The 72,089-nt window shown below is 46.1% G+C and overlaps 1 protein-coding gene and 1 long non-coding RNA gene across 2 annotated transcripts; both read left to right on the top strand.

Annotated features, from left to right (window-relative positions):
• The first annotated feature begins 37,373 nt into the window (after window positions 1–37,373).
• Window positions 37,374–40,225, top strand: LOC125552797. The gene is made up of 3 exons (XM_048716480.1): window positions 37,374–37,971; window positions 38,082–38,934; window positions 39,039–40,225. The coding sequence occupies exons 1-3, from the start codon at window positions 37,442–37,444 to the stop codon at window positions 39,381–39,383; spliced, it is 1,728 nt and encodes a 575-aa protein (XP_048572437.1). The 5' UTR covers window positions 37,374–37,441; the 3' UTR covers window positions 39,384–40,225.
• A 131-nt stretch (window positions 40,226–40,356) lies between these two features.
• LOC125554198 lies at window positions 40,357–41,318 on the top strand. Its single transcript, XR_007304345.1, has 3 exons — window positions 40,357–40,595; window positions 40,663–40,815; window positions 40,901–41,318. It is a non-coding gene; the product is annotated as an uncharacterized LOC125554198 (long non-coding RNA).
• Window positions 41,319–72,089: the final 30,771 nt, after the last annotated feature.

Here is a 72,089-nt window from a genome sequence, read left to right as displayed (position 1 = left end):
TTGCCCAAAAGCTCGCCGGCGCACCGTTGCCACTCATTAAGTGCGACCACTGCCCAAGGATGGTCGTGCGCCGCGTGTCTACAACGCCGGAACATCCCGGATGGGTGTTCGTCAAGTGCTTAAACGATGGGGTATGCGCTTTTTTTAGCTTCGGTTTGTGCTCTAGATTTGACTAGTTGTGCTAACTTCAAATTTTGTTGTGTAGAATGGACGCAAGTTTGGGTATTGGGAAGAAGAGTACATCGATATATTGATAGAGCGAAATTTAGTACATGTCCGTGCACTTTTAGCTAGCATAGAGGCTTAAAATGAGACAAGTGCACTTGTTGCTAGATTAGAGGCTAAACACGAGACTAGGTCTGAGGAAGCAACATCTACTTCTGGCTTGAAGAAGAAAGGAGGATGCCAGATCGAGCCTCATTCACAGATCAACAATGAGTGCATCGAGAAGGCCCTAACCCAACTCAAGGGGGCAGTTATGGAAGTTGGCTATCTTCTAAAATATATTCTTGTTATTCTTATTTTCTTTGGTCTTACTTTACTAGTCAAAATGTGATGATGTATTTTTTATGTACCGAAAATGAATGATGAAAATGAGTTAATGACTTGTAAAGAAAAATGTACGTGAACAGGATGCGGTTGAGATGCGTCCGCGCGCTAGACGCACGGCCACCGCATTTCAGGACAGGCCCGGACACGACCCCATCGCCCTACCCAAACGGACAAAATCCGGACAAAACGGACGTCCGTTTAGGGTGCGCGGTGGAGTTGGCCTAACGAAGTCCCCGAAAACTCGAGCTGTTCCACTCCATCGTGTCCACAATCCATGAACGCATCATGTGTTCATGTCACACTCTTAAATGCCATGGTGCGCCTTTTCCTCTACACACTGGTCTTGATGCTTGGACGATGCCTGTCACACACTAATTGCATGGCTTAGTAAAGTGCGGATGTGGTGCCATTTTTTCTTCGGGTCCATTGCCATGCCCACAAGGAAATTGACTTAGGGGGTAATGCTCATTACCTTTATACACTCCACTCCGTGGTAAAGCTAGAATGTGACTGGTGATTACCATTGGCGAACCTGCCATTTGCTGTGACCAAGTAAGCCGATAATTTCAAAGTGATAGCTGTTTGATTGTGATTTTCTTGAGAGAGTGATAAAATTACTATTTTTAGATGAGAGTGAAAAAAAATTACTTGTGGGTTATGAATACTGGAGGTACTTTTTTAGAACAATGGAATAGTACTAATTAAGGGTATTTCCAACGCGCCCCCTTAAACGGTCCGCAACCGTCCGAATCTCACGGATTGGACATGTTTCGACATCCAACACGGTTCTGTATCGATCCGTTGGGTAGTCCAGATGTAATTTTTTTGGTAAATTAGAAGCAAACCAGAGAGAGGGGAGGGGGGATGGGGAGGAGGAGGGGGGGGGGGGGCTTTGCGGGCATCTGGACCGCTGTCACGCCCACTTCCGACAAACCTGGCCCAACTCTCTCCCTCGTCGCGCCCTTTCTTTCCCAAAGTGGCCAGCACCGCTCTAGTGCCGCATACATGTCGGCACAGAGTGGACGCGACTCTCACATCGCTTCGACATTGAAGCGGCGCGACGGCCAAGAACACCGCCCGCATCGCTTCCTGGTGCATGCGACTGCTCCGTGTTCGAACGACGGTCCGTCCGTCCGCCTACCTATACAAAACATGTGCGGATGCCAAGGAACCTGCTCCAGCGCCACCCGCCTGTCCGTCTTCTACACACCATTAACTAACTCGCGGCTGCCTGTCATCCGCCCGCTATTTAAACCCCATGTGCAGGCATAGTCGCATCCAATCTCCTCCGCTCTCTTTCTTCTTTCTACACCATGCCTGTCATAGCCACATCAAGCTCCAAAGCCATTTGGGAAAACCTCTCGTCCAAGTAGAAGAAGGAGACCGCCGTCATTGCAGCCGACTGGCAGGCCGACAAGCAGACACAGACCAATGTTGCGGACGCCCCAATGGAAGAGGCGGCCGATGAAGAGCCAGTGCCATCGTCCTCTCCGGCCAATGCCAGCATCACCATGGGCGAGACCCGTGCCAGCTCACTACACCGAGATGGTGTGGGAAGAGTGATGGGCTGTGTTCTAGGAGGCACAGGCCGCCCAGGAGTACAACCTCTGCCTCACCATGGGCGAGACCCGTGCTCACTACAGTAAGATGGTGTGGGAAGAGCGGTGGGCCACGTTCCGGGAGGCATAGGCCGACCGGGACTACAACCTCTGCCTCCTCGATGAGCACCAGTGAGCGAAGGAGCTACTTGCCGCTGGCACGACCATCACACCGGACATGGACATGGTCGAGCGGGAGGCGATGCGCGACTCCTATCGCTCCACCCATGATATCCACCATGACCGCTGGCGGTACCGCCTCCATCACGCGGAGTGAGAAGCCGCCTTCAAGGAGATCGATGAGGTGGCAGATGAAGTGTACGACAAGAGTGAGGAGGAGGAGGATGTCGCCAGCTTCGCCACGGCCACGACCCATCGCCATGACCATGAAGACGGTCCACGGGCGCTGCCGACAGCAAGGAAGAGTAGAGCATGGGAGGTCGCCGGCGCTTGGGTCATCGAAAGGCCACCACTCCTCCCCTCCCGTTGATCCAAGCTTGGCGGGCTCATCATCGTTGGGCGTTTAGCCGCCTGTAGGCCGCTGAGGCGTAGCTTCAATTCACGGGGATCATGGCCTGCCAAACATGGGAAACATGTGTGTCATTTAGACTAGGTTTAGAGTACGGTTTAGTTGAAATATGTCAAAATGTAATGAATTTGCTTCGGTTTAGATGAAAAGCAACCAATATTTTATAAAAAATATCAAAGTATGAATGAATACCATCCAGTTTGTTTAAATATACATCCAATTTGGTCACTTTTGTTAAATTTCTTCCGAAATGTAACCGGACATATGTGGAAGTTTTGGATGGCCGGCTCCGGCATCAGTCTCCGTGCACTGGTCCCTGGTCCACGGACGGGTGCGGTGTCCGGTTTGGGGGTCGGCGTTGAAGATGCCCAAACACGGCAAGTAGTCAGAAGAATACATATATGGACTGGTTTTCACAACCCATATTGATCATTTACATTCCTACTTCCACCATCCCTTTTGTTGAAGAAATATTCAGCCAAACTACTGGCATTTCCAGGAAAATAAAATATACATGATCCCCTCACACCGGTCATACATTTGTGTGTCCTTCATGCTAATGCAGCTTTGCAATTACAAAAGCCCACCTACTTTGGACTATATATATGTGCGTAGATTTTGTGTTAGATTTAAGTTGCAGTTCATGTCGTATATAGATTGACTGTATACCCTAGTTAGGTGTTCAAACTCCAAACTTGAGGGCGAGAGATATGAAAATTACAAGTTCAAACTTATGGCGAGAGATTGGAGCAAAGCAAAACCCCAAGACCAACGGAGGGCAATTGGCAAGCATTTTACACTAGCCGATCATTTTAGTTGATGGTGGGTAGCAGTGGAAGTGGTCAAAAGAAAGCACTCTCCCCATGCTTAATTAACTAACTAGTGGCTGGGATGCGCCCCGGGCGCACCTCTTAAGGCATTATTATACACACTAATCAAGTTGTCGTAACTGTTAACGTGTTGACAGCGCAGACAAGTCACATTTTTCATGTTTTGCTCAAATTTTCTCTTCAAATCATCTCTCTTCCAGATTTCTTTTGAGTTTTATCGACTTAAGAATTTCACAAACAATAGCAGCTCCTAGAAAACCTTTGTCATGACTCTTCTAAGTCACATTCATACACCTCTTATGAAGACTAGTTGAATGCATGTGCGTTGCCACGGAGCAACAAAATGCATAGTTATTAAATAATTGTTTTAATTAAAAATTGTGCGTTGAACATGACAATATGTGATTTGGATTTCTACGATTCTTCCCTCCTGCTTCTTCCTTCATAGGCAATTGTCGTGTCTCTTTAACCACTCTCTCCTAGCAAGAAGATAAAGCGATATTTTTCTCATTGCCATTTCTTTCCCTTGACCTTTTTGCCACATTGTGAGCCCTCTTTTCAAAATCTTGTATTATATATTATATATTTTTAACGAATCAAAAAATTCTTCTCATCGCTTTTTTGGCAATTAGTTTGTTGAAAGGGGACTTAAGCAATATTGGTCACAACTAACTAAAAGGAAACATGAACGACATGAAGTGGCAAAATTTTGGGTATAGAAACAAGAGAATAACATATATATTTTTTTCTAGAAAATAGACCCTCTTAAACAACATATACTACTTCCAAACCAAAATACTTTTGACTTGCAAAAGAGGAATGTTTACTAATTTAAGCTCTTACAGCCCCAAAAGCATATGATTTGATAACCTCCAAGTTTCAACATTACATTGAGCCTCAGACATATGTTTTGATTTCACACAGTTGTAGAACAAAGGTGAAAGCATGACTGAAAGTCGAGAACATGTGATGAGTTCAGACTGACAGGAACATTAAGGTGGACAACCGACACGCCTGGTTAACAGAAAATTACAAGAACGGACTCCAATAATAGGAAATACATAAATGTGCGTTATTCTTCAGGTTCTCAACATATAATAGCGAAAATGTACATAATGACATTTGCATGGAAGGTTCTTCTGCTATGCCCGTTCGATGTCTTTCTCTGTCATGCTCTTCTGATTCCTTTATTCTTATCAAAGCATCTTCTTTTTCAATCTATCAAAAAAAGCAGATCACATGCAGATGGGGCCTATATCAGCGACACGGCGAGAGAGGAAGTACTCATCATGCTCAATATCGATCGAGAACCACCTTGGTACTTGACTGGTGGCGGTAGGCTATGAGAATACGTCATGCGCTCTGGTTCACTCACCGTGGGAAGTAGTTCTACACACATCAATATTTTGTACACATTATTCAGAAAAAAATTATAAGCCTGATGTAGGCAACATGATACTAATTTATTCACGCACTTGTCATGCGGACAATAGGTGCATTTGAATTTGAAAATAAAGTTATCATTATTGGTATACGCATATACAGACTTTTCATGCAAAAACTGAATCTGACATGCACTGCAATCATGAACCAAACCTGCAAGTGTGAAATACCTCTATACTGGTGAAGGTTGAAATTTTTCCAATTTGGTAGCCAACTGAAATCATGCATCAACTCTCCAAATCATATCACGATCGAAAATTTCCCAATTTGGAAGTCTGCACATCAATATAAAAAATATCAATTTGAGGGTTGGGACATCGCTAATATGATTTACTTTTTACAATGCAGTTTCACCCATAAGATGTCGAAGGGCATCTGGATTTGACGCTGTAGTGATCATCTGCAGATTTTGAATTATTTCTTTGAAAACTTGTGAAAGAAGATGCTGAACTGTTGGCCTAGATTCAAAATTAGTCAAAAGATGATGAACTATTCTTATATTTTTCAATTTTTTGTCCTTTTTATTGAAGTCTGACTACCATTGTGCAGCACCGCATGAACTATCAATCACAGATATATCAACATCATGGTTTTCACTTTCAGAGATTCTCAAGAGCCAATTCCAACTGTTTAGTACAGGTGCAAGTCTTTCCTCTTTTAATATTCTTTCAACATGTTTTATGTTTGTCTCCGCTTTCAATCACAGATATATTCGGAACAAAGTACCTTACTGTTTTATGTTTGTCTCAGCTTACTTAAGTTAACTGCATGTTGTCTTTACTTTTTAGTCTGACTCATGGTTAACTGCATGTTGTCTTTAGTCCGGCTCATGTCTCTGGCAAACACCTATAGTTCCAAACAAACCAAGCAAAACTAAATGCCAAGACCTAAAATTAGGGATCACCAAGCACATGTGAGACTCCAGTTGTATTCGAAGTAGCAGAGTGAGGACCCTGCTTGCTTCTCCACCTTGAAATGGTAGTCCATGGACATCTCTTGCCTCCTCATCAGCAGGCACTCGTCTGCATTCACTACATACAGTGTTATAGCAGCAGCTTCTACAATTAGCAACCACCCTTCCGAGGGATGCATATGCAATTGGACAGAGCTGAACATACTGAACTCCAAGTACGCCTGCATGAGCGTGAGGCCTGGGTTGCAGAGGAGGAGCGGCGCGGTGTTGGCGAGGAACTCCGGCTAGGATACGTCGAACATGGCAACGAACTTGCAGCGGCGGGTGTAGGCATACCACACCTTGTCCTGGCGGGCCTCGTACCACTCGATGCCACTCCTGGCCCATCGTTCACACTCCTCCCTCACCAGCTCCTGCATGCATGCAGATGCATCGTTTATAAACTTGAAGACTTGAAATGGCACCTACCTTGGCGACGGGTCGGCGGAGTCGTCAAAGGACCTGCACAATTAATCGGTGGGCCGACGACGTGAGCCTGTAAGCTGCCCCCAATAGATAGCTGATACACCTATTATCTCCGTGGACGCCATGACATGAGATTAATCCATCCTAAATTCTTAACTACTACTTCCTCTTCAAAGTTTAGCTAGCTCGATCTATGTGACTCTCTCAACACTTGAGGTCGTTCGATCAATCATCTTTATGCTAAACAACCTATGTTAACTAAGCAAGCTATGCGTGTGTACATATATACCTCTCATTGTCCATCAGGATCTGGACGAGCACCATGGGGAAGCAGGTCGCGGAGCCGCTAGCCTCTTTGTCTCAAGGCAGAATGGCCGGCCTCTTTGTCTCACATCTTCGCTGCGGCGCTAACTGTCCCGAGGAAGGCCATCTAGACGAGCACCATAATCAACATGGCCATGCATAGCATCACCGGTCCTCTAAGCAGCGACACGAAGAGGGAGCTCCATGCCCGGGACAGCAGCTGCAGGGCGGCGGCCACCGATCGCCGTTCATGTCGCAAAGGAGGAGAAGTCAACGCAGGCGGAGACACGGGGGATGGAGCTGAAGATTTGTAGGGGAGATGGTGGCGGGGGTGAGAGGCGGAGGCCATGAGGAGATACGCAAGAAGATGGGACGGGGTAAGTGGATCGGCGGTGGCTGATGGGATGGAACCGTGGAAGACGAAACTGCTTGTTAGACTCCCTGCGATCGGGTGGGTTGGGAGCGGAGAGGGGAGATCGTGGGTGGGCATCATGAGGGGGAGGCCGTGAGGGGATCGGGAGCGAGGGGTTGGGAGAAGAAAGGGGCGGCGGTCGTGGCTAATATTTTTTTTACGGAGAAATCGTGCGAGGGAGGTTGTACGAGGGGAGGACCGAACGAGACGGGGGAGCGAAGGAGGTCGAACCATCACGACGGTCGATTCTCCTTTAATAGTAGAGATAACAACAAATTAATATCCAACCACATGTATAAAACTTATTATCTTTTAAAGTAATAACCAACCACAATACCTCTAAATTAATAGGAAATAAAAATCCATGTAGAATCACATAAAGCATCAAGAGAAAAGTATTGGAGAGGAACACACACCTTATGAACCCAAGCAGAGTCAGTCATGCGTGCTCATCATACTCCATTGAAACAAATTAGAAAATGAGGGAGCACAATTCCTATATGTTTATCCTAAGGCTGGATCTATTAGATGTCACAATATGAAACAAATAAAGACTTGTGTATCTGGGATGGAGTGGTTCAAGGCCGGGGTGGTGCAGAGTCAACACGAACATGATTAGAAGCACGAGCCCGTAGGGCGTCCCGGGCAAGGAATCCACGGTGTCCCCTTTCACTCGTCGTTGTTGTCGTCCCAAGCACCCATGCTCCTCTTGTCGACCACCAAAGCGGAAGAGTTTTCATCAGTGACGGCTAGTCTAGATTCTTTGAATCTTTAGCAAAATGCCAAATCGAAACAAACTGTTTTTTCAAATATGCAATTCAATACTTCTCTGGTATACAACTAGTATCATCGATCTGACAATGATTCATGTGGCTCTACAAAAAACAAAGCTATAATATTATATAACAATTCACTAAAAGGTCCAATATTTCTTATTATTCCGTGAAATTCTCTTACTGATTATGGTTTCAACTTCTGTCACAACTGCAATATTCTTCCTTATCTGTTGAAATTAAAATGTATTGCATGTGCTCCTTCAGGCTGCTATTTCTAGTCCTTTGTATTAGCTAAATTTAGACATGCGAGATTGCTTTATAGGCACTCCATGATTTATCAATTTTCTTGTAACAAGAATTGCCACAAGAACATGTCTGAATCATGAACAAGTCTCTTTGTGAGTGTGTTGATGAATTCAAAACCATCCTTCGTTAGTAAAATTCGCTTTTTGTGAAGATCAATAGATCATAACTACCCACTGAAACAATGATCCAAATTGTTTATAGAAGAGATTACCAAAATTGCATGTACAGATTTGGCTGTCATTCTGTTGCTATTTATAAGGGGTTTAGGTTTTTCTTTTCTTTTATGGCTTTCTGAAAAGTATTTTTGTCTGTTTTGTTTCTAAGAACTTAAGCGTTACTTGTATGGCAAATAAAGATAATCTAGAGTCATGTACTGTTCATAATCTAGACCCAACTGGAGGGAGGGGGCTGGAGGAAGAGAAATGAGAGAAATATGACCCGTGTGGGAGGCTGTTGTAGCCTGGAGGGAGGGGGCTGGAGGAAGAGAAATGAGAGAAATATGACCCGCGTGGGAGGCTGTTGTAGCCTGTAGTGCAAGCAGTCGCGCTATAAGGCCAACTCCACCACGCGACCCTATCCTGTCCATCCCCGTCCGTTTGGGGTAAAACGGACAAACGAGACGGCCCAGTGCGCGGGCGCAAACGGACTTTTGTCCGCTTTATGTCCGCTTTCGACCCATCTCCGGCCCAAGTTTGCGCCGGTTTTAGGGTGAAACGGACAGCGCGCGGACGGGCGGGACGCGCACGCTTGTCCTCCCCTGGCCCGCCTGTCGGTGGGAGAAACCAACCCCCCCCCACGCCCATTTGCCGCCATTTCCTCCAAACCCTTCCACGTCCCTCCCGCCGCCCCTCTCTCCCCCGGCCATGGCCGACGCCGCGCCGAGTTCCAGCGGCTTGGCCGTCAACCCGCCCGCAAAGGTGAAGAAGAAGGCGCCAAGGAAGCCGCGGTCGGAATGCATGCCGGAGGAGATCGCCAAGTTGGATGCGGAATCGGCGAAGATGAGGGAACGGAGAGCGGCCGTCAAGGTCAATGCCGCCGCGGCCAAGTTCACCGCCCAGCGCGAGGAGCTGGAGGCCGCGTGACGCAAGGCCGCTGCCGACGAGAAGGAGGACCTCGTCAACAAAGCGCACGTCATCCTCATGCTTGGCATGGGCCGTCCGGCCGGGTTCCCTGAAGCGGCCGTCGGCCCGGCGAGCACAGGCTCGTCAGTCGCCCGGCCTACGCACTGCCAGTCGCCGACGTCGCGCGCCGCGCCCATGTCGCCCGGCTTTCCTCCGCCAAGGCACGACGGCCAGAACCGTTTTTCGGCGTCGCCGGACGTGGGCTTGTTCACGCCGTCCACACCGCGCCCCGCGACCGTCATCGACCTCAACGTCACGTCTAGGTCCAGCAGCGGCGGGCGGCCGTCCATCGAGATGCAAAGAAAGTAGGCACGTGCACCGTTCATGGGCACCATGCCCCCCCCCCCCCGCATCTTGTTTGACGGAATGCCAACCCCAACGCCAACGGTCGACGACCCCTTCTACAACCAGTACATGGAGGACGTGATCTTCGAGGGTGGGCATGGCCGTGCCTACGACCTCGAGGAGACCTAAAGTCAGGATGGCCGCGCCGAGTACGTGCCCGATGAAGAGGCCGACGACCGTGCTGACTACGACCATGCTGACTCGAGGCATGAAGACGATGACATCTATGTCGAAGGTGATGAAGAAGAAGGCAATGACGTTGATATTAGTGGCGAGCCATTGTTCATCGACGAGCTCACCCAAAGAGCGGAAGCACAAAAGAAAAGGAAGAGCATTCGCACGGGTTCATACACACAAGATGAGGACAAGTTGATTTGCCAAGCTTGGATGGAGATTAGCCAAGATCCGAGGACCGACGCGCAACAAAAGGGCATTGTTTTTTGGACGAGAGTACACAAAACATTCCATGAAAGGAAGATGTTTGAGCCCTACCAATTAACAAGAAACCGTGGCATCGGCTCGATTCAAAAGAGATGGTTGTTCATCCAACAAGAGTGCAACAAGTATTGTGCCGCATTTGAGAGCGTTGAAGCACGACCCGTGGGTGGTCTCGGCGTTGGGGACATGGTATGCTCTCCTCTTCCTAGCCCTTTTCTTGCTACGGCCATGACACTTCGGCCGTGTATATGTTTGCATGTTCACTTGTTGTTGATCATGTGATTTAGGCATTTCAATCTTTGGAGGCATTCAAGGCCCGACACAATGACAAGCCATTCACTCTTACGCATTGTTGGACGATTATCAACAATTGCCCTAAGTTCAAGGACCAATACCGTGAACTACAAAGGAAGAGAGGACTAAAGACGGCCAAGTACGCCGGAGGTGGAGATGGCGAGGCCTTGAAGAGGCCGAGGGGCAAGACCAACTGCAAGGTTGATGACATACATGATGCCTCATCCATGGCATTGCATGACACTTTGCATGACATGATGTCCCAAAAGGATGTGAGGGACGAGAAGAAGCGACAAAGCAAGGAGGAGCAAATGAAGCAATACGTAGACCTTCAAACAAAGAAGCTTGAGATGGAGGAGGCGGCCAAGAGGAGGAAGATCGACATGAAGGAGGCGGCCCGGCAAAGGCAGCTCGACATCGAGGCCGACAACGTCAAGGCCAGGTAGAGGCAACTCGACATCGAGGCCACGAACGCTGCCACCAAAGCGAAGGAGGTGGCCCTTGCGATCATGAGCGTGGACTTGTCGAAGATGAGTGACAAGACGAGGGCATGGTTCGAGGCCAAGCAGAAGGAGATGCTCGAAGCCGAAGGCCTGAACTAGGTCGTCCGATCGGCCGTGGCCGTTCTTTTTGGAGGCTGGCATGGGTGCCGCCCGCCCGTTGGGCCGCTGACGGTGTGCCGGCGAGAAAACATTCATTTTGGTGGCCGGCTGTGTTGCCGGCCGCTGGCTGTGTTGCCGGCGAGGACAACTATTCATTTTTAGAGACTGGCTGTGTTGCCGGCCGCTGGCTGATGCCGGCGATGGACGTGTAGGCCGCTGGTTCTGTTGCCGGCGTGATGAATCGGAGCTGCTGGCCTGAACTAGGGCTTGACATTTGAAACGTTGCTTCTGCTTTTTTAAATAGACGTGGACAGAATGGGGCAAATGGATCCGGTTGCGCGATGGGCGCATGGCCACCGCATCTCAGAACACGCCTGAATATGACCCCAAATCGCTATCCAAACGGATAAAATCCAAATAAAACGGATGTCTGTTTAAGATCGCGCGGTGGAGTTGGACTAATAAATGGCCATGCCGATGCTCATGGCTACTGCCGGCTCGGTCGGGTCCAAGCGTCCACATCCAACCAGCCAGCATCCTTCCCGGATCGGGTTTGGTGGGGGTATGGCCCGCCGGGCAGTGGCAGTGCCTGCAAACAAACGAAGAAACGCTTGTCGACTCTGGCCAGATTCTGTTCACCGAGACGAATGAATGGGATGATTTACGATGCGATGCCTTCCGTGGTCCTCTGTTGCTCCGCGTGCTCGCAGTCTGGACACTGCACGTACGTACGAACGTCCTCCGTAGGTTTTGCGTTTTGTTCCGTTGCCATTGGACGTGCGATTGTGTGAAGAAAGCTAATCGTTTCCACAACATTTCTTGCAAGTTTGCCCGTCACGTTGTTCAAGAACAGCAACGTAACGTCGTCGTCGTGGGATGCAAGACCAGGAAACAACTCAAGCCTGTCAACGTGTCGACAATCCTTAAGGCCAACTCCACCACGCGACCCAAAACGAACGTCTGCTTTAACCGGAATCGGTCCGTTTGGATAGAGCAATGTGATCATGTCCGGGCCTGTCTTGGGATGCAGTGGTCGTGCGACCAGCGCGCGGCCGCATCCGTTTGCCCTATCCTGTCCGCCAGAGCCAAAAATGTTCATATTTTCATATCAAAACAAGTTTGCTCGTCCAAATATTAATTGTCTGAAAATAAAAATAGTTTTACAACCAAATTGAAATTGTCTCTAATAAAATAGTTTTACAACCAAATTAAAATTGTCTTGAATGAACATAAAATAAACCAATACATCTATTGGTTGCCAATGTGATCCCTCACGTGCTTAACAAGTCATTTTGAAGATCCAAATGAGTGTGCCAATCACGCAGCTCACGATGGAATTGGACAAACTCTTCAAACATAGCATCTCTCCCTGTTGCGGTTCAGGTTGGGAGCACGGTCAGGGAGTGACCCCCTGCACCGAGGAAGCAGCCGTTGAATGTGGTCGTGAACGACCAGTGCAGCCATCACAAGATCTTCATCATCCGACGATGAATCGTCCGATGAACAAATGAAGTGATGGAAGAAAAACTCATCTCCACTGTCCATACCTTTGTGGGCAAAGTGTCGAACACCTTGCGGCCGTGGTGGCAAAGAGGGCACGATGATCACCTCGATGCAGCAGCGGTGGTTGGCGGCCGGCTATTGGCCGCTCTGGAGAACCCGTCGGAAGCTGCCATGACCGCCGTGGTACGTCGCGACAGTCGTATCCCCTCTGCCGCCGGCTACGACCACGACGGCCAAACCTCCTCCGATCGACGGCCAAAACTACAGCGAAAGCGCGGGCGTGATGGCGGCCATGTCGAGACGTGGTTTGGTATGGACGACTGAGGGCTGCGTGGTGAGGAGGCGGCGGCGGGGCGGGGCGGGGAAAGGGGGTGGAGGCGTTGAAAGCGAAGAGACTGTTAGTGTCCCCGTCCGCGCGATGTCCGTTTCACCCCAAACTCGGCACAAGTTTAGACCGGGGATGGGTCGAAAACGGACGAAATCCGGACATTTATCCGTTTGGGACCGCGTGTTGGGCCGCGCTATTCGTTCGTTCTATCTCAAACAAACGCACTCGAACAAGATAGGGTCGTACGGTAAAATTGGCCTAAACACATCACGTATTCATGTCATACCCTTAAATACGGGGTACCATGCTGCGCTTTTCCTGTTCCACCGGTGTCGATCCTTGGCCAGTGCCTATCACACACTAATTACACGGCTTAATAAAGGGCGGATGTGGTGCAATTTTTTTCTTCCATCCATTACCATGTGCGGAAGCAAGTTTGACCTGAGGCGGTAATGCTCCTCACCCTCACCTTTTGCTCCTCGGTGTAAAGTAAGAAAGTGACTGAAGTAAGCCGAGAGATTTTGCACCGTGACAGCTGCCTGCGTGATTGTGATTTGAAATTAGAGTATTTGTGGGTGATTGTATTGTGCAGCAACACTTCAATGACACCATGGGGAGGGCGGGTCAAAGGCAAATTGACTTCAATTGCCAGGTCTTAAACCTCCCGGAGGCCAATGTCCATGGCATTGACGCCCCCTTTTCACAGGAGGAGGTCAAGTGCGCCATCGATAGCTTGCCATCCCATAAAGCTCCGGGCCTGATGGATTCACTGCTGGGTTCTTCAAAAGTTGTTGGGAAGTTATCAAGTGTGATGTCACGAAGGTCATGAACAACTTCTTAGATCTGCAGACGGCCAACCTTCAGTGGCTCAACTCAGCTAACATTGTGCTGCTACGGAAGAAGGAGGGAGCGGAGAGTATTCTGGACTACCGTCCCATCAGCTTGATTCACGCCATTGCAAAATTGTCGCAAAAACCTTGGCCACTAGACTTGCACCTCACATGGATGGCTTGGTTTGAAATGCCAGAGTGCCTTCATCAGAAACAGGAGCATCCAAGACAACTTAATGTTACTACGCGCGATGGCTCCATCAGCGAAAGAAGCTGTCTCTCCTCCTCAAGCTCGATATCAAGAAGGCCTTCGACTCCGTGCGTTGGGACTACATCTTCGACCTGCTTTAGACGCGTGGTTTCCCCCTTGCGATTTCGTGATTGGATTGCCGCACTCCTCTCCATGTCCACTTCCAGGGTCCTCTTGAATAGGGTGTTGGGGAACCCGATCAGGCATGTCAAAGGTCTTCGTCAGGGTGACCCGCTCTCCCTGTTGCTCTTCGTCATTGTCATCGACCCCCTTCAGCGGGTGCTTCGGCTGGCAACCGAGCGGGGCCTCCTCCATGGCCTTGGAGGGCGGGGCAGACTTTTTCGGACATCCCTCTATGTGGACGATGTCGCGATCTTTGTTGCACCCATTAAGGATGATATTATGGCGGTGTTCAACATCTTATAGAGCTTTGGATAGCTAACCGCCCTAGTCACTAACTTTCAGAAAACTACCGTCACACCCACCCGTTGCGGTGGCTTGGACCTTGATGATATCATGTAGAGCCATCTGGCGATGTGCTCCTCTTTCCCTATGCGCTTGATGGGGAACGTTGCATGGAAAACATTTTTTTCCTACGAAACACTTAAAGATCTATCTATGGAGACGCTAGCAACGAGAGAGAGAAGTGTGTCTATGTACCCTTGTAGACCGAAAGTGTTAACGATCTAAAGATCGTGGTTGACGTAGTTTTACTCGCGTCGCGATCCAATCTGATCCAAGCACCGCACGTGCGACACCTCCGAGTTTAGCACATGTTCGGCTCGGTGGCATCCTCTCCTTCTTAATCCAGCAAGCAGGGAATAGGAGGTAGATGAGATTGTGACCAGCACGACGGCTTGGTGGTGGTGATTGCAGCGGAACTCTAAGCACTACGCAGAGTAGATGGAGGAGTAACGGGAGGGAGACGAGGCAAGCGTGCAAGGGTGTCCTGCCCCCCTGCGCCCCTCCCTTCTTTATATAGGGGTGAGGGAGGGCCGGCCAGCCCTTAGCGCCTCCTCCAAGGAGAGGGGCGTTGATAACCCACAAGTATAGGGGATCGTTTATACCCTTCTTTGATAAATAAGAGTGTCGAACCCAACGAGGAGCTAAAGGTAGAACAAATATTCCCTCAAGTTCTATCGACCACCGATACAACTCTACGCACACTTGACGTTTGCTTTACCTAAAACAAGTATGAAACTATTTTGCAAGAATAAAACTACGAGTACTTTTCGAGAATAAAACCACGAATAAAATGTAAGACAATAAAAGTAGATAGCTTTTGTCAACAAGAAAGTCATTTGCCCCTAGGTGATCGATAACTAAACCGGTGATCATTGTTGCAATTTTATATGAGGGAGAGGCATGAGCTAACATATTTTCTCTACTTGGATCATATGCACTTATGATTTGAACTCTAGCAAGCATCCGCAAATACTAAAGATCATTAAGGTCGTGAAACCCCAACCATAGCATAGTATCAAGATCTCTTTATCCCATACGCAATGACCCCCAAACTCGGGTATGTGCTTCTGTCACTCACGCCACCCACAATAAGCGAACCATAAACGTATTGCAACACCCTACAACGGGGATCCCTCCATTTGCGCGACACGGAGGGCACCGTAGGACAGAACCAAAATAGAATATACAACTCAAACCAATCATGATCATCTATCAACCCATAGGACAAAACGGATCTACTCAAACATCATAAGATAGCCATAGATCATTGGAAAATAATACTCCCTCCGGTCCTTTTTAGTTCGCATATAAGATTTGTCTGAAGTCAAGCCTCGTAAAGTTTGACCAACTTTATAGAAAAAAATACCAATATTCACAATGTGAAATCAATACCAGTAGTTGTGTCATGACTGAAAGTTTCGTATTGTATAAGTTTAGCATGGTAGATGTAGATATTATTTCATATAAATATGGTCAAACTTTGTGAAGTTTGACTTCAAACAATTCTTATATGCAGAGTAAAAAGGATCGGAGGGAGTATATAGCATTGAGCACCATGTTTAAGTAGAGATCACCCATCAGGGAGAAGAGGTGTTACACCGCATAGAGGGGGGAAAGTTGGTGTCGATGGTAGCAAGATTGTTGATGTAGATCGCCGTCACAATCCTTGCCCCGGTGGCGCTCCGGCGCCACTGGGAGAGAGGGGGAGAGAGCCCCATCCCTCTTCTTTTTTCCTTGGCCTCCCCCTAGATGGGAGGAGATTTCCCCTCTGGTCCATGGCCTCTATGGCGGCGGAGGGGCGGGAGCCCCTCCGAGATTGGATCTCCCTCTCTGTTCTCTCCTGTTTCACGTTCCTGTTTTCTGGGCGCAAAACCGTTTATTATATCCCGAGAGATCCGTAACTTCGATTGCGCTGAGATTTTAAAACGATTTTTTCCCGGATATAAGCTTCCTTGTGCCCTAAGTAGAGCTCCAACCGATGTATGAGGTGAGCACAACCCACCACCGCGCGCATGGCCCCTTGGGCATGGCCTGGTGTATCTTGGTCGGTGTGGGCATCCATTTGCGTTGATTCCACCTCCCAAAATTCACAAACATTCCCAAATAATTCTCTGTAAAATTTTATTGCATTTGGACTTCGTTTGATATGGATATTCTGCGAAACAAAATGCAAAAAATAGGAACTGACACTGGGCACTGGATCAATAGGTTAGTCCAATAAATCATATAAAATGTTGCCAAAAGTATGTGAAAGTTGTATAATATTGGCATGAAACAATCAAAATTTATAGATAAGATAGAGACATATCGTCATCCCCAAGCTTAATTCCTACTCGTCCTTGAGTAGGTAAATGATAAAAAAGATATTTTTTAATGTGAAATGCTACCTAGCACAATCTTGATCATATATCTAATCATGGCATGAATATTAAGACACGAGTGGTTCAAAGCAATAGTCTATAATTTGACATAAAGACATCAATACTCAGGCATCCCAATAAACAATCGTGTCTTTCAAAATATCAATGCTAAAGAAAGCTATCCCTACAAAATCATATAGTGTTGTCATGCTCTGTCTTCCTAACACAAAGTATTTATCATGCACAACCCCAGTGTCAGCCAAGAAATTGGTTCATACTTTTTAACGAGCTTCAGCTTTTTCAACCCTCATGCAATACATGAGCGCGAGCCATGGATATAGCACTACGGGTAGAATAGAGTATGATGATAGGGGTAAATATAGAGAAGACAAAAAGGTAAGAAAGTCTCACATCAACGCGGCTAACAAACGGGATATGGAGATGCCCATCAATTGATATCAATGCGAGGAGTAGGGATTGCCATGCAACGGATGCACTAAGAGCTATAAGTGTATGCGAGCTCAACATGAAAACTAAGTGGGTGTACAACCTAACTCTATAATGAAAAATTCCCACTAGTATATGGAAGTGACAACATAGGAGACTCTCTATATGAAAAACATGGTGCTACTTTGAAGCACAAGTGTCGAACTAGCATGCCCCTTCTCTCTTTGTTTCTTTCTTTTCTTTCCTTTTTTTCTTTTTCTTCTTTTTTTATTTTCCTTTTCTATATTTTTCTCTCTTTGTCCGGAGTCTCATCCTGACTTGTGGGGGAATCATAGTCTCCACCATCCTTTCCTCACTGGGACATGCTCTAATAATGAATAATGATGATCATCATACTTCTATTTACTTATAACTCAAAAGAAATAAAAACTACAACTCGATACCTAGAACAAAATATGACTCTATATGAATGCCTCTGGCAGTGTACCGGGATGTGCAATGATCTAGCAGAACAACTATATCAAAAAAAACGGACAAGCCATGGAAATATCATGCTAGGTATCTTACAATTATGCAAAGCAATATGACAATGAATACTCAAGTCATCAAAATGGAAGTGGTGGAAGTTGCATGGCGATATATCTCAGAATAGCTATGGAAGGGCCATAATAGGTAGGTATGGTGGCTGTTTTGAGGAAGATATAATAAGGCTTATGTGTGATTGAGTGTATCATATCACGGGGTTTGGATGCACCGGCGAAGTTTGCACCACGTCTCGAGGTGAGAAAGGGCAATGCACGGTACCATAGAGGTTAGCAAATTGCGGAAAGGTAAGAGTGCGTATAATCCATGCAGTCACATTAGTGATAAAGAACTCATATACTTATTGCAAAAGTTTATTAGCCCTCGAAGAAAAGTATTACTACGCATGCCCCTAGGGGGGAGGTTGGTCGGGGTTAACCATCGCGTGCCCACGACCTCTACGCAAAGGAAGACAATCAATAATAAATCATGCTCCAACTTCATAGCATAACGGGAGACTACACATGCATGCTTCAGGAATCACAAGACTTAACACCAATATTCCTACTAAACACAACCATTTACTAGTACCTCCCACATATTTCATCTCTATATCGCAAAACTATTGTAAGGAATCAAGCATATCATATTCAGTGATCCATAAGTTTTATGTAGGATTTCATGACTAACCATGCAAATGACCAATTCATGTTGACTCTCTAAATAGTGAAGCATGAGAGTTTAATTCTTTCTACAAAATACCATGCTCTAATAAATATAAGTGAAGCAATAGAGCATTCCACAAATAACGGTTTTCTATGTGAAGAGAAACATGCAATCCAAACTTTAAATGATATAAGTGAAGCACATGAAACATTCTATAAAGCCTGTCGGTGTACTAGGGTAGGGGTACCCTAGTATCCCGAACTTGTGCACGGGCAGTCGCAGCACCCCGCGGCAAGGCTTGCCGGGTGACCGCCAAGATCCTCCGTGGTTCCTTTGGAGCCATTCAAGAACAAAGTACTCAAACCAAGGCCCCGGCAAGAGGAGCTGGCCGGGAAGGAAACAAAACCCCGGCAAGAGGAGCTTGCCGGGAAGGCCAACCAAGGCATACCAAGAAAACTTGCCGCGACGGCGCCGCGCGTCCCGGCAAGGCCCGGTGAGCGACAAGCTCCCGAACACGACAAGACGACGACCGCGGCAAGGAGCTTGCCGCGGGAAACCCCCACTTCGTGCCCGCGCTCCAGCACACCGCCAACGTGTCGCTCTAGGACCCTCCCAAGCACACGTGGCAGGAGGCCGTGCCGCTAGGGGTGCATGGGGGCAAGCAGGCGCTGACAAGATAACCATCGTGGCAAACAGTGGCGTCCCTAGCGGTCCCTTTCGGTATGTTTAGGTGACACAGACGGGCAATTAATGCCCTTGTCCCCTGCCGCCAGGGTTAGGTATGATACACTATAACAGGTAGCTGTACCTACCACAGCACCTTTCCATTTTTGCCCTTTACCTCCGTCGCCACCTGTCGGTAACCCCTTGAGCATATAAAAGGAGGCCCGTGTGCAACGGGGGAAGGGGGGGGGGGAGCTAGTCCGAACAGGAGGAGAGCCAGTTCGAACACTCACGCTCGGTCTTGCTAGCTGCTGGTGTGTACTGTAGCACTCCGCGCTCCCGAGCAAGAAATCAATACAAACCACAAAGCAGGAGTAGGGTTTTACGCATCCGTGCGGCCCGAACCTGGGTAAATCGCTCGCGTGCATCGCCTCGATTTGCTCTTTGCGCAATCTCCGCCCCCGCCGAACCGAAAGGGACCCGGTCCGCCGGTCCCATAGGTGTTCGTGGATCAGTACCCCGGCATCTCTGGCGCGCCAGGTAGGGGGCGTCGAAGTTGTGTGAACCAGATTCGGCGTTCTGGCGAGCTAGATCTTCATCAACATGCCACCGAAGAAGAAAGTTTTGGAGGCAGCCGCTCCGTCCGCGCCGAGCCAGCCACCGCCGGAGCAAACGGTTGGTGGGGCAGGCACCGGCGGAAGGACACGCGTCGACGAGGGAGCTCACGGTGCTGCCAGGTCCCAGGACAAGGCTGCGCTGCCCATCGGCGGCGTAGCCGGCTCCCACAATGACCGGGCACACTCCAAGACCCTGGCATCTTTACGAGCCGCACCTTCACGCAATACGTCCAAGATCTTGGCGCCAAGGTCTGCTTCGCTTCTGTTGCTCACCCGAGAAGCAACGGTCAAGCGGAGAGGGCAAATGCTGAAGTTATCTCCCTTGAACGACCACCCTTTGTATGGGAGACCTGTGCGCGGAGGAACCAACTCGTAGCTAGTTGCGCCCCTACTTTGTTTCGAGTCCGCTCAACAATTTAAGTGAGCTGCTAGCGCCCTTACTTTGCTTCGAGTCCGCTCAGCAACTTAAGTGAGCCGCTAGCGCCCTTACTTTGTTTCGAGTTCGCTCAGCGACTTAGGTGAGCTGCAACTAGTTGCGACAAGGTTTCTTGCCGGTAGCGGCACCGCCAGCAGGCTGCTGACGTTCCGCACTCAGCGCTCGCGGCCCAGGTGCCTGCACCGGCAAGTTCCCTAAAAGTGTAGGGCAAAAACATACAAAGGAAGGAATCAAGTAAAGGGAGTAACATTGAAGTGGGAAGGCCCTTACCGGGTGAAACGAGTCACTAGGCCTGGCGCCGTCCGCCTTGAGACCGAAGATGGCGTACCAGGAGCAACTCCTGGAACATCGAGCATCTTCGTAAGTTTTACCCGTAAGGCGCGGTTGTCGGGCCCTGCCCGGCAACCACCCTTTTGTACAAGTCTTGCCGCTGTTGCATGTAATCCTTTGTATAGAGCCGGGCACAGATCCCGTGCATAACACCTACTCCACGTTTGCCGGGGGGGAAAGGAGAAGACGATGGATGGTATGGGCCAGGCGTCGTTCAAGAAAGTTTCGCCTTGCCAGGAAGCAAACAACAGGAAAGCTAAGTTGCCAAAGTTTGAGCAATCAATTTTTTTTAATTTTAAGTTATCTCCCTTGAACGACCACCCTTTGTATGAGAAGCCTGTACGCGGAGGAACCAACTCATAGCTAGTTGCGCCCCTACTTTGTTTTGAGTCCGCTCAACAACTTAAGTGAGCTGCTAGCGCCCTTACTTTGCTTCGAGTCCGCTCAGCAACTTAAGTGAGCCGCTAGCGCCCTTACTTTGTTTTGAGTTCGCTCAGCAACTTAGGTGAGCTGCAACTAGTTGCGACAAGGTTTCTTGCCGATAGAGGCACCGCCAGCAGGCTGCTGACGTTCCGCACTCAGCGCTCGCAGCTCAGGTGCCTGCACCGGCAAGGTCCCTAAAAGCGTAGGGCAAAAACATACAAAGGAAGGAATCAAGTAAAGGGAGTAACGTTGCAATCATTTCCCACAATCAAGTTACATTACAAAGATAGCTTGTCGCAGCTCTAACAGATTGTTTTCATGGCATGATGGGCGGCAACAAGAAAATAAAAAATGAGCGGCCTAATCTACGCGATCGCCTTCAACCCTCTTGATCCCGCTCACCTTGTCCACAATGGGTGCGACAAGGGCCTTGAGCTCCTCCAGATCAGCTTCTGGCGGCAAGGACCTGAGGATGTTGGTGAGGCGGAGGCCAGGATTGCGGAAGGCCACCTTCATCAACACCTTCTCGAGGGCCCCTGCGCAGACCCTGCGCGACTCGTCAGCCAGTTGCTTGGGGATCCTCTCTCGGAGTCGTTGAAGGGACGTCGCCACGCCCTTGAAGAACAGGACGAGCTTGGCGCTGGGTTGGAGGTTCTCGTCGGCGGAATACCCGAGATCCTCCATCCCCAGTTGCGCCAGCTCCTTGTCGATGTCCATGGCGGCGTTCACAAGGCTCTCCGTCCAGTGCGTCACGGTCTCCCTGAAGGCGTTCTGGGCGGTGGCAGCGCTCTCCAGCAGCGCCTTGTCGGCCTTGATTTCCTCCTTCAAGGCCGCCTCCCGCTTCTTGGCGCTGTCCAGAGTCTTGGTCAAAGTGGTTAGCTTCAACTCAAGATCCACGTTGGAGACCTTGGCGGCGCTGAGCTTCTTGCCCTTCTCGGAGAGATCGGCCTCCAGCCACGCCACCTTCGTCTTCAACTCCTCCTTGGCGGTCTCGGCGGCGGCGGCAGCGTCCTCCGCTTGCTTGAGGGCTCCGCCAAGCTTCTCCACGCGCGAAGCAAGCTCCTCCTCGTGGGCGTCGAGATTGACCTTCCGCTGCGCCAGCTCGCCCTCCTCTGCGGCTAGCTTCGCAGCGGCGAGTCGCTGGCGCTCTTCGGTTCGGCCTTCTCGAGGAGAAAGGCCTTCTGCGCTTCAACGAGCCGCTCACGCTCCTCCGCCAGGGATCGGAGGGCTTCCCGGTGGAAACCCCCGAGCTCTTCCGCACGCTTTTCAATGTCTGCCCCCGCCTTCGCGACAAGTGCCTCGCGGGACTCCAGCTTGGCCTGTCGCGCATGGTAGAGCGACATCAACCTCCGCAGCAGCCGCTCTTCTTCGGGCTCGTTGCTGCTGCTGCTTGGCGCGTCGACCAGCGTCGACCCCGCGGAGGCAAGCACTTCTCCGTCAAAGATCTCCCCCTCGACCGGCGCTCTGGAGCTTGATGCCCAGGGAAGATTGATGAAGACGTCGTCGCGGGCCTTCAGGTAGACGCCTGGCTGGGGCTCTCCGGAGCCTGGCGCTGCGGCAGCGGCGGACGGATCGGCGATCGGTGTAGCGCCTGGCGCTCCTGCGGCCTCAGGGCCGTCAGTGCGATCGCCGGACCCCTCGCCAGTTGCCGCGGCGTCTGCCTTGGCGGCCTCTGCGCCGGCGGCGTCGCCACCACCGGTTGCCCCGTCAGCGGCGACCTCGGTTTCCACCTGCTCCGCAGCGGGTGGATCTGACGACCGGAAAAGGGGGGAAGAGTCAAGCAAAATCCAGCAAAGACTCGGGAAGATCAAGAAAAGAAGGATCCAAGAGAAGTTTTGAAGCAAGGGGAGTACCTGCACCAGGCTCTGCGGTCGCGGTCTCCGTTGTCGGGGGGCCGCCGGCGCTGTCCCTCGCCGGAGAACCCTCCCTTGCCGGAGACTTCTCCATTACCGGGAAGCCCTCCCTTGCCGGAGAGTTCTCCCTTGTCGGGGAATTCTCCCTTGGCTCCTGGTGGGGCCGCTCGGCTCCTACACAAGTCAACAAGCAGATATTAGCAAAGACAAGTACCCAAACGCGCCTCGCAGCAGAAAGTAAATCAGACACTTACGCTGGGGGCTGCCCTGGAGAAAAGTCGCCGGGTCCGGCAAGCTTGTCTCGGGCGTGCCACCTGCTGTCGCAGTAGGCTCGTCCTCGACGACGATCACCGGGGCTTTGGCTCTCTTTGCTGCTCTCTGAGCCAGAGTCCTGGGAAGAAACAAATTCAAAGCGAAGCAAATGAGATACAAGACAAACAGCAAGATTTGAAGAACCATAAGTACTACAAGAGAAGCTTACTCTTCTTCTTCGTCGTCGTCGGAGCTGAACGCGGAAAAGTCGAAGTCCGGCGCGCGCCCGGCGTGAGGAGGTGGAGGGGTAGCTTCCCTTGGCCGCTTGGCGGGAGCGGTGGTGGTAGGCTGAGACGACCCCGCTCCGGCTGTCGGCGTGGCATGAGTAGCGGCAGGGACTGAAGCGGTGGTCCGGCTAGACTCCGCTCCAGTTGCCGTCGCAGCATGAGGCGCTCCCGCAGCAACGGTGTTTGCCGCGGTAGAGCGTGTCACGCGGCGCGGCGACTGTTGACCCGCTTGCCGCTCCGCCACGTCACAGGCCTTGCGGAGACGCCTTCTTGGCGGGGATGGCGGCCCTGCTTGCGGCGAGCTGCCTGAAGACGAGGAGGAAGAAGAGTTGATTTCTAACGGGCCGCTCGTGTCCTTGGCGGGCTCGCTCAGCTCGGCGTCACGCCCGGCAAGCTCCTTCTTGCCCGCGGCCTCCCCTCGCTCGGCACGGCTTGCCGCTTCCGCTGCATCAGCCTCCTCCACAGTAAAACCGAACTCGCCCGCGGCTGCGGCTGCCGCTGCCTCCTCCATCCTGGTGGCGATGAGCACCAACTCCGCATCCGTGGTATCGCGGGTGAGGCCGTCCTTCTCGTCGGAACGGACTGGCACTTCCACCAAGTCGTCGAAGAACTGCTGCACGACCTCGTCGGCAGATTCCTGCCAAGTTGGCACAATTCCATGCGAGTCGCACTCCGGCATCATTGCACGGATGCGATCGAGCGAGGAATTGTTGCACAACGGCACGACGTCCCCCGGCAACCTGAACACCTCGGGATGTTGGGGGTCATATTTGAACAACTCCTGCAGCATTGCGTTGAGCTCCAGGACTGTGAAGTTATAGTTGAGGCCCGGCCGCAGCCTCATAATGTCTGCCGCGTTCTTGAACTCCCATGTGGGCCTCCCCCGTTCCTGCAGGGGGGCGATGCGGCGGAGAAGGAAGTCTGCGCCAACAGCGCCAACAGTAAGCCCGGCAAGCCTGAGGCGCAGGATCCTGGTGACGGCAATTCTCAGCCTGTCGTCTTCCGGGGCCAGGTCGCTCCAATCGCTGTCGCGTGCTACTGGGGTTTTGCGCCGGGTGGTGAATGGCTGCTGATCCTCTTCGTCAATCCAGCACCAATCCGCTCTCCACTCCTCCCACTTGCCGCGGAACTCTCCCTCCAGATAGGTCTCCTTCTTGCCGGCCCTTGAGATCCAGGCGATCCCACCGGATAGAGGCTCTCCTCTCTCTACTCGGGGTATGAAGAAGTGGCGGAAGAGGGCTACGTTGGGGAGGACTCCGACAAAGTTTTCGCAGAAGTGTGCGAAAACTGCCATTGTCAGGACGGCGTTGGGAGTGAAGTCAAGGAGATGGAATCCGTACGTATTCATGATGTCGCAGAAGAAATCAGAGAAAGGCGGGCAGAGCCCGCAATAGAAGAACAGAGCGAAGAAGGGGTATCCGTTCGGAGCCTTCTTCCAAGCAATGGCGGGGAGTACCTTTGTGCGCGGATGCACGCGCGTCTCCGCCGACCAGAAGAGGTAGTACCTCTCCCTCAGCTCCTTCGCGGCAAGCTTGGGGGGGGGGAAACTGCCCGCTCCTTCCGCAGCGCCGCGAGCCGCTGCGCCTCGGTCGACTTCACGGCCTTCCCCTTGTCGGCTTTCGGAGCCATGGCGGAAGCAGTGGAGGAGCCCGACGGCGTTGGTGATGCTGGCGGCAATGGGGGGCGGGGCGCTGCTCTCTCTCTCTGCTCTGGGAAGGCAAGGGGGCGGCGGAGGTTTCTGAGATTGGGAACGGCAACGGGCGAGTGGGCCAACTGCCCCTGTTCCCCCTACTTATAAAGGGGGAGGGGGCGGACGTTCCGCATTTCCAAATAAAATAACCACCCATGATCTCGCCCACGACGCCGCGTTCAACGCGTGCCGTTCGGGGAGGGCGCGGTGGGTACGGAGTAAGATACGGCGTGACCTAGGCCGCGCGTGCCCGTGCACTGTTTTGGGCCTGGCCCAACAGCGCTCGGCACCGTGTATGGCCCAGGCCCGGGGGCTCCTGTCGGTGTACTAGGGTAGGGGTACCCTAGTATCCCGAACTTGTGCACGGGCAGTCGCAGCACCCCGCGGCAAGGCTTGCCGGGTGACCGCCAAGATCCTCCGTGGTTCCTTTGGAGCCATTCAAGAACAAAGTACTCAAACCAAGGCCCCGGCAAGAGGAGCTGGCCGGGAAGGAAACAAAACCCCGGCAAGAGGAGCTTGCTGGGAAGGCCAACCAAGGCATACCAAGAAAACTTGCTGCGACGCGCCGCGCGTCCCGGCAAGGCCCGATGAGCGACAAGCTCCCGAACACGACAAGACGACGACCGCAGCAAGGAGCTTGCCGCGGGAAACCCCCACTTTGTGCTCGCGCTCCAGCACACCCGCCAACGTGTCGCTCTAGGACCCTCCCAAGCACACGTGGCAGGAGGCCGTGCAGCTAGGGGTGCGCGGTGGCAAGCAGGCGCTGACAAGATAACCATCGTGGCAAACAGTGGCGTCCCTAGCGGTCCCTTTCGGTACTGTTTAGGCGACACAGACGGGCAATTAATGCCCTTGTCCCCTGCCGCCTGGGTTAGGTATGATACACTGTAACGGTAGCTGTACCTACCACAGCACCTTTCCATTTTTGCCCTTTACCTCCGTCGCCACCTGTCGGTAACCCCTTGAGCATATAAAAGGAGGCCCGTGTGCAATGGGGGAAGGGGGGGGAGCTAGTCCGAACAGGAGGAGAGCCAGTTCGAACACTCACGCTCGGTCTTGCTAGCTGCTGGTGTGTACTGTAGCACTCCGCGCTCCCGAGCAAGAAATCAATACAAACCACAAAGCAGGAGTAGGGTTTTACGCATCCGTGCGGCCCGAACCTGGGTAAATCGCTCGCGTGCATCGCCTCGATTTGCTCTTTGCGCAATCTCCGCCCCCGCCGAACCGAAAGGGACCCGGTCTGCCGGTCCCATAGGTGTTCGTGGATCAGTACCCCGGCATCTCTGGAGAGCAAATCGAGGCGATGCACGCGAGCGATTTACCCAGGTTCGGGCCGCACGGATGCGTAAAACCCTACTCCTGCTTTGTGGTTTGTATTGATTTCTTGCTCGGGAGCGCGGAGTGCTACAGTACACGCCAGCAGCTAGCAAGACCGAGCGTGAGTGTTCGAACTAAGCCATACTCAAAAGATATAAATGGAGTGCAATGAGCATTTTATAAATCAACCATGGACTATCTCATACCATCATGGTGCATAAAAGAAAAATGAAAACTAAACACAAAAGACGCTCCAAGATTTACACATATCACGTGAAAGAAACGAAGACGAGAACATACCGATACTTGTTGAAGAAAGATGGGATGCCTTCCGGGGCATCCCCAAGCTTAGAAGCTAGAGTCTCCTTGGATATTTACTTGGGGTGCCTTGGGAATCCCCAAGCTTGAACTCTTACCTCTGCTCCTTCTCCTCATATCGAGACCTCCTCGATCTTTGATAACTTCATCCACACAAAACTCAACAGAGAGCTCGGTAAGATCTATTAGTATAATAATGCAAATCACTACTTTAAGTACTGTTGCAAACCCATTCATATTTTGTTTTTGCATTTTAGCTACTGTATTATAACTTTTCCATGGCTTATACCACTGATAGAATTGATAGTTTCATCAAAAAAAGAAAAACAATGCATGAAAAACATAATCTGTCTTAAACAGGATAGCCTGTAGCAATATGAACATCTACCATACTTCTATAACTCCAAAAATTCTGAAAAATAAGAAAAAATAAACAATTTGTATAGGTGCACTAGTTCGGCGAAGAGATGATGATACAAGTGTAATATGGATAGCAGATATTGATTTTTGTAATAGTAACAATAAAAAACAGCAAAGTAGTAATTGATAAAACGGAGCATAAACGGTATTGCAATGCTTGAAAATGAGGCCTAGGGTCCGTACTTTCACTAGTGCAATCTCTCAACAATTCTAATATAATTGGATCATATAACCATCCCTCAACGTGCAACGAAGAATCACTCCAAAGTTCCTATCTAGCGGAGTACATAAGAAGAAATCTTTTGTAGGGTATGAAACCACCTTGAAGCTATTCTTTCCGATCAGCCTATCCAGAGAGTTCATAATAACATAACACCAAATAATTTCAGATTCATAATACTCAATCCAACACAAAGAACTTCAAAGAGTGCCCCAAGATTTCTACCAGAGAAACAAAAGACGAGAACGTGCATCAACCCCTATGCATAGATTACCCCAATGTCACCGCGGGAATCCGCAAGTTGAGTGCCAAAATACATATCAAGGGAATCAATACGATACCCCATTGTCACCACGAGTATTCATATGCAAGACATATATCAAGTGCTCTCAAATCCATAAAAGTATTCAATCCGATAACAACGAAATCTCAAAGGAAAAAACTCAATTCATCACAACAAGATAGAGAGGGGGAACACCATATGATCCGACTATATTAACAAAGCCCGCGATACATCAAGATCGTGACATCTCAAGAACACGAGAGAGAGAGAGATTAAACACATAGCTACTGGTACAAACCCTCAGCCCTGAGGGTGGACTACTCCCTCCTCATCATGGTGGCCACCGGGACTTTGAAGATGGCCACCGGTGATGATTTCCCCCTCCGGCGAAGTGCCGGAACGGGGTCTAGATTGTTTTAAGTGGCTACAGAGCCCTGCGGCGGCGGAACTTCTGATCTAGGGTTACCTCTAGGGTTTTTGGAACATATGAGAATTTATAGGGTAAAGAGGGGGTGCGGGACGCCACCGAGGTGGGCACAACCCACCTGGGGCGCCTGGGCCCCTAGGCGCGCCCTGGTGGGTTGTGCCCCCCTCGGGGCACCCCCGAGATGCTGCTCTGGCCCATTGGAAGTGTTCTGGTCCATAAAAAATCCTCAAAAAGTTTCGCGGTGTTTGGACTCCGTTTGATATTGATTTCCTGCGATGTAAAAAACAAGCAAAAAATAGCAACTGGCACTAGGCACTGGGTCAATAGGTTATTCCCACAAAATGATATAAAGTTGCTATAAAATGATTGTAAAACATCCAAGAATGATAATATAACAGCATGAATTCTTCATAAATTATAGATACATTAGAGACGTATCAGGAGGTGACTGGCACCGGCCAGGGAGGGGCGCCAGGCGTGGTAGCCATTGGGGAGGTGGTGGCGGTCTGCAGCAGGAGGGTTTAGGTGGGCGGCGGCGAGGACATGATCGAACCTAAGCTACCTGATACCAAATTGGTAGGAGCTAGGGCCCTACCGGGGTCTCTGCCGGAGATTGTACGGGAAGGAGGGAGGCTGGTGAGGGCGTGGGCGCGGTGGCCGACGTGAGGGCGCCGTCTCGCACGGGAGAGGAGGCGGCGGCGACGAGGGAGGCGGTGGCTAGGTTAGGGTTCTGTCTCCTCGGGGAGCCGGGCAATACAATATGTCTTATTGCTTAATTCTAAAAGGGTGTCTTACAACTGTTTATATAATCCCGATGCTAAATAAAAATAAGATAACTTGGGCTAAGCCCCTAACTAGACGCGCCCATTGGGCCTCCTCCGGCTATAAGTGACGCCAGTCATAACAAACACCATGGTAATTCTGTTGAAAATAGCGTCACTCCGGGTTAGTTCCATTTAAATCATGTAAAAGTGCACCAAAACCATATAAAATTGTTGTAAACATGGCATGAATACTTCATAAATTATAGATACATTGGAGATTTATCAAGGATCATCATCAACGGTTCAAGGGACTCCAAGTATAATCTACGCCGACTTGTCTTCTTCCGCTGCAACACCAGAGTTGGTAACGATCATTGATCCAAACCTTACATGCATCTTCATATTGTTCATGGGTGTTCGTATGGCGATTTTTTTCTATACGTTTCCCAAAACTAACATGGGCGGGTAGATCACTGGGTAAGCTTGAGTGGGCGCGCCAGGCCAAGGACCAAGGATGTCGGATGAGTTGGGGGGGGGGTCCATGGGGCATGCAATGGGGGAAGGGCACGCCCATCGGCACGAAATAGGCAAGCCATGGATGATGGCCACGACCACCTCCCGGAGCCTTGCCCGTGGCTGTAGCCATAGTCATGCTACCCGGGACCCTTCAGTATGGGTGCATTTGTCGAGATCCATCTTGGCCAGCACAAGCCTCAGTCGGACCTAGGTGAAGTAGGGCAGTGGAACGGTGGATTGTATGATGGTGGCATGGAGTTCAATCTTTTGTCGAGGTCATCTAGCATCTACAAGGTAAGGGTTAGGTCGCTCACAGGCCCCGAACGTCAACTAAGGCTGCGGCTATACCTTGGAGACGGCGGCAATAGTCGTTGATGGATTGGTCTCCGCGCACTACCGCCTGGAACTCTTGCCCGGGGTGCATGGTGAGCTCAGCCTCTTTCTCTAGGAAGTACTCATGAAGCTGGGTCCAAATGGTGTAGGCGGTACAGCCGGCTTGTGCAAAGATGTCTAGCAGACTCTTGGTGATTGTGGAGTATAACCACAACACAACCTTGTCGTCTTGACCATGGCCATTGCGGATCGGAGAGGCACGGTGCAACACCGGCCTAATCATGGTCTTCCACGTGGAATCGGGCGAGGATGAGGCTGAGGTAGTTCATCCACCTAGTTAAGTTTGCACCGTCGAGTGCAAGCTTGAAGTCGACAACACCCGTAATATTGGAAGGAATGGCGGTGGGTGCACCAGTGGCGAGGGGCATCGAGAGAGGAATCTGGTGGATGGGGTTGGAAGGAGGTGTTGTAGCAAGAGGTAGCCTACCAAATTCAGAGGGATTGGTGGGAGGTGCGCGAGGACGCAGCTGGTTAGAGGTGGCTGAGAGATTGCCAGACGCTGAGTTGTTGGACGGAGAGTGCCACCATTGTCGGTGTTGACAAGCATCGGGGAGCAAGGGCTGGTCGACATGGGGAGGAGGGAGAATATGATCCCACATCCCAGTGGTGCGCGTCGGTCCTAAACAAACGGTTTTTAACCCCTTTCTGCGACGACATTTGGAACCGTCGCCAAGTGAGTGTGGGTGATAGGGGGGTCCTTCCCACACGACCCAGCAACCGTCGGGGATAGGGAGCCTTCATGCATACAGCTGTCCCTATATAACCGTTTCCGATATCTCGAATATCCCAAATGCTTCATCCTTGATACTCGTTTGTGCTCGCATTGCCATCACAGTCGGAGTTTTGTGGTTCTGCCTAAAACCAGGCAGATTCCAGGCACGGGAGTTTTCCAGGCAGATTCTAGGCACGGGAGTTTTATGATGCCTGACACATCACAAACAGTTCATGATTATAAACCGTGGACGATAGGTAGATAATCACACACATTTAGTTTCCCCGCACCGTATGTGATAGTGTCTAACATCACACACGCTTTGCAAACGGTAACTGTGTGCATGCTTGCACACGTTCCCTCTTTGCGAACCATCTCGGATTATGGTGTATATCACAAACGTTTGTGTTTTACCAACCGTGTGTGCCATAATGACCCGCACAACGTAATTTCTCCCTAATTTAATCGCTGCTATTTAAAATTGTACCTAATTTAAACTTGAAAGTAGGCTATAGCTTTATTCATACCCATCAGGTTCAAACAACCAATGCATTATTCGATTCACAGGTACATATGTTTAAGAATTACATAAGCACCAAATAAAGAATGATGTACCAGGTTTCTATACTTGTACTATTACAGATGGTAAAGAAAGAGGCAACATACATTCCAGTTGCTGAACAAGGTGAAGCGGAATGGTCCTATTGTGCTCTCTTGGATGCAGAACGCATGCGGGACTCTAGTCCAACCCCTTGTGATGGCCGACCGCCAATCATGTAGTTTGAGAGGTAATCTTGAGTAAAATGCTTCAAAATCCACTCCAAAGAAAAAAGCTTCAGATATTGTCATCTAACACAACTCATTACGGGCAGTAAAAAGAAGGCTACATGGTTCTTACTTACCATCCTGCAGTTCACTGTTGTCTTGCATAAAGTGTAAACAAATAGTTTGATTGACATCTTTTGACCCATTTTAATAACAATCTTTATCAGTTTCCTCACTTGATGCTGGTTCATGAATATCTCATTGCCCCATACGCAGAAAGGGTCAAAGTGTGGATCTTTGGCAATGATATATGTACCTAAAAGCACCAAGTTAATATTAGAAGCTAAACAACAATTGAAAAATGATGTAGTACAACACTCCATCCATCCCATTATATAAGATTTTATTACATGTATATCTAGACATCATCAGAACATTAAGGTAACACTCTTCCTTGTTCCTATGTAGCCTGGGATTGCATATTTAGTCATTCAGTACAATGCATGTTGCTAAACAACAATTGAAAAACAAAAAGGCATGTTAACTGCAATATCCTTAACAGCAACCAAATATCATAATTCATAGTGGTATTGTTGAAACTGTTATTGATGAAATTGAACTGACGGAAAATAGTTGCACAAATAGAGCATCACATTGTGAAGAACTGAAATAAACAAGTCATAAGGACATCTCTAGGCGATCCTTAAAAAGTTAAAGGACTAAAACCCTTAGTGGATATATATATATATATATATCCAGCAATTTTTGGCCTTTTCTAGTTGATCCCCTAAACTTAAGGTTGTAAACTTCAATTTGATCAAGTTCAAAGCAGGTTCAACCAAAAGTAGCATGCATTCAAACATAAACATAGATAGTTTTGCATAACCGAACATAAAACATAAATTTAAACTAAGCTAAACTACTTTCGGTCGAATTAGAGGTCGAGCCAATCCTTCCTCGTCATGTACGTTGTGCCGCGAGCCGGGTCCGGGCCAGTACCGTCATCAGGGTCATTGGGGAAGGCACTCCTCCACTCGTCGATGTCGATCTCCTCGTCCTCGGGGCCAACCTCGACGCCCTCCGCGCCACCGTCGCCACCGCCTTTGACCTCGTCATCAGAGGAGAGCGCAATAACCTCGCCGCCCTCTACGCCGCCGTCCTCGCCGCCTTCGACCTCGTCATCCAAGGAGAGCGCATAACCTCGCCGCCCTCCGCGCCGGCAAAGATCACCCGCTCCGCCTCCATGAGCTCCGGGTGCTGCCGGCGGAGCTCTTGCATGTAGGCCTCATCGGCGGCCTCGGCCTCGAGGCGCTCCCACGCCTCGCGGTCCTCCCGTGCCATAGCCGAGCTCACCACCCCTGGCTCCGGTGGAACGAGGTCGACCGGACGTGTGTCGAAGGGGAAATTGAGCCTAGCCGCCACGCCGTGGTAGCGGACCTGCCAGCGGTCGTACTCCATGGCCGCGAGCTCGGCCATGTGGAGGCTATCGAACCACCGGAGGGTGTGGGTCTCTCGATCTGTAATCTCGGCAACCCACGTCCCCACCACCGCTGTCGGACCCCGAGGTAGGACTTTGTCGACTGCCGGGTCCGGGGGAGGACGGGGAAGTCCTCGAACCGGCGTAGGGGTGTAGCGGCGGGTGGATTAGGGGACCGAAGATGGCGGATCCGGCCCGCGGAGGACGAAGGGGACACCTCGGCGGCCAGCTCGCCGGCGTCGGGCAAAAAGACCGCAATAAACCTCTTTTTGGACATTGCCTCCTCGAGCTCCCCGGCACACATGCAGAGGTTGAGGATGGAGGCGCCGACAATGGCGGCGACCTACCAATGGTTTCGAGGGTTGTGTGTGTCTGTGTGAGCGGAGGTTGTGTTTGAGGAAATACCGTGGCAACTGAAAATTTGGATCAAGGGCGAGCAGATATTTTTGAGATTGCGAGGGATGCAGAGGCGGGAGTAAAATTCTAGAGCTACTGAAAATTTGAATCAAGGGACTAAAGCAGAGCGGGAGTAACAGATATCGCACACGGTCCGCACATACTAATCGCGTGCTATCAAACATTAAAACCTTCCAGGCGGTAGATATTTTTGAGATTGCGAGGGATGCAGAGGCGGGAGTTTTTGGGGAGCGAGCTAGTGTGCTTGACACGCCAGGTGTGGACTGTAGCCGATGCACCTTCTCGCATAAGCCATAGGCGTACTATACACCGGCGGTGCTCCAAGATATTTTGTACTACATCTCACATGGTTGGTGATAATAAACTGTGTGGGGTCTACTTGATTTGAATTACAAAACGGGGTCACAACGGCAATGGACGTTGTTTCAATTGCTAGACCCTTTATCTGCAGTGAACATGCAACTATATGTGTGTTGTAAAAGAATTGGAATTATTCAGGGTTCGTTTGAACATTTTATACATTAAACTGGTTTTCTAGCCATTTCAGGTGCACAATTCAAAATTAAACTACATGCACATGCTTCGGTGCATACAAATTGGTTGAAAAATCAAATCTGTATCCTTCAGTGCATGCTTAGGTCCCATGCAAGAAATGGGAATGAATTTTTGGGGTTCGTTTGACCTTTTTTATACATTAACTAAGTTTTCTAGGCATTTTATGTGCATAATTCAAATTTTAACTACAAGCACATGCTCCAATGCACTAAAGTTGGTTGAAAAATCACATGTGTGTCCTTGGGTGAATTTCTAGGTCCCATGCAAGAGATGGGAATGAATTTCAAACACCAGCGCACTGTTGATTGCCGGAAAAACGTTGAGATACCTGGTTCTTAAATTCTAGTAAATCCAAAACGCGTATGAAATTCATGAAACTTGGCATGCTATCATGGAGCGGCATCAACATGCCGTGGTGAAAATTTTGCCCCATTTGGGGCAGGCTTGGGTATAAGCTTCTCAGAAACTAGAGCTTCTCACAACAAGCATGATGGTTTTGATAGGGAACATACCACCTTTGGGGACGGGACGATATCCGTTGCCTCTTATTGCTTTCAAAAAAATTCTAGTGTCAACATAGAACAACAGGAGTGTTTTGTTTAATCTTGGAATTTTTCGGGGTTCGTTTGGCCTTTTTTATACATTAACTGGGTTTTCTAGGCATTTTATGTGCATAATTCAAATTTGAACTACAAGCACATGCTCCAATGCACCAAAGTTGGTTGAAAAATCACATGTGTGTCCTTGGGTGAATTTCTAGGTCACATGCAAGAGATGGGAATGAAATTCAAACACCATGGCACTGTTGATTCTCGGCAAAACGTTGACATGCCTGGTTTTTAAATTCTAGTAATTCCAAAACTCGTCTTAAATTCATGAAACTTGGCATGCTATCATGGAGCGGCATCAACATACCGTGGTACAAAATTTGTCGCATTTGGGGCAGGTTCGGGTATAAACTTCTCACAACAAGAATGATGGTTTCAATAGGGAATGTACCACCTTTGGGGACGGGACGATATCCGTTGCCTCTTATTGCTTTAAAAAAATCTAGTGTCAACATAGAACAACAGGGTGTTGTGTTTAATCTTGGAATTTTTCGGGGTTCGCTTGTCCTTTTTTATACATTAACTGGGTTTTCTACGTATTTTATGTGCATAATTCAAATTTGAACTACAAGCACATGCTCCAATGCACTAAAGTTGGTTGAAAAATCACATGTGTGTCCTTGGGTGAATTTCTAGGCCCATGCAAGAGATGGGAATGAAATTCAAATACCAGGGCACTATTGATTGCTTGCAAAATGTTGAGATGCCTGGTTTTTAAATTCTAGTAAATCCAAAACTTGTCTGAAATTCATGAAACTTGGCATGCTATCATGGAGCGGCATCAACATGCCGTGTTAAAAATTTGTCCCATTTGGGGCAGGTTCGGGTATATGCTTCTCACAAACCAGAGTTTCGCACAACAAGCATGATGGTTTCGGCAGGGAACATCCCACCTTTGGGGACGAAACGATATCCAATGCCTCTTATTTATTTCAAAAAATTTCTCGTGTCAACATAGAACAACAGGAGTGTTGTGTCAATTTTTGGGATTTTTTGGGGTTCGCTTGGACATTTTTATGCATTAACTGAGTTTTCAATGAATTTATGTGCATAGTTCAAATTTGAACTACATGCACATGCTCCAGTGCATATAAATTGGTTGAAAAGTCAAATCTGTGTCCTTGGGTGCATGCTTAGGTCCCATGCAAGAAATGGGAATGAATTTCAAACACAAGGGCACCGTTGATTGTCGGCAAAACATTGAGATGCTTGGATTTTAAATTCTAGTAAATCCAAAACTCATCTGAAAGTCATGAAACTTGGCATGCTATCATGGAATGGCACCTGACATGATGTGGCATTTTTCGTGTCCATTTTGGGAGAAGGCGCACTCGAATAATGACAGCCAACAAACACATTTTGAAAAAAATAGCTGCCACTTTAATATCTCAAACGTTTGTATAATTCAAACCATGTGCGTTCTATAAACCATTCACATGATGCCATGTGTCTTGGTTTTAATGGCTATAGGAGGTGCCGTGCGGACAGCTGCTTGACCTTGACTGAACGAGAGGCGTGCGAGCGTAGTTCGGTGCGCAGGCTGACCGAGAGGCGTGCAAGCTGTCCTCCAACGCGCAGGCTCACCGGGAAGCGTGCGAGCTGTACGCTGCGTAGGCTCACTGGGAAAGGGGGCCCTTTGACTTCCATGGCCGCCCGCCTTCCTCTCCATTAATGGCGCCCAAGCTGCTCTTTAATATGGCCGGCCTTACTGTTTGCCTGCCATTCCCTTCCCTCCCGTAGACCTCCACCAACGCCATGGCGCAGAATGATTATCTGCCACTAGTCTTCAAGTTTGGTGAAGTCGACTCCGAGCTGGAGGAGATAGAAAATAAGGAGGAATGGGGCCTCATGGACATGGCCCAGAACGAGCTAGCCGGCGGTTGCTGCCCTCGCTCCCGTCCCAACTCCCATCCCCGCGCCTGCGCCAGCGACCATCCCCGTAGCATTGATGGGCTGGTCGCCGAGCACTATCGCAGAGCTGGAAGCCACGGGCGTTAGCAAGGTCTCCGCGGACCCGCGCGAGCTCATGTACATGCTAGTGCCAGCACCCGGGCCCGTGTTCGTGCGCGCCCCTCCACCCACCGTGGCGCCGACCCCCGTGCGTTTGGCTGCACCCGTGGCGCCGTGCCCCTGCTCGTGCGCGCCCCTACACCCACCACAATGCTGGTCCCCGTGTGTTTGGCTGCACCTGCCGCGCCCCTGCCCGTGTGCGCCCCCCTCAGCGGCATGGGACGCTACTGTCGACCGCTACCTCTCAGCGGCGCCAGTTGCCGTCCTCCCGCACCCCGCCCGTCGATCATGCGACGACATGATGTTTGATTTACAAGTGAAGAACATTTTGTGCTGCCTTGAAGACTTCAACAACGGCATCCCGGAGGACGACAACGACAACGACGGCGCGGCACGCCGCCTCCGCCGCTGCCGGAAATAGTTTTTGGGGGGTTAATACTGTATCTCGAATTCTCGATCATATGAATATAAATTCGTAGTGTGACTGAATGAAAGATATGGTTTGAACGAACTTGCGTTTTTCTCTCTTAATGTACAGACTTATCAAACGATTTTCTGTTGAAAAAAACGTCAATGGTTTTTAAATATAAAACACTCATCGCAAACATTTTAGTTAGAACACCCGTATGCAAACCGACAGCTTCCCCAGGAAGCCAAGGGAAAATGTGCCAAGCAGGATTTCAGCATCCCTTCAACGCAAACGGTTGTTCTGCATGACCTGTGTGCAAGCACGTACAAGCAATTGGGTGAGATTTGCATATCTGTAATTTTGGGTATGTTGCCATTTGTCAATCGGGAAAGATTGGCATTTGTTTATCTAGTAACATTGCCATTTGTCAACCTTGTAACACTGCAATTTGTCAAAATATGCAGCTACACATCACTAGCACTATCTAATTTTTGCAACTAAAATCACTAGCACTGTTCATATGGACACCACTAGCAGGCATCAGTTGATGGACGCATATGCAAATGTACCATCGATTACATACAATAAGTCATCAACCCACAACGACAACGAGGATACATGTTGGATTATAGATCATTTCTAACAAAACATTCTAGTAAGAGAAAATTGCTTACTTACCATAGACAACCTCGGCTATTGCTTATTTGCCATCGAACAAACCAACTTTGCTCTTGTACCGCTTACAAGCTCGTTTCGTTGCCAATTTGCCATCGTCGTTACTCTGCCATTATACATCCGCCGTTAGATTGAATAACCCCTGTCAGTTTATCTGAAAATACCAGTACTACCCTCATCTATCACCCTCTTATTTTCTTGTAAAAAAGGGAAAAAACATGTGGTAAAAAATCTTTTCTTTCCTCCCGCAATACTCACCCCACACAACTCCCCCGATTCCAACCCTAGCCTGGCCGCGGCGTGGCCATGGCGGAACCGCCGCCGCCGCCACCCCTCCCGCATCTGTTCCCGCTGGCCGGAGGTCCTCCTCTCGTGGTCGTCTCTCCATCCACTGAACCTTCCGCCCCCTGCCCTCCAGCTGCTGCTCCCGCTGGTGGTCCTCCAGCTACTGCTTCGGCCACAGCCGACCCTCCATCTGCCGCTCCCGCCACCGGCGGCCCTCCAGATGCTGCTCCCTCCGCAGCCGGCCCTCCAACCGCTGCTCCCTTTGCCGTCGGCCCTGAAGCTGGGGATCTTGCGGCCACTGGCCCTGCAGCACCGGATCTCGGAGCTGCCGGCCCTGCAGCTGCGGATCCAGCTGCCGGTGCCCCTACAGGTGCTTCTCCAGCCGCCGGCCCTGCAGATGCTGCTCCAGCCACCGCCGCCCCTGCACTGTCTACTTCCGCCTCATCCCCAGCAGCAGGCGCCCCTACAGCCGATGGACCTCCTATTCTAGCTGGTGAGGATGTTTCTTCTTCAACATCTGCTCAATCCCCGCGACGAATTCCTGCAGTAAGGTAGTTCATTGTCTCATGTGTTCGTGATATGTTCTCTCATGATATTTAGTTGCACATTGCGCCTAATCTTTAGACAAATTGGTTTATGATTGTCATGGTTGCGTCCGCAGGATGGACCAGACATCAACATGTGTGCTAGAAGTTAGGATATGTAGCAGTCGCCGTAACTTCAGCGGAGGTTTTTCCTTCAGTTGGAGCATTGATTTGCATGCTATCACTACTATGAAGGGGTTTCTAGATGCTATTTCTGCACAATACTCTTGGGTTGTGTGGTCTGATGATGAAACTATCATTGTAGAATGGTTTGATAGTGCTAGTGAGAAATACAAACCTGTTGCAAATGATGAAGAGTTGATGACAATGTTTGAGTGTTTTAAGCAAGTTAGACATGGCAAAGTAGCACTTAAAGTTTTAAATGAACATGAAAAAAGGGATGAGTTAAATGCTAATACGCCATGTACTCCTTCACATGCAACACCTTCTCTAGCACTGCCTAGTCAGCCAAGTAATGTCAGTGAAGAAACTGAAGAACCTACGGATACATATCTAGCGAATCCACACGAGGAATATGAACATGTAGGTGTTGATGAGGAAGACCAGTACTCAATTGGTAGTGCTTGCTCGGATTCCGATAGTAGTGAGGATGAGGTTGATAATGTTGTAGTTGATGTGGACGGTGTTGAGGACAGCAGTGATGATGAGGAGTGGATTGCAGAAGATGCTATACCGGATGATGCTCCTCCGGATGTAGCGCATAACATGGAAGACCCACCCATGGCTGTGGGCACTATATACCTGAATATTGAAGTGTTTAGATTGGCAATTGCTCAATACTCTATTAAGCGTGAATTTGAGTACAAAATTGAAAAATCTGAACCTACTCGATTCAGAGCTAAATGTGCACAAAAAGGATGCAAATGGAGAATACATGCCGGTACAATTGATGACGGTGCCAGTATGGAGGTATGTATATGATACTTCAATATATGTTATGTTACTTGAATTGATGTCTAACTTCAAAGTGAATTAGTATTTAGTACTTATTGTTATATGATTTGTATTTGTAGGTGAAAATCCATGATGAAGAACATAATTGTCACAACACAAGAAAAAGTGATAACCCGAAGGCTGCTTCAAAGTCTTGGATATGTTCCAAGGTAATTGATTGGGTAAAAGAAGATCCTAGTGTGACATCAATGGAGCTACGAAGGAGGTTGCATGACAAGTACAAGATTTGGATCCGTTATGACAAAGTTTACCGTGGAAGAGAGCTAGCATCGATGAGGTTGTTTGGAAATTGGGATGATTCATTTGACAAGTTATATGCTTGGAAAGCTGAAGTTGAAAAGAGATCTCCTGGAAGCATAGTGGCCATTGATCACATGGAGTATAAAGGAAAAAAAGGTTTGTGAGGATGTTTGTTGCATTCAAGCCTTTGTGTGATGGGTTTTTGGCCGGTTGCCGACCATACTTGGCAATTGATAGTACTCATTTGACTGGGAAGTATAGAGGTCAGCTAGCAACTACTTGTGCTGTTGATGGGCGCAATTGGTTGTACCCTGTTGCTTATGCAATTATTGACTCAAAAACAACAGAAAGTTGGGATTGGTTCATGGAGAAGCTTCATCAAGCTATTGGTTGTCCACCTGGACTTGCAATCTGTTCGCATGCAGGGAAAGGGATTGATAGTGCAATTGAAGAGGTGTATAAGTATGCTGAACATAGGGAATGCATGCGCCACTTGGTTGTCAACTTTAAGAAAAAAATTCATGGTAAAGTATTTGATGACCATATGTGGCCAGCAGCTTATTCATGGACTCCAGAAGCTTTCGAAGCCCACATGGCAGCCATACATGAGAAAAAACCTAAAGCAATAGAGTACTTGACAAGATACCATAGTAGGCTTTGGTCCAGGAGCAAATTTTCCACTTCCTCAAAGGTGGATTATGTGACAAACAATCTGGCCGAGTGCTTCAACAACTGGATTAACAAGCACAAGGGCATGATGTTGTTTCAGTTGGTGGACAAAATTAGAAGGAAGATATTAGTCAAGATGGAGAAGAGGAGGAGGATTGCCAAAAAATTGGAAGGCCATCGTATACTACCTAGTGTTATGAAGGAGTTGAATGCAAAGAGTAGAGGGTTGGACATAGAGTATGAGAGGATTGACCACATGAAAGCAGAGGTGAGTGAGGGTGGTGAAGATGGCAAGCGACATGTTGTGGATCTGGACATGAGGACATGAACATGTAGAGAATTCGCCCTATAGTGAGTCGTATTACAATTCACTGGCCGTCGTTTTACAACGTCGTGACTGGGAAAACCCTGGCGTTACCCAACTTAATCGCCTTGCAGCACATACCCCTTTCGCCAGCTGGCGTAATAGCATCTCAATGGCCAAAGAAAACCCATGAATTCTTTTTGCACCCTCCAATCCTTCAAAGGGCTCCTGGGAGGCCAAAAGTAGAGAGGCACAAGAGTGGTGCTGAGCATAGCAAGAGCAAGAGAAGAAAAGGACAGCATTAGTGCCCAATTTGCAAAGACTATGGTCATAGATGGCAAGGTTGCAAAAATGCTGTTCCAGATGCAAAAGAAGCGTATGCTGATGTGGCAAAAGAAAGAAGGTAAGAGTGTAATTTTGTTAACAATTATCATGCATATAACAATGCTAATGTTCTTTTGGTCATGTAGGAAAAAAAGAAATAAATACAAAGTTGCAGCAAGGAGTGGTGACGCTAATATTGAAGCAATCGAAGGTACCCAACCAACGCTGCCCCTTCCATGTTCAACTACCAACCCAAGTGAAGTAGATGTGGTGAAGTCAACATCATCTAAATCTGTGAGGTAAATGACACCTTAGTTTTCATGATTATATTGTGCTTCTCTTTCACAATCATATCATCTACTTATACATGAATTGTTAATTTAGGTCCAAAACCGGTTCGAACCAAATTGAGAGCACCTCAATGGAAATTGCGTCAACACCAAAGCGGCGCAAGGGCAAGTCGAAGGCAAAGGTGATCCCAGCTGCAGCGGACAGCCCCGCAATGGCCACTCGGAGCAAGAAAAGGCAACCAAACAGCCCTGCGATGGCCACTCGTAGCAAGAAAAAACTAAAAGTCTGAACTTGTTTCTTTCTATGACATTTGTGGACTTATTTTCTTGCACTGGACATTGGTCTCTTTTGTGCATTTCAATTTCTTGTACTGGACATTGGTCTCTTTTGTGCACTTTAGTTTCTTGTACTGGACTATGAGTACCATGTCTATTTCTCCTGTTTACTATCCTCATTATGTGTTATGATGCAAATATATTATTGTCATGCTTATAACTGTTTGATCCTGAAATTACAAGCAAGGTGCTGCCAAATTTTTTATAGAGAAATATGTTATCTTAATATATGTTATTCTCATGCAAGCTAGCTCCAGCAAGGTGCTACCTTTTATCCTTGTTATGTGTTATGATAAAAATACTATATTGTTCTCATAAATTGTTTGATCTATAATTACAAGCAAGGTGTTGCCATTTTTTTTACAGAAATATGTAATCTCAATATGTTATGATAATTTGAACAGAAGTGGTTCAGCATGGTTAAAAGGAGCAATAGGTAAGGTTGCTCATTTGCCATTGAGGGCAAAATCATCATTTTGCTTACTTTAACAGAAGTGGTTAACACCAAGTAAACGACCGATGGCAAATTAGCAACGAAACAAGCTTGTAAGCGGTTCAAAAGCAACGTTAGTTTGTTCGATGGCAAATGAGCAATGACCGAGCTTGTCAATGGTAAATAAGCAATTGTCTCTTCTAGTAAAGTTTTTCTCACACAACAAATAACAAAGCGAAGAAATGAACTTCAGCTCAACCACTCGTCGGCGTTGGAAACACTTGCTTTGAACCAGAGGTGATTCTCTAGGAAGGGCCAGCTACTGTCAATCTCGAGACCAACGCAGGACTGATCATCGAGGCTGAAGCGGCCTATGTGAGGACCCATATTGGGACGGTAGGGAAGCATAGTAATGTCCGAGGTATAGATACAGTTTCTTCTGATAAATGGTAGTAACATTGTGTCAATAACAGCTAGACTGCCTTCCACCATCATTGGATGGTTTTGTCCAAGGAAGAGCGAGTTTCCTCCAAGACTTTCAATACTGAACCAGGGAGAAGGTGTTGGTGCTAGTACACTAGTATCCATCCCGTATACGCCACAACGGATGTTGGAATAGGCCCGGAGAGTGCGACCATGCGAGACAACACTTGCTTCCTTAGTAACATCAACAGTGCCATGTATACAGACAAGAAGAGGTGATCTATCGGAATAAGTTGCCAGGCGCCACTGAGTATATGGGTCCTGCTCGTCCCCATGCTCGTAAAAATTTTCAAGTATAGGTGGTGGAATGTTCACAGGACCTTGGAAACACAAGAAGGTTAATTAGTAAAGGGAAACTAGCTAACCCGCATGCATGTGGATGAAACAATTATAATTACGGTGAAAGACAAACGTACCGAAAGCATCAGGATTCCATGCAAAAACAGTGCCACGAGTGGTGGCAGCAAACACAAGACCCTCGTATTGAATTGCATCACAGTACTCATCCGTGTACAGAAATTGATTTTTGAGCAATATCCATCGAGGCGTGGAAGTAAGGACGGGAACAAGCTTGTCGAAGATAGCAATGATACGTCTCCAACGTATCTATAATTTTTGATTGCTCCATGCTATATTATCTACTGTTTTGGACATTATTGGGCTTTATTATCCACTTTTATATTATTTTTGGGACTAACCTATTAACCGGAGGCCCAACCCAGAATTGCTATTTTTGCCTATTTTAGGGTTTTGAAGAAAAGGAATATCAAACAGAGTCCAAACGGAATGAAACCTTCGCGGACGTGATTTTCTCACCGAACATGATCCAGGAGACTTGGACCCTATGTCAAGAAACAAAGGAGGAGGCCATGAGGTAGGGGGCGCGCCTACCCCCCCAGGCGCGCCCTCCACCCTCTTGGGCCCCCTGTTGCTCCACCGATGTACTCCTTCCTCCTATATACACCTACGTATCCCCAAACGACCAGATACGGAGCCAAAACCCTAATTCCACCGCCGCAACTTTCTGTATCCACGAGATCCCATCTTGGGGCCTGTTCTGGAGCTCCGCCGGAGGGGGTATCCATCACGGAGGGCTTCTACATCAACACCATAGCCCCTTCGATGAAGTGTGAGTAGTTTACCTCAGACCTACGGGTCCATAGTTATTAGCTAGATGGCTTCTTCTCTCTTTTTGGATCTCAATACAATGTTCTCCCCCTCTCTTGTGGAGATCTATTCGATGTAATCTTATTTTTGCGGTGTGTTTGTTGAGACTGATGAATTGTGGGTTTATGATCAAGTCTATCTATGAACAATATTTGAATCTTCTCTGAATTCTTTTATATATGATTGGTTATCTTTGCAAGTCTCTTCAAATTATCAGTTTGGTTTGGCCTACTAGACTGATCTTTCTTGCAATGGGAGAAGTGCTTAGCTTTGGGTTCAATCTTGTGGTGTCCTTTCCCAGTGACCGTAGGGGCAGCAAGGCACGTATTGTATTGTTGCCATGGAGGATAACAAGATGGGGTTTTAATCATATTGCATGAGTTTATCCCTCTACATCATGTCATCTTGCTTAAGGCGTTACTCTATTTTCATTAACTTAATACTCTAGATGCATGTTGGATAGCGGTCGATGAGTGGAGTAATAGTAGTAGATGCAGGCAGGAGTCGGTCTACTTGTCTCGGACGTGATGCCTATATACATGATCATACCTAGATATTCTCATAACTATGCTCAATTCTGTCAATTGCTCAACAGTAATTCGTTCACCCACCGTAAAATACCTATGCTCTTGAGAGAAGCCACTAGTGAAACCTATGGCCCCCGGGTCTATCTTCATCATATTAATCTTCCAATACTTAGTTATTTCCTTTGATTTTTTACTTTGCTTTTATTTTACTTTGCACCTTTATCATAAAAATACCAAAAATATTATCTTATCATATCTATCAGATCTCACTCTCGTAAGTGACCGTGAAGGAATTGACAACCCCTTATCGCGTTGGTTGCGAGGAGCTATTTGCTTTGTGCAGGTACGAGGGACTCGCGCGTAGCCTCCTACTGGATCGATACCTTGGTTCTCAAAAACCGAGGGAAATACTTACGCTACTTTGCTGCATCATCCTTTCCTCTTCGGGGAAATCGAACGCAGTGCTCAAGAGGTAGCAAGAAGAATTTCTGGCGCCGTTGCTAGGGAGTCTACGCAAAAGTCAAACATACCAAGTACCCATCACAATCCTTATCTCCCGCATTACATTATTTGCCATTTGCCTCTCGTTTTCCTCTCCCCGCTTCACCCTTGCCGTTTTAGTCGCCCTCTCTCTCTATCCTCCCTCTCTTTGTCTATTTTCCTCTTTTTGCCCGCTTGCTTTTTGTTTTCTTGTGTGTTGGATAGCTTGCTTGTTTGTCTCAATGGCTCTACCTAGATTTTGTTATCTTCACCTTAAAAGGTTAGAAGAGATCGAAAGCAATGTCAGGAGTTTTATGGTTTTGCAATTTGAGCATAATAATTTCTTCAGAAACGAGCTTAAGGAACAGAAAAGTTTTATGAGTTTTATTAATAAAGAGCTCGATGACATGTCTAAAGAATTTGATGGTTTAAGATCCCAAATTGCTTGTCTTGAGAAATTGACTGCTGAAATTTTGGATAAGCAGGCTACCTTAGTTAATAGGATGGCCGCTAAACTGGATTTTTATGAAAATAAAGATGAAGATCTAAAAGTTATTGATGTGTCCCCTATTAAATCTTTGTTTTGCAATATGAATCTTAATAATGATGGGACTGAATATGATCCACCTTTACCTAGAAGGCGTTCCAAGAATTCAGAGTTTTTAGATCTTGATGCTAAAATTGATGAAAGTGGGACTGAAGAAATTAAAACCCTAGATGTTGCTAATCCCACTATTTTGGATTTCAAGGAATTTAATTATTAAAATTGCTCTTTGATTGATTGTATTTCCTTGTTACAATCCGTGCTAAATTTTCCTCACGCTTATAGTCAAAATAAAGCGTTCACTAAACATATCGTTGATGCCTTGATGCAATCTTATGAAGAGATACTTGAGTTGGAAGTTTCTATCCCTAGAAAACTTTATGATGAGTGGGAACCAACTATTAAAATTAAGATTAAATATCATGAGTTCTATGCTTTATGTGATTTGGGTGCTAGTGTTTCCACGATTCCAAAGACTTTGTGTGATTTGTTAGGTTTCCGTGATTTTGATGATTGCTCTCTAAACTTGCACCTTGTGGATTTCACTATTAAGAAACCTATGGGAAGAATTAATGATGTTCTTATTGTTGCAAATAGTAATTATTTGCCCGTAGATTTTATCGTTCTTGACATAGATTGCAATCCTTCATGTCCTATTATTCTTGGGAGACCTTTCCTTAGAACGATTGGTGCAATTATTGATATGAAGGAAGGAAATATTAGATTCCATTTTATGTTAAGGAAAGGCATGGAACACTTTCCTAGAAAGAAAATTAAATTACCTTATGAATCTATTATGAGAGCCACTTATGGATTGCATACCAAAGATGGCAATACCTAGATCTATCCTTGCTTTTTATACCTAGCTAGGGGCGTTAAACGATAGCGCTTGTTGGGAGGCAACCCAATTTTATTTTTATTACTTGCTTTTTTCTCCTGTTTATTAATAAATAATTTACCTAGCCTCTGTTTTGGTTGTGTTTTTTGTGTTTAATTAGTGTTTGTGCCAAGTAGAACCGTTGGGAAGACTTGGGGAAAGTCTTAATATCTTGCTGTAAAAAACAGAAACTTTAGCGCTCACGAGAACTACTGAAATTTTTATTTGGAAAGTGATATTTAGTTAATTATTTTTGAATATGATTAATAAATAAATTACTCACGTCCATAAATTTATTTTAGAATTTTTGGGGTTCCAGATCTTGCGCTAGCTACAGATTACTACAGACTGTTCTGTTTTTGACAGATTCTGTTTTGTGTGTGTTGTTTGCTTATTTTGATGAATCTATGGCTAGTAAAATAGTTTATAAACCATAGAGAAGTTGGAATACAGTAGGTTTAACACCAATATAAATAAAGAATGAGTTCATTACAGTACCTTGAAGTGGTCTTTTGTTTTCTTTCGCTAACGGAGCTCACGAGATTTTCTACTTTGAGTTTTGTGTTGTGAAGTTTTCAAGTTTTGGGTAAAATTTGATGGATTATGGACCAAGGAGTGGCAAGCGCCTAAGCTTGGGGATGCCCATGGCACCCCCAAGATAATATAAGGACACCTAAAAGCCAAAGCTTGGGGATGCCCCGGAAGGCATCCCCTCTTTTTGTCTACTTCTATCGGTAACTTTACTTGGAGCTATATTTTTATTCACCACATGATATGTGTTTTGCTTGGAGCGTCTTGTATGATTTGAGTCTTTATTTGCTAGTTTACCACAATCATCCTTGCTGTACACACCTTTTGAGAGAGCCATACATGATTTGCAATTTGTTATAATACTCTATGTGCTTCACTTATATCATTTTGAGTAATATAGTTTTGCTCTAGTACTTCACTTATATCTTTAAGAGCACGGTGGTGGATTTGTTTTATAGAAACTATTGATCTCTCATGCTTCACTTATATTATTTTGAGAGTCTTAAATAGCATGGTAATTTTCTTAAATAATCCTAACATGCTAGGTATTCAAGATTAGTAAATTTTTTCTTATGAGTGTTTTGAATACTAAGAGAAGTTTGATGCTTGATGATTGTTTTGAGATATGGAAGTAATAATATCAAAGTCGTGCTAGTTGAGTAGTTGTGAATTTGATAAATTCTTGAGTTTAAGTTTGCAAGTCCCGTAGCATGCACGTATGGTAAACGTTATGTAACAAATTTGAAACATGAGGTGTTATTTGATTGTCCTCCTTATGAGTGGCGGTCGGGGATGAGCGATGGTCTTTTCCTACCAATCTATCCCCCTAGGAGCATGCGCGTAGTGCTTGGTTTTTGATGACTTGTAGATTTTTGCAATAATTATGTGAGTTCTTTATGACTAATGTTGATTCCATGGATTATACGCACTCTCACCCTTCCATCATTGCTAGCCTCTTCGGTACCGTGCATTGCCCTTTCTCACATTGAGAGTTGGTGAAAACTTTGCCGGTGCATCCAAACCCCGTGATATGATACGCTCTTTCATACATAAACCTCCTTATATCTTCCTGAAAACATCCACCATACCTACCTATTATGGCATTTCCATAGCCATTCCGAGATATATTGCCATGCGACTTTCCACCATTCCTTTTATCATGACATATTCATCATTGTCATATTGCTTAGCATGATCATGTAGTTGACATAGTATTTGTGGCAAAGCCACCATTCATAATTTTCATACATGTCACTCTTGATTCATTGCATATCCCGGTACACCGCCGGAGGCATTCATATAGAGTCATCTTTTGTTCTAGTATCGAGTTGTAATCATTGAGTTGTAAATAAATAGAAGTGTGATGATAATCATTAATAGAGCATTGTACCCCCCCCCCCCCAAAAGAAAAAAGAGAAAGGCCAAAAAAAGAAAGGCCAATAAAAAAGGGACAATGCTACTATCCTTTGCCACACTTGTGCTTCAAAGTAGCACCATAATATTCATGATAGAGAGTCTTTTGTTTTGTCACTTTCATATACTAGTGGGAATTTTCATTATAGAACTTGGCTTGTATATTCCAACAATGGGCCTCCTCAAGTGCCCTAGGTCTTCGTGAGCAAGCAAGTTGGATGCACACCCACTTAGTTTCTTTTGTTGCGCTTTCATACATTCATAGCTCTAGTGCATCCGTTGCATGGCAATTCCTACTCCTCGCATTAACATCAATCGATGGGCATCTCCATAGCCCATTGATTAGCCTCGTTGATGTGAGACTTTCTCCTTTTTGTATTCTCCACATAACCCCCATCATCATATTCTATTTCCACCCATAGTGCTATATTCATGGCTCGTGCTCATATATTGCGTGAAAGTTTATAGGTTTGAGATCACTAAAGTATGAAACAATTGCTTGGCTTGTCATCGGGTTGTGCATGATTAGAGCATTCTTGTGTGACGAAAATGAAGCATGACTAAACTATATGATTTTGTAGGGATGAACTTTATTTGGCCATGTTATTTTGAGAAGACATAATTGCTTAGTTAGTATGCTTGAAGTATTATTATTTTTATGTCAATATGAACTTTTATCTTGAATCTTTCGGATCTGAATATTCATACCACAATTCAGAAGAATTACATTAAAATTATGCCAATTAGCACTCCGCATCAAAAATTCTGTTTTTATCGTTTACCAACTCGAGGACGAGCGGGAATTAAGCTTAGGGATGCTTGATACGTCTCCAACGTATCTATAATTTCTGATTGCTCCATGCTATATTATCTACTGTTTTGGACATTATTGGGCTTTATTATCCACTTTTATATTATTTTTGGGACTAACCTATTAACCGGAGGCCCAGCCCAGGATTGTTGTTTTTGCCTATTTTAGGGTTTCGAAGAAAAGGAATATCACACGGAGTCCAAACGGAATGAAACCTTCGGGAACGTGATTTTCTCACCGAACATGATCCAGGAGACTCGGTCCCTACGTCAAGAAACAAAGGAGGAGGCCACGAGGTAGGGGGTGCGCCTACCCCCCCAAGCGCGCCCTCCACCCTCGTGGGCCCCCTGTTGCTCCACCGACGTACTCATTCCTCCTATATATACCTACGTACCCCAAACGATCAGATACGGAGCCAAAACCCTAATTCCACCGCCGCAACTTTCTGTATCCACGAGATCCCATCTTGGGGCATGTTCCGGAGCTCCACCGGAGGGGGTATCCATCATGGAGGGCTTCTACATCAACACCATAGCCCCTCAGATGAAGTGTGAGTAGTTTACCTCAGACCTACGCGTCCATAGTTATTAGCCAGATGGCTTATTCTCTCTTTTTGGATCTCAATACAATGTTCTCCCCCTCTCTTGTGGAGATCTATTCGATGTAATCTTCTTTTTGCGGTGTGTTTGTTGAGACCGATGAATTGTGGGTTTATGATCAAGTCTATCTATGAACAATATTTGAATCTTCTCTGAATTCTTTTATGTATGATTGGTTATCTTTGCAAGTCTCTTCGAATTAACAGTTTGGTTTGGCCTACTAGATTGATCTTTCTTGCAATGGGAGAAGTGCTTAGCTTTGGGTTCAATCTTGCGGTGTCCTTTCCCAGTGACAGTAGGGGCAGCAAGGCACATATTGTATTGTTGCCATCGAGGATAACAAGATGGGGGTTTCATCATATTGCATGAGTTTATCCCTCTACATCATGTCATCTTGCTTAAGGCGTTACTCTGTTTTCATTAACTTAATACTCTAGATGCATGCTGGATAGCGGTCGATGAGTGGAGTAATAGTAGTAGATGCAGGCAGGAGTCAGTCTATTTGTCTCGGACGTGATGCCTATATACATGATCATACCTAGATATTCTCATAACTATGCTCAGTTCTGTTAATCGCTCAACAGTAATTCGTTCACCCACCGCAAAATACCTATGCTCTTGAGAGAAGCCACTAGTGAAACCTATGGCCCCGGGTCTATCTTCATCATATTAATCTTCCAATACTTAGTTATTTCCTTTGCTTTTATTTTACTTTGCACCTTTATCACAAAAATACCAAAAATATTATCTTATCATATCTATCAGATCTCACTCTCGTAAGTGACCGTGAAGGGATTGACAACCCCTTATAGCGTTGGTTGCGAGGAGCTATTTGCTTTGTGCAGGTACGAGGGACTCGCTCATAGCCTCCTACTGGATTGATACCTTGGTTCTCAAAAACTGAGGGAAATACTTACGCTACTTTGCTGCATCATCCTTTCCTCTTCAGGGAAATCCAACGCAGTGCTCAAGAGGTAGCAAGCAACAACTTCATAGTTCGTGTAATCCCAAGAGCGGTTGGGAACTCGACAAATTGCTATCTTCCGTAGACGACAGTCAGCATGATCGTATTTGAACTCACATAGAATACCGGTGTATTCAACCTCTCGGCAGTCGTCTGAGATTTTTGGAAGTGGAACCCGATGACGAGTGTACACATTCACAAGTTTCCACTCGTAGTTGTACCCAATATAAACAACCCAATCTCCATTTGCGCCTGCCTAAGCTTTGCCCTCAAGTGATGGCATCTTAACATCATCTGTATCATTATCAAGCGACATCAACTTACACAAGGCGAGGCTTCCCTCGTCCCCGCGCTAGTCAGCAGGGTCATGGCGAAGAAGATAGGGGAGATCAAACCGTTACTGGACCCTTGGGTTCCTTGTAATGATGTTATTAGTTGAGTCGAGAATGGTCTTGAACGAACCTGCCATGCTAGCCGAGGTGATGACATCGCACCGATCAATGAGTTCCTCCACAGCGTCATCATTCAGATCGGGGCAAGAATAACGGGGTCGTTTCCGGCCTGTTCCGTCCATGGAGAAGACGATCGAACAATGGCAGAAGGAAGGGTGAAGGCAAATGGAGGAGGGAGGAAGAGCTAGTGTGCGGCAGCAGTTCCAAATCGAGAGGGAAAGGCGAAGAGTCGGTGGACGGTTGTCACAGTACACGAAGAGGCGCCTGGGGAGCGAACGGTTGCCACAGAGGTCACACACTGACGACAAGGGCCGAGTGAACCGCATGCGTATATCGCACACACCTTGATCTGGCTGACCGTTTATTTTATGTTGCCTAATCACAAACAGTTCATCCGAATGAACCGTATGCTGTATATCGCACACACCTTCATCTGGCTGCCCGTTTCTTTTGTGTTGCCTAATCACAAACAGTTCATCCGAGTGAACCATATGATGTGTATCGCACACGCCTTCATATGGTTGCCCGTTTCTTTTGTTCCTTCTCATCGCAAACAGTTAATTGAACTAAACCGTATGCCCTTCATCACACACGCAACTAAAATCTGAACCATGTTTGATGCATCCGTCATCGCAAACGTTTTATACATTTTTGACGGTTTTCATACACCATCATTTGCGATTATTGCATTGCACACAATTTCGCGAAGGGTCTCTGATCGCAGTGTCGCGTTAGCAGCATCCTGCAGTAGTGTCTATTCCATGTGCCATAGGCTATACATATACAAGAGAGAGGATCGCTCGATCCCTACATGCAGGGATGAGGCTTAGTACATGGCGTGAAATTAAATCTAGCAGTGGCAACAGGTAGCTCACATAACTTACAAGTGTGAGTCATGATACAACTCAACATTCATCCATGAAGTCTCTGCAGGTGCTCCATGCTGGAGCTGTGTGGCTGTCTACTCCGCCAACTTCCCCTCTGGCAGTGTGCCGCCTCACTCTAGGTTGGCCATGTCACGACTTCAGCTCTCCCATCTCATCCTTCGGGTACTGGACCGCTGACGCCTCCCCTGGCAAGGACGACTGGGCCGGCAAGGTGTAGGACCTCTGAACTGACATCTAGGACTTTCAGACATCCAATCGCTCCAGGAGCATGTTGTTCATCTGCGACGACTGCTGGCCGTGCCGGGCAGACAACACCATGGTGGCTGGGCACCCTGGCCCGTCCTCTAGGATTCCGGCCGCTGCTGGCACGAACGCCGTCTTGATTTTTGGTCGCCATTATCCATCGCCGACGTCGCTAAGGTTATGGCCGTCACGGCACGACTACAACCCTTTCATTGGCAGTGACCGCCGCCGCGGAATCTTTTTTTACTACTACATTGGTAGGGCCTTGAACTCAAGACCTCCTGGCTTGGATACCATATTGATTTCATTCTCTAGCCAACTCATCCAAAATTCTGAACTGATGGAGAGAGGCGGGTAGTATATTTCAACACTCCGCAAGCCCGACTTCCCTTTATCCTCCATGTTTGTGGATCAGGGCCGGCAGTTGGTAGCATGGTGCAGGTCTCCTCCGACCAACCGTGAGGCGTCAACATGCGGCCCTCCCAAGGCTGAGGCGCCGAGCATCCCACGTCGCTTTGGTTGAGTCCTGGTTCACAGCAGTGGCAACTACGTCGACTAGGGTGGCGTGGTCTGATAATCCACAAGTATAGGGGATCGCAACTGTTTTCGAGGGTAGAGTATTCAACACAAATTTATAGATTCGACACAAGGGGAGCCAAAGAATATTTGAAGGTATTAGCACCCGAGTTGTCAATTCAACCACACCCGGAGATTAATTATCTACAGCAAAGTGATTAGTAGCAAAGTAGTTTGATAGTTTTGATAGTTGTGACAGCAGCAATAGTAACAGTAATAATGATAGCAATAATTTTGTAGCAAGTGTAATAGTGCTGATAGCAGCGGTAACTTAGCAATAACAATAATGAAAAGTTCGTAGGCATTGGATCGATGACTTTTTGGATGATATTCATCATGAGACAGTTATAACCTAGGGCGATACGGCACTAGCTCCAGTTCATCGATATAATGTAGGCATGTATTCCGTAAATAGTCATACGTGCTTTATTAAAAGTACTTGCATGACATGTTTTGTCCTACCCTCCTGTGGCAGCGGGGTCCATATTGGAAACTAAGGGATATTAAGGCCTCCTTTTAGTAGAGAACCGGAACAAAGCATTAACAGATAGTGAATACATGAACTCCTCAAACTACGGTCATCACCGGGAGTGAGCCCGGTTGCTTTCACTCCGGTGTTGCCGGATCATAACCGTAGTAGGTGACTATAACTTGTAAGATCGGATCTAAAACATGGATATAATGATGAATTCAAAAATGGTTAAGATCTGAAATCATGGCACTCGGGCCCAAAGTGACAAGCATTAAGCATAGCAAAGTCATAACAACATCAATCTAAGAACATAGTGGATACTAGGGATCAAGCCCTAACAAAACTAACTCGATTACATGATGAATCTCATCCAACTCCTCACCGACCAGCGATCCTACAAAGGAATTACTCACTCCCAGTGGGGAGCATGATGGAATTGGCGATGGAGAAGGGTTGGTGATGACGAAGAACGAAGATCCCCCTCTCTGGAGCCCCAAACGGACTCCAGATCTGGTCTCCCGAGGAAGAACAGGGCTTGGCGGCGGCTCCGTCTCGTGGATCGCGATAAATCTTTTTCCGTGATTTTTTCCTGGAAATATGTGAATTTATAATATCAGGGGGTCGTCAGCGGGGCCACTAGGTGGGTACAACCCACCTGGGTGCGCCAGGAGAGGGGGCGCGCCCTGGTGGGTTGTGCCCACCCAGGCCCCCTCTCTGGTGGGTCTTGGCTCCAGAAATTCTTATTGTTGATATAAAAAAAATCCTCACAAAGTTTCATTCCATTCCGAGAACTTTTATTTCTGCACAAAAACAACACAGTGGTAGTTCTGCTGAAAACATCATCAGTACGGGGTTAGTTTCATTCAAATCATGCAAATTGGAGTCCAAAACAAGAGGAAACATGTGAGAAAAATTAGATACGTTGGAGACGTATCAACTCCCCCAAGCTTAAACCTTTGCTTGTCCTCAAGCAATTCAGTTGATAAACTGAAAGTGATAAAGAAAAACTTTTACAAACTCTTTTGCTCTTGTTTTCATAAATAAGCTTAAACAACACCCAGGTTTTCAGCCAACATTATAACTAACCATGTCGACAAGAACTCTTAAAGATTAGAATGACTCATATCAATGACATAATCAGCTAGCGATCAATAATAATATATCTCAAACGGCAACATGTTGTCCAAAAAACCATGATATAATATGACAATAATGGTATCTCGCCAGCCCTTTCTGAGACCGAAAAACATAAATGCAGAGCACCTCCAAAGTTCAAGCAGCAACTAAACATTGTAATTCATGGTAGAAAAGTTCCAGTCATGATGCACCCAACATTAGCTACACACAATGCATAAATCATGACAGTTGTGCTCTACTCAGTTTCTGGCGCTTTTTTTAGAAGGTGATGACACAACATAAAAGTAAATGGAAAGTCCCTTCGCAGAGGGAAGCAGTGATTTGCAGAGGTGCCAGAGCTCGGTTTTTAAAATAGAGATAAATGATATTTTGAGACATGCACCCTTCTTATTCACTTCACGACCATCAGTTATCAACATCTTCCATGCTAAGCACGCTAGTGGCGGTTCCCAAGCGGTTGTGACGCCCGGATAATTAAGCTACAGTAATTCTCTGCTAATGACGCCACGTCACTTCGATTACTGATGCTAATCTTGCGTTAGTTCGAAACCGAATAAAATTCAAATTCAAAATCAAGCAAGCAATACAAGTTTTCAAAATTGAAACAAAAATGTTCGGTGGACGCCAAATATTACAAAGGTAATTATGGTGCAAAAAACACATTTTTAGTAAAAGACTAAATACTTTAAAATGAAATAAAACAGAAAAGAAAAAAATAAAGAAAAGAAAGAAAGAAAGAGAAAGAAAGAAAGAGAAAGGAAAACCCCCCAAACGCCCCTGGGCCATCTGGCCCAGCTAACCCACCTGGCCCATCCGGCCGAACCGGCCTGCCTCCCCCTGCCGCCTCCCTTCCCCGTTCCCCCGACCCGGGTCGGAACAGGGGCGCGTCCCCGCCGCACCCTCTCGCCGGCGACGACGAGGGGATAAGGTCGCCACGCCGTGCCCCCTCGGTCTCTCCTCCCACTCACCCCCACGCTCGCCTCAGTTCTTGCGCCTCCCACTCGCCTCCAGAGCCACCGCACCTCGCCCCCTCGTTCCCCACCGCCACCGAGCGCCGCCATGGCCTCGCCGCCGTAGTACTCACGGCCACCGCGACCTCCAAGCCCTTCCGACGCGTCCGCTCGCTCCGCCTCCCTCGACTACGCCTCCACGTCAAGACGTAGGACGCCGAGCACCATCGAACGCTGCCCCAACCTCGTCTTCTTCCTCGGATCCCCGACGCATCTCCGACGAGCGCCGTCGAATCTCCGGCTACTAAACTCCCAAGGGCCATCTTGCGTGCCGCACGGTGAGCTCCCCATCTCCCGCCCATCTCCGTTAGCTCCCTCGCACGCCCTAGCTAGCTGCCGCCGAAGCACCTGAGCGCTCCGCCGCGGACCCTGCCGCCGACGAGTCTCCGGTGACCAAATGGTCACGGGCTCGTGTCGGTTACGCTCCTCATGCCGTGTAGATCCTCCCCAACCTCTCCATTTCTTCGCTAGCTCGCCCCAGCTCCACTCTCCTCGAGCTCTCGACTACGCCGCCGCCTGCGCGCGTCGCCGGCGCCCTTCCGGCGACCAAGTGGTCACGGGGCCGAGCCCTTTGTGCTCAGCGCGTCGCGCAGCTCCACCCTAGCCTTCCCGCTCGCCCCGAAGCGCGCTGCGTCGCCGTCTTCGTCCGCGCCCGAACAACAGCCCACCGCACTCGTCGCCGGCGACCATTCCGGCCACCCCCGCCGTCGTGCTCCCCTCCATCGGATGCGGCGCGAAGAGGCCGTTCCAGAGAGCCTGGCCGCGCCCGATTTGGTGCCCCGTAGCGCGATTCCGGCCAACTCCGGCGAGGGGCCGCCACTGTTGGGTCGCCGGAGTCGCTCCGGCACCGTTCGCCGACGTGGCTAGGCGGGCCCCACCCCTGGGTCGCTGCCTGTGGGCCCGGGGGCCCCAACTGGCCACGTTGACCAAGTCAACTTCGCTGACGTGGCAGCTACTGCCAGTGACATGCGGGCCCCATGCCATAAAACAAATAAAAACAAATATATAAACTACTAATTAATTAAGTTAATTAACTAAAACCTAATTAGACACTGACTGCTGGGGCCACCCACTAATTAACCCATTTTAGTTAGTTTTAAAACTCTGTTAAGGCCCTTGACAATGACATGTGGGTCCCACTGGACCCACCTGTCTGGTTTGACTGGCCAACCGAGCAGTTGACCTGCTGACATCACTCTGATGTCATGCCTACGTCATCACACACTGTTTTGGATAATGTTGGAATTAAATATATAATTAAAATCAGAAAATGATTTAAATCTTTAGAAAATCATATCTTTTAATCCGTAACTCGGATGAAAATACTTTGTACATGAAAGTTGCTCAGAACGACGAGACGATTCCGGATACGCAACCCGTTCGCCCGCCACACCTCCCTAACCTATCGAACTCGTAACTTTTCCCCTCCGGCTCCTCTGCCCGAAAACGCGAAACACCGGGGATACCTTCCCGGATGTTTCCCCCCTTCACCGGTATCTCCTCATACCGCGTTAGGGCACCCCTAGCACCGTTACTTGTCTTGTCATGCATCATTATGCATCTGTTTGCATTGTATTCATTGTTTCTTCCCCCCTCTTCTTCCGCTAGACACCGAGACCGACGCCGCTGCTACCCAGCACGACTACGGAGTTGACGACCCTTCTCTCTTGCCAGAGCAACCAGGCAAGCCCCCTCTTTGATCACCAGATATCGCCTACTCTTCTCCCTACTGCTTGCATTAGAGTAGTGTAACATGTTACTGCTTTCCGTTAATCCTATTCTGATGCATAGCCTGTCCTTGCCACTACTGTTGATACCTTTACCTGCAATCCTAATGCTTAGTATAGGATGCTAGTTTATCATCAGTGGCCATACATTCTTGTCCGTCTGCCATGCTATATTATCGGGCCGTGATCACTCGGGAGGTGATCACGAGTATATACTATATACTTTATATAGGATACATGTGGTGACTAAAGACGGGTCGGCTTGTGGAGCACCCGCGAGTGATTCACGGATTGGGGGCTGAAAGGACCTTTGTCCCAACGGCCCTCTGTGTGGATCTTTGTGGCAAAGCGACAGGGCAGGTTGAGACCACCTAGGAGAGAGGTGGGCCTGGCCCTGGTCGGCGTTCGCGGTTATTTCAAAATAACACGCTTAACGAGATCTTGGTATTTGATCTGAGTCTGGCCACTGGCCTATACGCACTAACCATCTACGCGGGGACAGTTATGGGCACTCGACGTCGTGGTATCAGCCGAAGCCTTCGTGACGTCAGCGACTGAGTGGCGCGCGCCGGATTGGACCGTAAGCCTGCTCTTGTATTAAGGGGGCTAGTTCTGCTTCCGGCCGCGTACGCAACGTGCAGGTGTGCAATGGGCGATGGGCCCAGACCCCTGCGCCATAGGATTTAGACCGGCGTGCTGACCTCTCTGTTGTGCCTAGGTAGGGCTGCGACGTGTTGATCTTCCGAGGCCGGGCATGACCCAAGAAAGTGTGTCCGGCCAAATGGGATCGAGCGTGTTGGGATATGTGGTGCACCCCTGCAGGGAAGTTAATCTATTCGAATAGCCGTTATCTTCGGTAACAGGACGACTTGGAGTTGTACCTTGACCTTATGACAACTAGAACTGGATACTTAGTAAAACACACCCTTCCAAGTGCCAGATACAACCGGTGATCGCTCTCTAACAGGGCGACGAGGAGAGGATCGCCGGGTAGGATTATGCTATGCGATGTTACTTGGAGGACTTCAGTCTACTCTCTTCTACATGCTGCAAGACGGAGGCTGCCAGAAGCATAGTCTTCGAAAGGACTAGCTATCCCCCCTTATCCCGGCTTTCTGCAGTTCAGTCCACATATAATAGCCTTATTCCAGTTGATACCAATGCATACATATGTAGTATAGCTCCTTGCTTGCGAGTACTTTGGATGAGTACTCACGGTTGCTTTCTCCCTCTTTTCCCCCTATCCCTTCTACCTGGTTGTCGCAACCAGATGTTGGAGCCCAGGAGCCAGACGCCACCTTCGACGACGACTCCTACTACACCGGAGGTGCCTACTACTACGTGCTGCCCGTTGACGACGACCAGGAGTAGTTTAGGAGGATCCCAGGCAGGAGGCCTGCGCCTCTTTCGATCTGTATCCCAGTTTGTGCTAGCCTTCTTAAGGCAAACTTGTTTAACTTATGTCTGTACTCAGATATTGTTGCTTTCGCTGACTCGTCTATGATCGAGCTCTTGTATTCGAGCCCTCGAGGCCCCTGGCTTGTAATATGATGCTTGTATGACTTATTTTATTTGTAGAGTTGTGTTGTGATATCTTCCCGTGAGTCCCTGATCTTGATCGTACACGTTTGCGTGTATGATTAGTGTACTATTGAATCGGGGGCGTCACAGCGGTAAAAGTAAAGGTTTTGACTCCATTGGGAGTTTTTGTTTGATTATTTAAGAGATGACCTCTTTTTGTATTTTGCAGTTTGGGACTGGGCATCCCTATTACCGCCCATTTTCTCATGCGATGGCGAATGAATAAACACTCGACCTGAGAATAACCCGGTTAGCACGGAAGATATCGAGCACCTCCTGTCATTCCATGAACGATCCAGGCACACAAAATGGATAATTTTTAGAAGTTTTTAGAGGTGGCACATGCAAATTTACTTAGGACGTCAGGGTAATACCGCATATAGGTAGGTATGGTGGACTCATCTGGAATAACTTTGGGTTCAAGGTTTTTTATGTACAAGCAGAATCCCCACTTTGTACAGGCGAACGCTAGCAATTTAGATTGAGAAGCGGCCAGCTAGAGAGCAACAACGATCATAACCATGCATTATGCGCAAGTAACATTGGACACTAGCATGAGTAGGATATGAACACCATGAACATAAACATTATAGAGGCTATGTTGGTTTTGATCCAACTACATGCATGAACATGTACCAAGTCAAGCCACTTGAAAATTCAGAGGAGGATACCATATCATCATACTACATCACAATCATTTTAATGCTATGTTGATATCCAAGATAAATCATTATTAACTCCCAGCTACTTATGAATGGCATGAGAAACTATAATATCTAATTGGCATTGCAAACATGTTTAATCATAACGGGCTAAATCATGGGCACTAGATTAAACATATTTACACAGACACGACAAGTTGAGTTCATACCAGTTTCTCTTTGCCATGACCAGTTCATCGGACGTCGTCATTATTGCCTTTCACTTGCATGACCGAATGATACGAAAATAATAATAGTGCAACAGTGCCATGGACTAAGCTGGAATCTGCAAACATTCAACAGGAGAAGACAAGGTAAAATGGGCTCTTTATTAGTTCAACAGTTATTCATGTGAGAACCACTCAACATTCTCATCGTGGTCTTCTCCTCGGTACAACTCGAATAAAAGAAAATAATTTTAGAGAAACACACTGAAATATTTTTGGAGTTTTTGGTTTTCTTTAGCAAGAAAATACAAGGGAAAAGCAAAAATGAGAAAAAACTATTTACACGGGAAAGCTCCCAACAAGCAAAAGAAGAACAAGGAAATCTTTTTGGATTTTCTTTTTAGTACTACTACTAAGCATGCATAGAAAGTAAATTAATTACAACTATTTTTTTGGTTTTTCTAAAGTTTTAACAAACACACAAGAAGAAAGCAAGAAAATAAATCTAAGCATGGATGATACAATGGAAAAGTGTGAGCACCAACAAAGGGAATGATATGTGAACATGAATATAATGTTGGTGAGAACACGTACTCCCCCAAGCTTAGGCTTTTGGCCTAACTTGGTAGTGAATCAGTAGCCTGGAGGGTAGTAGTTGGCGTGGTAGCTCACAGAGGCTCGTGGTGCGGATGCCTCAGCACACCGTGCCGCCACCACCACTGCGTTATGAGCTCGGGCCTCGCTCTCAAGGACAAAATATCTTTCCTTGTTGTGATAATCAAAGAGAGCAGGCACAGGCAAATATGTGTCCACAACATGTGATTGGTTAAACAACAAATTATAAGTTAAGTTACCAGCCCTTCCCTTGAGAATTTTATGATCTTTCAAGGCATCAAAATCTAAATACCGAGTAGGTAGGATAGGATCAAAGGGCAAAGGTGAGACACTCAACCCTCGTACTAGGCGTGTGGCATAAATTCCACCATAGAACTAGCCACTTTTAGCATTATGCTGAAGTCTGCGTGCAACAATCGCTTCAAGGTTATAATTCCTTTCACTAGTGAGAGCGGTGTGAAGGAGGCTCAAGTCTAGCGCACAAAGTATGCTATAGTCTTGCTTGCCTACTATGCATTTCCCGTTAAATAATGCAAAATACTGAATTGCGGGAAAGTGGATGCTCTTTATTCTTCCTTGTCTCACTCCCCTGTTTTCGCCGTAGCACAGGCTAGTCAAGAAGGACTCGTACTCAACCGTTGGTGGCTCATCAAGCGAACCCGAAAATGGCTGTTTGCAATGGTAAGCAAAATTCTCCAAACGGATAGTATAAGGATTATCATAAAGCATAAACGACACCCTAGACTGACGTGGAAAATATTTAAATCCTTTAACAAATGATTCAGTGAGAAGTTGGTGTTGTACACACTTATCTGATAGGTAGGGACCGAGGCCGGAATTGTGAACATATTGCTCAAATTCCTCCTTAATTCCCACACGCACCATATATTCATCGCTAGGCCATAAACATGTCTTGGTGGCGACATCTCATGTGGAACTTTCACTTGGTTCAACATAAGACCGACGGGCGGAACTGTCACTAGAAGATGCCCCCAAGGATCGTCTCCTCGAAGAACTCCTTCCAAATAGGTTCATCATGTCCGCGTACAATTTTCTAAAAATAGAAATTTTGGAGTGGCAAAAAATTTTCAACAAAACTTTGTAAGATTGATAGCAACTACTCATAGGGATACATAGAGGCCATAACAAGCATTCAAACAACTTAGAACTCTAAGAATTAAACTTGCAAGCACATTTACAATAGCACCAAGAGTAGCTAATTATTCAAAGTATAAGCCACTAAAACAAAAACTAATTGGACAAATGATGGAGTCACATACCAAGCAACAATCCCCCAAAATAGTTTCGGAAACGGAGCTTCGAGCAAAGAGATCGAAATCTGCGGGTTTGAGCTCAAGAACACGGGAGAGAGAGCAATGGGGATTTTTTTTCCTGGAGGTAAGTGATGATGTGGTATGAAGAGGTAAGTGAGGGGGCCCATGTGGGGACCACAACCCACCAGGGCGCGCCCAGGTGGGTTGTGCCCACCTGGTGCACCTCCCTCTGATGTTTATTGCACCAAAAATTCTCAAATATTCAGGAAAAAATCGTATTAAATTTTCAGGGCATTCTAGAACTTTTATTTTTGGGTTATTTTTTATTGCACTAGAAATTTATAAAATAGACAAAACATGGCATTTTATTTTATTTAACTAATAAAAACAGAGAATAAAAAGTAGGGACAAAAAGTAGTGCTTACTAAATTCATCAACTTCATACCGTTCAAAAACGATCCATTAATAAGGTTGATCAAGTCTTATTAACAACCACTTTCGATTAGCATGAAACCGAAGAACTTTCGTAAATCACTAAGTTACCTCAATGGGGATATGAATTTCCCCAACAATAAGCATTTCATACTTCTTTTTGACAATAGGTAGAGGTATTTGAAAACTTCCAATAGTGATTGTCGGAGATTTTTCAATAACATTAATACCATTCACTTGGAATTATATCTTCGGAAAGTGCACCGTATGCTCATTGCCATTAATATGAAAAGTGATCTTGCTTTTATTACAATCAATAACAACCCCTGCAGTATTCAAGAAGGGTCTACCAAGGATAATCGACATGTTGTCGTCCTCGGGCATCTCAAGTATAACAAAGTCAATCAAAATAGTAACATTAGCAACAACAACGGGCACATCCTCACAAATACCGATAGGTATGGCAGTTGATTTGTCAGCCATTTGCAAATATATTTCAGTAGGTGTGAGTTTATTCAAGTCAAGTCTTTTATACAAAGAGAAAGACATAACACTAACACCAGCTCCCAAGTCACACAAGTCAGTTTTCACATAATTCTTTTTGATACAACAAGGTATAGTTGGTATTCCCGGATCTCCAAGTTTTTTGGGTAATCCATCTTTAAAAGTATAATTAGCAAGCATAGTGGAGATATCAGCTTCCGATATTTTTCTCTTATTTGTGATGATGTCTTTCATATACTTTGCATAAGGAGGCATTTTCAAGATATCAGTCAAGCGAGTACGCAAAAATACTGGCCTCATCATTTCATCAAAACGTTCAAATTCTTCATCATCATTCTTTTTAGTTGACTTGGGTGGAAAAGGCATAGGTTTTTGAACCCACGGTTCTCTTTCTTTATCGTGTTTTCTAGCAACAAAGTCTCTTTTGTCATATCTTTTATTCTTAGATTGTCGGTTATCAAGATCAACAGGTGGTTCTATCTCAACATCATTATCTGGTTCTTTTTCATTGTTTGGTTGAGAGTCTTCATGAACCTCATCGTTAACTTCTTCATTATCAGTATGTGAGTGTTCATTACCAGATTGAGTTTCAGCATTAGAGATAGAAATTTCATTATCATCATCAGGAGGTTTTTCTAGTTCAGGCTCACTAGAAGTGTGCAAAGTCCTATCATTTTTCTTTTTCTTTATAGAAGGACTAGGTGCACTAGTGTTAGCTCTTTGTGAATCTTGTTCAATTCTTTTTGGGTGTACCTCGGGATAAAGTGGTTCCCGAGTCATTTTACCTCCTCTAGTTGCAACTCTAACAGCAAAGTCATGCATATTATGATTCATTTCATCAAGCAATTCTCTTTGTGATTTAGCAACTTTTTCTAACTGAGTTTGAACCATAGAAGAATGTTTTCCAACACCTCTAACATCATTTGATATTCTAAATATCAAGTCACTCAAGCGAGCAATCATATCAGAATTATATTTCAATTGTTTCATAACATTTGCATTGAAGTGATCTTGTTTCCTAATGTAGTTTTCAAACTCATAAAGGCATTGACTAGGATGCATATTGTGAGGATTATCATTATCATTAAACTTCATAAGATAATTTACCTATACCACCTTAGGCATTGGCTGTGTATTAAGCCCATGTATTTCTTCAACATGAGGTAAATGTTTAACATCCTCAGCTTTAATACCTTTTTCCTTCATAGATTTCTTTGCCTCTTGCATATCTTCGGGACTGAGATATAATATACCCCTCTTCTTCGGAGTGGGTTTAGACGGTGGTTCAGGAATAGTCCAATCATCATAATTTTTCAATATGTTATTTAATAATTCTTCAGCTTGAGCAATAGTTCGTTCCCTGAAAACACAACCAGCACAACTATCTAGGAAGTCCCTAGAAGCATCGGTTAGTCCATTATAGAAGATATCAAGTATTTCATTTTTCTTAAAAGGATGATCAGGCAAAGCATTAAGTAACTGGCAAATCCTCCCCTAAGCTTGTGGGAGATGCTCTTCTTTAGTTTGCACAAAGTTTAATATTTCCTGTAAGGCAGCTTGTTTCATATGAGCAGGAAAATATTTTTCAGAGAAGTAATAAATCATATCCTGGGGACTACGCACACAACCAGGAGCAAGAGTATTGAGCTTTAGCATCACCCTTTAACGAGAAAGGAAATAATTTGAGAATAAAGTAATAACGAGTTTTCTCATCATGAGTAAAAAGGGTGGCTATATCATTCAACTTAGTAAGATGTACCACAACAGTTTCAGTTTCATAACCATGGAAGGGGTCAGATTCAACCAAAGTAATTAACTCTGGATCGACAGAGAATTCATAATCCTTATCATCAATAAAGATAGGTGAAGTTGCAAACTTAGGATCACATTTCTTTCTAGCATTCAGAGATCTTTCTTTATACTTGTGTAATAATTTCTCTAGATCATCTCTATCATTGCAGGCAAGAATATCTCTAGTTGCTTCTTCACTCATAACATAACCATCCGGTACCTTAGGCAATTCATATCTAGGAAGGCTAGTTCTAGCAGGTGTTTCAAGAGATTCAGTTTCAAGCTCATCATCAGATTCAACAACATCATGTTGTATAACTCTAGCAATTTTTTTATCAAGAAATTCACCAATTGGCACATCATCGTTATCAAGCAAGGTACTAGCATCATCATAAGCATCATTCATAGTAGGAGTAGCACATCAATAACTTGTGACATATCAGAATAAATAGCATGTGGTGGTGATATGTCTCCAACGTATCTATAATTTTTTATTGTTCCGTGCTATTATATTATCAACCTTGGATGTTTTATATGCTATTTTATATGATTTTTGGGAATAACTTATTAACCTAGAGCCCAGTGCCAGTTTCTGTTTTTTCCTTGTTTTTGAGTATCACAGAAAAGGAAAATCAAATGGAGTCCAATTGACCTAAAACTTCACGGAACTTATTTTTGGACCAGAAGAAGGCCATGGAGTAAAAGAGTTGGACTAGAAGAGTCCCGGGCTGCCCACGAGGGTGGGGGGCGCGCCCACCCCCCTGGGCGCAGCTCCCTACCTCGTGGACAGCCCGGAGACCCCCCCTGACTTGTTCTTGATACGTCCATTTTGCATCATGCTTTTATATCGATATTTATTGCATTATGGGTTGTTATTACACATTATGTCACAATACTTATGCCTATTCTCTCTTATTTTACAAGGTTTACATAAAGAGGGAGATTGCCGGCAGCTAGGATTCTGGGCTGGAAAAGGAGCAAATATTAGAGACCTATTCTGCACAGCTCCAAAAGTCCTGAAACTTCACGGAAGTCATTTTCAGAATATATAAAAAATACTGAGCGCAAGAAGTTCCGGAGGGGGCCACAACCTGCCCACGAGGGTGGGGGGCGCGCCCTACCCCCTGGGCGCGCCCCCTACCTCGTGGGCCCCCTGGTGGCCCTCCAATGCCCATCTTCTGCTATATGGAGTCTTTCGATGAGAAAAAAAATCATAAGCCAGCTTTTGGGACGAGACTCCGCCGCCACGAGGCGGAACCTTGGCGGAATCAATCTAGGGCTCTGGTGGAGCTGTTCTGTCGGGGAAACTTCCCTCCGGGAGGGGGAAATCATCGCCATCGTCATCACCAACGATCCTCTCATCGGGAGGGGGTCAATCTCCATCAACATCTTCACCAGTACCATCTCCTCTCAAACCCTAGTTCATCTCTTGTATCCAATTCTTGTCTCCAAGTCTGGGATTGGTACTTGTGGGTTGCTAGTAGTGTTAATTACTCCTTGTAGTTGATGCTAGTTGGTTTATTTGGTGGAAGATCATATGTTCAGATCCTATATGCATATTAATACCCCTCTGATTATGAACATGAATATGCTTTGTGAGTAGTTACGTTTGTTCCTGAGGACATGGGAGAAGTCTTGTTATTAGTAGTCATGTGAATTTGGTATTCACTCGATATTTTGATGAGATGTATGTTGTCTCTCCTCTTGTGGTGTTATGTGAACGTCGACTACATGACACTTCACCATTATTTGGGCCTAGAGGAAGGCATTGGGGAGTAATAAGTAGATGATGGGTTGCTAGAGTGACAGAAGCTTAAACCCTAGTTTATGCGTTGCTTCGTAAGGGGCTGATTTGGATCCATATGTTTCATGCTAAGGTTAGGTTTACCTTAATACTTTTGTTGTAGTTGCAGATGCTTGCAATAGAGGTTAATCATAAGTGGGATGCTTGTCCAAGTAAGGGCAGTACCCAAGCACTGGTCCACCCACATACCAAATTATCAAAGTATCGAACGTGAATCATATGGACGTGATGAAAACTAGCTTGACGATAATTCCCATGTGTCCTCGAGAGCGCTTTTCTCTATATAAGAATTTGTCCAGGCTTGTCCTTTGCTACAAAAAGGATTGGTCCACCTTGCTGCACTTTATTTACTTTTGTTACTTGTTGCTCATTACCAATTATCTTATCACAAAACTATCTGTTACCTGTAACTTTAGTGCTTGCAGAGAATACCTTGCTGAAAACTGCTTATCATTTCCTTCTGCTCCTTGTTGGGTTCGACACTCTTACTTATCAAAAGGACTATGATAGATCCCCTATACTTGTGGGTCATCAAGACTCTTTTCTGGCGCTATTGCCGAGGAGTGAAGCGCCTTTGGTTGGTGGAATTTGGTAAGGAAAATTTTATATAGTGTGCTGAAATTTACTGTCACTTGTTACTATGGAAAGTAATCCTCTGAGGGGCCTGTTCGGGGTATCCTCACCTCGTCCAGTAGAGCAAAGAGTTGCTCCTCAACCTGCTGAACCTACTGAAAATGAAAATGTCTAGTTTGAGAGTATGATAGAAAAACTGCTAGCTAATCCTTTTGCAGGAGACGGAACAATGCATCATGATGAGCACCTAATATACATGGATGAAGTTTGTGGATTATTTAAGCTTGCAGGTGTGCCCGATGATGTTATTAATAATAAGGTCTTCCCTTTATGTTTGAAGGGAGATGCATTGACATGGTATAGGCTATGTGATGTTATGGGATCATGGAACTACAAACGATTGAAATTGGAATTTCATCAGAAGTTTTATCCTATGCATCTTGTTCATCGTGATCGTAATTATATATATAATTTTTGGCCTCGTGAAGGAGAAAGCATCGCTCAAGCTTGGGGGAGGCTTAAATCAATGTTATATTCGTGCCCCAATCATGAGCTCTCAAGCTAAATGATTATTCAAAAATTTTATGCTCGGCTTTCTGATAACAATCACACCATGCTCGGTACTTCTTGTGCTGGCTCTTTTATGATCAATACTATTGAATTCAAATGGGATTTATTGGAAAGAATTAAACGCAACTCTGAAGATTGGGACCTCGACGAAGGTAAGAAGTCAGGTATGACACCTAAGTTTGATTGTGTTGAATCTTTTATGGATACCGATGTTTTCCGTAAATTTAGCACTAAATATGGACTTGACTCTGAGATAGTAGCTTCTTTCTGTGAATCTTTTTCTACTCATGTTGATCTCCCTAGGGAGAAGTGGTTTAAATATCATCCTCCCATAGAAGTAAAAGTAGCTGCACCTATTAAAGTTGAAGAAAAGACTATTACTTATAATGATTCTATTGTTCCTACTGCTTATGCTAAGAAACCACCTTTTCCTGTTAGGATAAAAGATCATGCTAAAGCTTTAACTGTGGTTCGTAAAAGCAATATTAGAACTTATACACCTCCTGAGCAAGTTAAAGTTGAACCTAGTATTGCTATTGTTAAAGATCTCTTGTATGATAATACTGATGGGCATGTTATTCATTTCTATGATGAGACTGCTAGAATTGCTAAACCTTGTGCTAATGATAAACATAGACCCGTGGTAGGCATGCCTGTTATTTCTGTTAAAATAGGAGATCATTGTTATCATGGCTTATGTGATATGGGCGCTAGTGCTAGTGCTATACCTCATGACTTATACAAAGAAATTATGCATGATATTGCACCTGCTGAGATAGAAGATATTGATGTCACAATTAAACTTGCCAATAGAGATACTATTTCACCAATTGGAATTGTTAGAGATGTTGAAGTCTTGTGTGGGAAAACTAAATATCCTGCTGATTTTCTTGTTCTTGGTTCCTCATAACATAGCTTTTGTCCCATTATATTTGGTAGACCCTTCTTGAACAGTAAATGCTAGGATAGATTGCGAAAAGGATGTTGTTACTATTGGTTTAGGTGATATGTCTCATGAGTTTAATTTCTCTAAATATCGTAGAAAACACCGTGAAGAGGAATTGCCTAGTAAAGATGAAATTATTGGTATTGTTTCTATTGCCGTGCCTCCTAGTGATCCTTTAGAACAGTATTTGCTAGACCATGAAAATGATATGTTTATGAATGAAAGAAGGGAAATAGATGAAGTATTCTTTAAACAGGAACCCATCTTGAAACACAATTTGCTTGTTGAAATCCTAGGGGATCGTCCTCCACCCAAGGGTGATCCCGTGTTTGAGCTCAAACCGTTACCTGATACTCTTAAATATGCTTATCTTGATGAGAAAAAGATATATCCTGTTATTATTAGTGCTAACCTTTCAGAGCATGAAGAAGAGAGATTATTGAAAACTCTGAAGAAGCACCGTGCTGCTATTGGATATACTCTCGATGATCTTAAGGGCATTAGTCCCACACTATGTCAACACAAAATAAATTTGGAGAAAGATGCCAAACCAGTTCGTGATCACCAACGACGACTGAATCCCAAGATGAAAGAAGTGGTAAGAAAGGAAATACTAAAGCTCCTTGAGGCAGGTACAATTTATCCCGTTGCTGATAGTCAGTGGGTAAGTCATGTCCATTGTGTCTCTAAAAAGGGAGGTATTACTGTCGTTCCTAATGATAAAGATGAATTGATTCCTCAAAGAATTATTGCAGGTTATAGGATGGTAATTGATTTCCGCAAATTAAATAAGGCTACTAAAAAGATCATTACCCCTTACCTTTTATTGATCAAATGCTAGAAAGATTATCCAAACATACACATTTTTGCTTTCTAGATGGTTATTCTGGTTTCTCCCAAATACCTGTGTCAGCTGATGATCAATCTAAGACCACTTTTACTTGCCCTTTCGGTACTTTTGATTATAGACGTATGCCTTTTGGTTTATGTAATGCACCTGCTACCTTTCAAAGATGCATGATGGCTATGTTTTCTGATTTTTGTGAAAAGATTTGTGAGGTTTTCATGGACGATATCTCCGTCTATGGATCCTCTTTTGATGATTGCTTAAGAAACCTTTATCGAGTTTAGCAGAGATGTGAAGAAACTAACCTTGTCTTGAATTGGGAGAAGTGAGACTTTATGGTTAATGAAGGTATTGTCTTGGGGCATAAAGTTTCTGAAAGAGGTATTGAAGTTGATAAAGCTAAGGTTGATGCTATTGAAAAGATGCCATGTCCCAAGGACATCAAAGGTATAAGAAGTTTCCTTGGCCATGCCGGTTTTTATAGGAGGTTCATTAAGGACTTCTCAAAAATTTCTCGGCCTCTGACTAATTTATTACAAAAAGATATACCATTCGTCTTTGATGATGATTGTGTAGAAGCCTTTGAAATACTTAAGAAAGCATTAGTCTTTGCACCTATTGTTCAGCCACCTGATTGGAATTTACCCTTTGAAATTATGTGTGATGCTAGTGATTATGCTGTAGGTGTTGTTCTAGGGAAAAGAGTTGATAAGAAATTAAATGGTATTCAATATGCTAGTAAAACTCTAGACAATGCTCAGAGAAATTATGCTACTATTGAAAAAGAATTCTTAGCAGTTGTATTTGCTTGTGATAAGTTCAGACCTTATATTTTTGATTCTAAAGTAACTATTCACATGGATCATGTTGCTATTAAATATCTTATGGGAAAGAAATATGCTAAACCTAGACTTATTAGATGGGTTCTCTTGCTACAAGAATTTGATTTGCATATTATTGATAGAAAGGGAGCTGAGAACCCCGTTGCAGACAACTTGTCTAGGCTAGAGAATGTTCTTGATGACCCACTACCTATTGATGATAGCTTTCCTGATGAACAATTAAATGTCATAAATGCTTCTCACACTGCTCCATGGTATGCTGATTATGCTAATTACATTGTTGCTAAGTTTATACCACCTAGTTTCACATACCATCAAAAGAAAAAGTTATTCTATGATTTGAGACATTACTTTTGGGATGACCCACACCTTTATAAAGAAGGAGTAGATGGTGTTATTAGACATTGTGTACATGAGCATGAACAGGAACAGATCCTACACAAGTGTCATTCCGAAGCTTATGGAGGACACCACGCTGGAGATAGAACTGCACATAAGGTATTGCAATCCCGTTTTTATTGGCCTACTCTCTTCAAGGATGCCCGTAAGTTTGTTGTATCTTGTGATGAATGTCAAAGAATAGGTAATGTTAGTAGACGTCAAGAATTGCCTATGAATTATTCACTTGTTATTGAACCATTTGATGTTTGGGGCTTTGATTATATGGGACCTTTTCCTGCCTCCAGTGGATACACACATATTTTAGTTGCTGTTGATTATGTTACTAAGTGGGTAGAAGATATTCCAACTAGTAGTGCTGATCATAACACCTCTATTAAGATGCTTAAAGAAGTTATTTTTCCAAGGTTTGGAGTCCCTAGATATTTAATGACTGATGGTGGTTCACATTTTATTCATGGTGCTTTCCGTAAAATGCTTGCTAAATATGATGTTAATCATAAAATTGCATCTCCTTATCACCCACAGTCTAGTGGTCAAGTAGCATTGAGCAATAGAGAACTCAAATTAATTTTGCAAAAGACTGTTAATATATCTAGAAATAATTGGTCCAAGAAACTTGATGATGCATTATGGGCCTATAGAACTGCATATAAAAATCCTATGGGTATGTCTCCGTATAAAATGGTTTATGGAAAAGCATGTCACTTACCTCTCGAACTAGAACATAAGGCTTATTGGGCTATTAAAGAGCTCAATTATGATTTCAAACTTGCCGGTGAGAAGAGGTTATTTGACATTAGCTCACTCGATGAATGGAGAACCAAGCCTATGAGAATGCCAAATTATTTAAAGAAAAAGTTAAAATATGGCATGACAAAAGAATACAAAAGCGTGAGTTTAATGTAGGTGATTATGTATTGATATACAACTCTCATTTAAGATTTTTTGCAGGAAAACTTCTCTCTAAATGGGAAGGTCCTTACGTTATCGAGGAGGTCTATCATTCCGGTGCCATAAATATCAACAACTTCGAAGGCACAAATCCGAAGGTGGTGAACGGTCAAAGAATTAAACATTATATCTCAGGTAATCCTATAAATGTTGAAACCAATGTTATTGAAACCGTAACCCCGGAGGAATACATAATGGACACTTTCCGGAATGTTTCAGACTCCGGAAAGGAATAGGTATGTGGTACGGTAAGTAAACCGACTCCAAAACAGTTCTAATGGCAATTTTCTTCCATTTTGGAATATTTAGAAAAATAGAAAAATAAGAAGTAGTCCGGGAAGGACACAAGGGCTCCGCGAGGGTGGAGGGCGCGCCCCCCTGCCTCGTGAGCACCTCGTGTACTCTCCGGACTCCGTTTTCTTGCACGTTACGTATTTTGGTCGGTAAAAATTCATTATATAATCTCCTGGAGGTTTTGACTCCCGTATCACGTAGTTATCCTCTGTTTGTGTTTCGAGCTGTTGTTGCTGCAGATTAGAGCAAGATGTCTTTGCAAGAGTCGGTCGGGGAGAGTCAGGTGTCTCATCCGGCACCGAGATCAATGACAAACAACAATGTTGACCACTTTGGGCCAGCAACAGAGGAAGAGATGGAGGCTGATTTGAAGAGGATAGATGCCATGGAGGAGGATCAAGAAGTCACTTCTCGCTTTCGAACTGGATTCACAATGGGGGAACTGCAGAGCTCGGCTATCCCAAACTCGGTTATCCCTTCCAATGTTAGATTTCTTTCTTATGAGAATATGAAAAAGACCGTCACTTGTTCTCCCATAGCTATGCAACACCCTTGGGTGCAGGGAGCTTTGGTTGTCACAGGAAAACTTCGAAAGGAAATAATGGACCTCAAGCAGCAAGTCAATAAGCTCGAGGAGGAGAATCGTATCCTGAGGGGCATCATCGCCAAGAATATCACATCACCATCCCCGAAAAGGGAGATATAATCACATGGGTATGGGCACTCCCCTTGGCAACTACCAAGCTTGGGGGAGTGCCCCGGTATCATATCACCATCACTTTTATCTTTACCGTTTTTCTTAGTTCAATCCTTTTGATAATATCTTGATCTAGTAGAATAAAGTTTTAGTATGATCTAGTTGTGAGTTTTGCTTTATGATTCTTCTATGTAATCGAGTCCGTGAGCTGTACATAATAAAGATTAGTGTTGAGTCAAGGGCTTGATTATTTTGCCATGATCTTGAGTGAATAAAATAAAAGAGAAAGAATAAAAGGAAACAAAGAGATCTTATGGAGAGTAATGAGCTCACATATAAAAATTATGATGAATAAAAGTTGTGAGAGTTGACAAACATAGTTTTGGTCATTTGCAATTTATAGGAAGTAATAAAGAAAGAGAGGTCTTCACATATAAATATACTATCTTGGACATCTTTTATGATTGTGAGCACTTATTAAAATATGACATGCTAAAGAGTTGACGTTGGACAAGGAAGACAGCGTAATGGGTTATGTTTTCTTACATCTGAGATAAATTATATTGTCATGGATCATCCAACATGATTGAGCTTGCCTTTCCCCCTCATGCTAGCCAAATTCT

Source organism: Triticum urartu, chromosome 4 (genome assembly GCF_003073215.2).
Source record: "Triticum urartu cultivar G1812 chromosome 4, Tu2.1, whole genome shotgun sequence".
Lineage (NCBI taxonomy): Eukaryota > Viridiplantae > Streptophyta > Magnoliopsida > Poales > Poaceae > Triticum > Triticum urartu.
The sequence above is the reverse complement of the archived record's forward strand: the minus strand, read 5'-3'. Positions and strand labels throughout refer to the sequence as shown.

Bases quoted from the DNA above. Each gene is read 5' to 3' on its own strand.
- LOC125552797 (XM_048716480.1), top strand. From the start codon at position 37,442: ATGGCGGAACCGCCGCCGCCGCCACCCCTCCCGCATCTGTTCCCGCTG. The intron at 37,972-38,081 runs GTAGTTCATTGT...TTGCGTCCGCAG, and splicing joins CGACGAATTCCTGCAGTAAG to GATGGACCAGACATCAACAT. The intron at 38,935-39,038 runs GTATGTATATGA...TTGTATTTGTAG, and splicing joins ATGACGGTGCCAGTATGGAG to GTGAAAATCCATGATGAAGA.